The sequence below is a fragment of the Diplotaxodon limnothrissa genome, linkage group LG11 (genome assembly GCF_057381915.1).
Source record: "Diplotaxodon limnothrissa isolate DT_005_m linkage group LG11, D_limnothrissa_male_GT1.1, whole genome shotgun sequence".
Taxonomy (NCBI): Eukaryota; Metazoa; Chordata; class Actinopteri; order Cichliformes; family Cichlidae; genus Diplotaxodon; species Diplotaxodon limnothrissa.
In genome coordinates, this window is record NC_140606.1 from 7497614 (window position 1) to 7569702 (window position 72089).

At 39.7% G+C, this 72089-nt stretch overlaps 2 protein-coding genes across 2 annotated transcripts; one reads left to right on the plus strand and one right to left on the minus strand.

Annotated features, from left to right (window-relative positions):
- The first annotated feature begins 27195 nt into the window (after positions 1-27195).
- On the plus strand, positions 27196-30337 carry mc2r (melanocortin 2 receptor). The gene is made up of 2 exons (XM_085365009.1): positions 27196-27770; positions 29070-30337. Exons 1-2 carry the CDS (start codon positions 27418-27420, stop codon positions 29623-29625), a joined length of 909 nt encoding a protein of 302 aa, XP_085221135.1. The 5' UTR covers positions 27196-27417; the 3' UTR covers positions 29626-30337.
- Positions 30338-35009: 4672 nt separating this feature from the next.
- On the minus strand, positions 35010-44348 carry LOC146622255 (melanocortin receptor 5-like). The gene is made up of 4 exons (XM_085365007.1): positions 44157-44348; positions 43946-44052; positions 37747-37935; positions 35010-35580 (listed from the first exon to the last, which is right to left on the minus strand). The coding sequence occupies exons 1-4, from the start codon at positions 44346-44348 to the stop codon at positions 35010-35012; spliced, it is 1059 nt and encodes a 352-aa protein (XP_085221133.1).
- Between the last annotated feature and the right edge of the window lie 27741 nt (positions 44349-72089).

A 72089-nucleotide genomic window follows, 5' to 3' on the forward strand; every position in this document is an offset into this window, starting at 1 on the left:
CTGGGATAGGCTCCAGCGCCCCCCGCAACCCTGAAAAGGATAAGTGGAAGCTAGCTCGATGGATGGACAACTGTATTATTTCTGCAGTGAGTTGGACTGACTATAACTTTGTTTGAAAAAACAAAGGATGTACTTTGCAGCAGGAAATGAAAAAGCCTGGTGCCTAAAGTGAAATCCTTTAAATTCTACTGGATGGCTGTAAGCATCTTTTTGTTTTCCAGCACTGGCTGCTTCTCCTCTGCTTATTTCCTTCTGTCAAAATAGTTTCCTTCTGAGAATTACTGCTGACCCGTTAAGAGCAGAGTACAGATTAATGGAGTTGTTCTTTCACTAATCAGTATTCTCTAGGAGGCACTACAGATTGTCTGTAGTGCAACTCAATGACCTCTCAAATGGGGTCTGCCCAGCAGCCATGCAAAGCAATCACAAAAAGATATTACTTCTGAATGTTTCAGTAGAGACTTTAATGTGTCACTAAGGCCTAATAGGTTTTTATAAGTTTTTCATTTTGTGGCACAAATGGCCTGTTAGTCACTAAACTATTGCACTTAAAAGTGTAACATATGCATTCAAATTACTAGGAAACAACTTGTTAAATGTAAGATTTGTGTAATTAAATTACAAAAGAAATCTGAAATTTCAGTTTAGAATTTGTTGGCAATCACAAAGGGGTTCCACCTGAATATAACCATCCCCAAAAAGTCTACATGTAGAACATGCGTTTTGGGTGTTTATTGGTGAATTTATAGTCCTTGATTATTGTTATTCATGGTTTTGGATTTTCATTGTTTTCTGCTTATCTTATATTCTTAGTTTCTAGAATTTAGGTTTCTGTTACTTTGCCTTCCCCGTGTTCTCGTCTCCGTGTTCCCTCTATCTCCCCTGCCAGTCGTGTCTTATGTCTCAGTGTCTTGTCTGTGTCTTTGTGATTTTTGCTGTGAGTTTTGCTTTCCCTTGTCTCATTATGTCTAATTAGTCCCAGCTGTGTTTCTCTCTTGTTTCCTATTCCCTTGTTACTCCTTTATATATTTAAGCTCTGTGTTTTTCCATTGCCCTTTGTCATGTTGTACCTCCTCATAAGTCTCCCTGTGGTCCTGATTTCAGTGTTAGTTCCATCTTTCTAGTTTCTCAGTGTTCTTTTCCTAGTTTTCAAGTTTAGTTTTATAGTTTTTTGTGCTTTTTGGACAAATATAATTGGAATATCATCTGCTGTACAATTCCTTACAAGGAGGTATTCCTACAGCCATTGAAAAAGAGAGTTTTCAATGGACTCTAATTAGCTCAGGCCACTTTTCGGTATATTGGTCTCTCACATAGTTATGGAGATATTTTGTCCTTTACATTTAAAATTTATAATTTGGCTTCTTTACAACATTGCTTCAGGTCATTGAGGTTTGCAGGCATTCATTTATCCATCCATCCATCCATCCATTCGCTTCTGCTTATCCTTTTCAGGGTCGCGGGGGGCGCTGGAGCCTATCCCAGCTGTCATAGGGCGAAAGGCGGGGTACACCCTGGACAGGTCGCTAGTCTGTCGCAGGGCTAACACATAGGGACAGACAACCATTCGCACTCACATTCACTCACACATTCACACCTAGTGGCAATTTGGATTATCCAATTAACCTATCCCCACAAGCTGCATGTCTTTGGACGGTGGGAGGAAGCCGGAGTACCCGGAGAGAACCCACGCAAACACGGGGAGAACATGCAAACTCCACACAGAAAGACCCCGGCCTGATGGTGGAATTGAACAGCATAAATTAATTTCTTTATCAGTCATTCTGCTGTAGATTTGCTGCTGCGCTTTGTCATGACTTTATTTCAGCCAAGCTTTAGCTGTCAGATAAATGACCAAACATTTGACTCTACTTTGATACATAGAGTTCGTGGTCAATTCAATGACTGCAAGGCCCCGAGGTCCTTTGACTATAAAACGAGCCCAAATCAGCACCTCTCCACCACCATCCTTGGTAGGTCATATGAGATGATTGTACTGACATGTTCTCTTTGCTTTTCCACCAAACATCGTGTTGTGCATTAAAACCAAATATCTCCACTTTGCTCTCACCTATCATAAGGACATTCCTCTTCTTGGATGAGTCTTGTGGTTGTCTCAGATACAACAAGTCATACTTGTGAAGTCTTTTTCTAATTGTACTGTTATGAACTTAAATATTTAACATGCTAATTGAAACCTGTGGAGTCTGAGATGTAGTCCTTGTATTTTCTGTCCTTTCTCTGAGCATTAAACAGTCTGACCTAGGGGTGAATTTGCTGTGTCACTAACTCCTGGTAAGATTGTGGCATTGTGTTGATGCACCTGAATGCTTCAGAATAGCAAACTGCCAAAACATAAAATTGGATACATTTACTCATGATTAGTTTATCACTTGTATTTGAGTAGTAACACTTGGCTGCTACTTACCTTCTTAGTCCTGATGGAAACAGTAAGGACACACTTAGTTTTTCACAGGACTGCAGAGAGGCTGTTAAAACTTCAGAAAAGGACATAGAAATAACTGCAGTGAAGCTTGTTTACCAGCCATTAAAAATGCTGACATTATCACAATGTTTGATGTCAAACAGAGTGAAACATCGACAGCCTGTAGTGGAACATTCTGTGATATTGTTTAGATAAAAGAAAACATATGTGATAAAACTACTCAAATCCAAGATGTTCAAAGTACCCGATGTCCATTGATGATGTTTTCTTGGATCAACCACCAGTTCTTTGACATCCAATTTTGGCTGAAAAGTGAAAGGTAGCTATTACATAGACTTGAATTCAGCCTATTTTTAACCACTCACCAATTCACATTTACCCACTGAATGATTTTTCCTTTGATTAGATTTGTTAAAAGACTTCAAAATACTAATCTAAAAGTTTCCTGCCACTCTTCAGCCCAGTGTAGGTTATAAAAGGATATCTTTTTCATGACATCTTATAAATGACCCAACAACAATTTAATAAAGAAATTGAAATAATTAAATAACTTATTATGCATTGGCAAAATAACTAAAGCAATAATAATTGGAATAACTGACTTATTACATTTCAAAAGCCCTAACAACAGCAGAGCAGGAACCCAAAATTTAAAAAGGAGTAAAAAAGAGGGAGCCTCTCTACAAAACAACTGAAAACATAATCTAGCTGATATTAAAAATAATTAGACATCACCTGGTTAGAGTCTAAATGGGCTACAGACTGTGAGATCTTTGCAAATATAAAATATTATTGTAAGCCACGTTGTGCCGCTTTGGTACTCCATCCTGTCTGATGCAATTCCATTTCACAATCTGTGCTGGATAGTAGACGCAGGTTACAGCAGCAGTTAAACTGCAAGATGGACTTCCTAAAGTTCTGACTCTGTTTGAATTATGCATTGAGAAGCTTTAACAGATGAGTCACCACCAACAAGTGGATTCCTTGTGGTGACCTTTAAGTGCACTGGGTTAGCAGAACATCTCAGTGTGTGGTGTAATACTGTAAAGGGACAAATTTAAGTATGATTTACAATCTATTCCTAAAGCAAATCAAGTAGTTTTTTTTGTTTCTAATTCTAGAGTGAAAGTTAAAAACACCAGTAGAAATTAAACTAATCAGCGAGTAAATGAAATAAAATTTCTTGGGGTGATCATTGACCACAAGCTCTGTTGGAAGCCACACATTACTTATGTTCGGGGGAAATTGGCACGGGGCATTGCCGTCCTGGGGAAAGCAAAGCATATGTTGGATCAGAAAGCACTGCACATTTTATACTGTGCTTTACTACTGCCATATATGAGCTACTGTGTAGAGGTCTGGGGAAACACATACAAAAGTAACACACAAACAATAACTATAATACAGAAAAGGGCCATTAGATTAATAAATAATGTAGGGTACAGGGACCATACAAATGCACTCTTTGTCAAAATGCAAGCTATTAAATTCCAAGACTTGGTGAAGCTTAAAACAGCGCAAATAATGTATAAAGTAAGAAATAAATTGCTTCCCAAAGAAATCTGTAAATTGTTCATAGAAAGAGAAGGTGGGTATAACTTAAGAGGGAAATGGAATTTAAAAATACAAAGTGCTAGAACAACTTTAAGAACTATGTCTATCTCAATTGCAGGAGTTAAATTATGGAACAGTCTAACAGAAGAAATAAAAGACAGTCAAAACATAAAACAGTTTAAAGTAAAATATAAAAACCTAATTTTAAATAAGTATAAGAATGAAGAAAACGGGGTTAACCCAGGACGGTAATGTTGCTGGTAATGGTGTTGCGGTTCTTTTTTGTTTTTTTGTTTTGTTTTGGTTTGTTGTTTTTCCATAACTTGTGTATCTGCAAATATACACATTCTGTATTTTTCATATGAAAGAAACTATACTGTGGTGGGGCTTGCTAATTTCTTGTTTTTGATTTATGTATGTTATGTTTTGTTTTACTTCATATGTTTCATATGTTGTTTGTTTAATTTAAGACAAAAAAAAATTAAATGAATGAGAGGTAAAACTTGAGGGGGTAGGGACAAATAAGTAAATACTTCAGCCTACTCCTTTTCAAACAAATAATGGAATGATATTTTGTAATGATTGTGAAGGCACATGTTTGAAATGTTTGAAATAAAAATGAACTGAACTGAACTGAACTGAACCCCAATTTGGTCAGCTGTTGTCGGGAACAATTAAAATCACCTCTAAATGTTATTAGAGGTCTCAAAAACTCACATGTCATTTATGATACACCTGATGTTACAGGGTTAAAAAAAAAAGCATACAAAACAAATCTCTTTTCATCACAGATTGGTTGTGGTGCAGATGGATGGTCTATGAAGGTCTATGACTGTCTAGATGGAGTGATCCACTCTCTATTAACTGGTAAAAGATGTTTAGCAAGCGAAAAGTCATTTCGTGTGCTGGACAGTCGATGCACTCTGATCCCAGGCAATCAAACACTGCCATTCTGCTAGATGCACCTTCTCAGATTTATCATATTTCTTTTTAAGTCAAGTACTGCAATACACTTTTCTCCTCACTTGAGCAGACTGTTCAGAGCGCCAATGCTGCTGTTTACAAGGTCAAACAGATGGTCTCATTACTGATGTCCCTTCACTGGCTCAACCAGCCATACATTTACTGTCCATCCACAGTATGCGCCTTGAAACACTTTAAAAAAATCAGCTAAACACACATCACTGATACCTGTTTAGGTTTTGGTGAAATGTATGGAGTAAATCTGCATTTATAGAGTATGTTGTTATTTAATTCTTGCACTAGTTTTAATGAGCAACTTCATTATTATGTTGTGTTGTCTCTGTAAACCATTCTTTATTCAAATCAAGTCACTAAAATGCATCAGAAAATATATTTTTGACTAAAGTTCTGATTTTGCTTTTAACAAAAGCATTGCAATAAGTGTTGCCAAATCGTGTGTTTCCTCCCTTGAGATGGTCTGCCAGGCCTTTACTGCATCTGACTTCAGATCCTGCATGAATATCTTTCAGTTTTATCTGAAGGCAGATAAAAATGATTAAAAGCATGCTCTTCTGGGGCTGACTTAGCCATTGAAGAATATCTCATTTCTAGCACAGGGATGAGTCCACTGTCAGAGGCATTAAAAAGATTATTTGTAACCTTCACTTTTTAAGTAATGGTTTAATTACCACCACCTTGAACATAACTTTGTAGAAGCCTTTTTATAGAGCAAAAAAATATTTTTCCAGGCTAAATGGTCATTTTCTAGATTAGTAAGATGCTTTTCCTCTCCGACTTATCCGGGTTATCTGCTTTACGACATGCATTTGTGAATTATACCAGAGAGTCACGCACTTCTGATTTTGAAGCCCTCTTTTTGTCACAATAACAAGATCGCAGACAGTGAGGACGTAACACTGTTAATGGAGTAATCAATGTCCATGTGAGTAGAGTTTAGGTAGCTGCTCTAGATAACAGTGGAGGAGACATCTGCTATAATGAAAATTATTTCTCACTGCTGTTTAATCTGTTGTGAATTAAATGTGATTAAGAAATAATCTGACAAAAGAGGGTTTTCAGGAAATACTGTTAAATGTTCAGTTTCTCTGCCATATGTTAGAACAAGATCCAGAGTGTGATTAATGTGGTGGGTGGGCTCTTTTACATTTGGAGAGAAGCAAATTGAGTCTAGTAACAGACTAAATGCAGTGTTAAGGCTGTCATTTTCAGCATTACCCACTCTAATTATTTTATCTGAAATGAGACCTAAATCACATAAAATGCCTGAAAATCAGATATAACACCAGACATAGACTTTATTGCTGGGAATTATAATACGTTACACTCAACCCATAAATTATAGCTTAATTCTAATGCTCAAGAGAGGGTGCTTTGTCTGTAAGCTTTTTTTTTTCTTTCGTGTAGAAACAACATGGATCCCAGGAAGACGAGGACTCATATTTTAATGCTTAGATTTCAAAGCTGTTTTGATACATTTTGATAGACAAGAAAGAACAAAGGAACTAATCAGATAAGGTATGACACAATTCAAAGCACACTTCAGTTATTAAAGTTTAAAATATTAACAGGCACTTATGACAGACAAGATACAAACAGTAAATTTTAGAGCAGGCCTTTTCATTAATTTCATTGTTTTGAAGGGGAAAGTGCTGACTTGGAACAATAATGGTAGCATGATGGAAATGTCTGAGCCAAGATCTGGATCAAACCTGTCTGAATATTTTCTCATTTATCAGATGCCTATAAGACTGTGATAACTGGACTCATGCAGCAGTATTCAACAGAGTATGTGCCATTGATGGCATCATTATAGACATTAGTGGTTGCCACATTAAGATTCAAAGCCCCCCCTCCATTCAAGGGGAGAGGACTCTTTCAGCAGAAAGTCCTCTCACTCAGTACTAGTACAAGGCTCATTTGATTACCAGGGGAAGTTTATCTGTATTCATACTGACTCTTCAGGGAAGGTCCATGATTATTGAAAGCTGAGGGCATTGCCATTCCTTGAAAACTGAAGAGAGTCCACAGGTCAGTACAAGGTCCTCTGAGAGATGACCCCTTCATTGTCATGTGTAGGTAAGATGAAAAACTGACAATTGACAGCCAGCAGCTGAATGCTAAAACCCACCTTGAAAAATGTCACTTAAGCAGGCATTGGGATGTCTGAAGGATTAGGTGGTTGGATAAGGAATGCGGACAATATTACTTTACTGGGTATATTATCTATTTTTAATATCAATACACAGTAAGGATTGTTTAGGATTCCTAACATTTCTATTTTAAATACCAATGACTGTTCAAAAGATGGGTTTCATTTCCTCTCACTGTGCAAAAGCGAAGCCAGAATTTCCTGCTTATGGGGGCTAAAACCTTGAATTTTCAATATTGGTAACATTCTATTATAATGGATTGACACCTGGTGGCACCTTTTAGGTCTTCCTTCTAAAAAAGCTACATTCAGGGCCCTTTTAGTTTTGCTAATAAACAAATGATTCAGAGACTGCTTGGGAGAAAGTGCTGTGGTTACATTAAACTAAAATCAAGCTCTTTGGCATTAACTTGACCCGCTGCTGAGCAGAACCCAAAGATCACCATCTCCACAAAGCCACCTTCTTTCAGCCAAAACACCAAAAGCTGGTTTTGGTTTGATCCTCCAGCATGAAAATGACCCAAAACATACCATCAGGGTAACAAACAAATGGTTAAAGAAGAAGCATATTAGCATCATGGGGTGTCCAATCCAGTCTCCAATTCCCAGTCCTGTAGGAAATCTGTGGAGGGAGCTAAAGCTTTGAGTTGCCAAGTTGCAGCCAAGAAACCTAAATGATTTAAAGAGTTTCTGTAAAGAGAAGTGGGACAAAACTCCTCCAGAGATGTGTGCAAATGTGTTGAGCAGCTACAAGAAAGTCTTATTGCTGTGTTTGCCAATAAGGATTTCCACCAAGTACTAAGTCCTGTTTATATAAGTGAAGTGGTTATTTCACTCAGTGACGTGCAAATCGATTTATTTCCATTAAAATGAAACAACCTTGAAAAAAAGGCAATTTCTTTGTAAGTGAGCAAACTTACAAACAGATTTACAAAATTTACACATTTTTCCTCCACTGTATATCTAAGCGGTTCCTGCCATGATTCTGGGTCTTTGACCCAGTGTTTTGTGTTTGTGGACTTTTGAATCTTGGTTAATTAGTATTGTTGTGTTCTTAGAATGACTTATGTTTCCTAGTTTATTTTCTTGCACTTGTGAGTTTTCGGATTATTGTGATGATCTCTTCTGGTTCTGGTTTAGTTCCCTTTAGTGTTTCCTTTTCCCCGTGTTTTATCCTCAGTGTCTCTTGTATGTCAGTCTTGCTGTCATGTCCCATCTGTCATAGGGGGTGTCAAAAATCATGGGCTGCATCCTCCTTACGTCACAGCGACGCAACAAAGGCTGTCCAAATTCGTAGACTCCTCCGAATGCAGCCGACAAATGCCTCCTCCTTTACCCGAATTTGAAGGATGGGTCGGGTGTATCCTTTGTGGCCCACCATATCCCAGAATTCATAGTGCACCCCAGCCAGTTCCAGTTTCCAACAATGGCTGCCGCTATTAAGTTTTAATATTACTCTTATTATTCTTTCTGGGTCAGAAAATAAACTTTTAAGATATTTTCAGGTTAGAATGTAGCTGCGTAAACTTCAAATATCTGCTCGGTTTATTAAGACATCACATATTTGCAAAAGTGCTCTGAAGTTTTTGGAGACGTCTGTGACCCACCAGCTTGATGGTGGGTCACACCCACCTGGGAGCTGGGAGCTCGAGGGTCACTAGAGCCGGCGAGAACGTCAAACTCCCGGCGCATCATTTTCAGATCACCGCGGTCTTTCTCTACTCAGGTTAAACGTGATATAAAAGTCACTTAAATAACCTAAAAATGTTATTGTTTGGCTTTTTTCAGTGTTTTATTTGTTCGTGAGTAAATCAGTTTGGCTGAGATTAAAGTTATTAGATTAGATTAGATAAAATAAAACTTTATTAATCCCTCGGGTGGGTTCCTCCTTGGTTTTCACACAACTGAATAAACGTCACACAGACAAACTGATTAAACAGAATTGTGAGATCTTCGAGAATTTACACCAGTGTCCTGTTATATTTTAGATTGCAAGGACCAGACGGCCGGGTTTATTAAACTCCACCGAGACAGCGGAGATGCAAGTTTGAAGGCTAGACCGTCCAATTTCACAGCTGTTTACTACCTGACCTTCTGAGGACCCGGCCCATGTAGACCGCGAAGGATGGGTCCTCAGGAGGATGCAGCCTATGAATTTGGACACCCCTATAGTCTTCTTTTCTGTCCTGCCTTCAGTGTCCTCTTATTCTCCCAAGCCCGTCTTGTCTCTCCCCCTCGCTGTCTTGCTCCCTCTCCCTTAGTGTCTCTCGCTCTCCCTCTCTGTGTCTTAGTCATGCCTCCTGTGTCTGTTTCCCATGCTTGTTTATCCCCATCTTAGTGTCAAACTCATGTGTCTTTGTTTGAGTCTCGGCGTGTGTCCCACTTCCTGTTTTATTTTGACAGTCCCTGATCTCATGTGCATATATTTTCTCTGTTTTCCTCTGCGCTTTGTTTAAGTGTCTGTTTGCCTACCCTTGTGTTTCCATGTTCCTAGTGGTCCAGGTTTTGGTTTTCATGATTAGTTCCTTGGTTGTTTTGGTTTTCTTATCCGTTCTGTTTTGACAACGGCTCTCCTTTTGTTAAAATTTGTTCTTGCCTACTTTGTCTGCATTTGGGTCCTCATTATCGACTCCACATGATCTGCTGCCTGCAGATCCTGGCAGGTTCCCTCCAATAATCTCACTCATTTCACATTAGGAGTGAAATTTCGTTGTACTTCTTGTGATCAATTTTCACTTTCATAAAACTGTTTAATATTTTACCCACTTATGTAAACAATTTCAGGGTGAAATATTTCATGGAACTGTCAAAATAGTTTGACTGTCTGTTACGTCTCACCTTTGCTAACTTCAGTCACTTACCTAGACCGCTCTACTGTCATTGTACTTGTACTTAACTGACGAGTAAAATGGCCTCTTAAGGTACAGCTTACACGAGAAACTCTGCTCCAGTTTTGGTGAGTGACATTATAGTATTTTCTGTTACTTGGCACTAATCCCAGATAGCAAGTCTACATTGAAAAAATGTTGACTTTTCATCTGAATCATCATTGCGGTTGAGAATGAAATCTCCATGCTACGTAAATGCTGGACCAACTTAAAAATACTGATGAAATAACATTGTTATAATTTATTGATCATCTGTTTATAGTTCACTAGGTGAAAACGGTGAGTTTATTTATAGTTGACCAGTTCAGTTCAAGTCAAGGTAAATATCCTACGCAAGACATTTGTAGACAACATCATAAGTGGGATGACAATAACAGTACGGTGTACAGGGAGGCCATAACAGCCTGTAAGGTTTGACAGCATGCCATTACATTGGGAATAACCTTAGAACCCAAGGAGAAGGCAAAAAACTGTTTTAATACAAAGTAGTGGTGCAACGGATCACGGTTGATCCGTAATCCGAACCGATCTCACTCCATGGTTCGGTACGCACGTGATCCGAAGATTTGAAAAAGAAGAAAAAAGTATCTGTATGATGCACGTGGTCAGTCTGTCAAGCGATAGCTATGGTCAGCGCTAGCGGTCCAAGTGGAGGAGCAGAGGAGTTTGCAGTATTTAAGCAGCCCTTTGCTGCCCAATCCGACCGGGCTAAAGCTATTACAGAAGCTACTGGGGAGTTTAGCTACAGACAGGAGGCCGTATTCCGTTGTGCAAAACAAGGGGTTTAAACCAGTCAACGCGTTAGTTGACGCATTGACGCCGTGCAGCCCCATGCACGGGGCGATCCGCGGTAACTAGTTAACGGACATTTGCCGCGTTAATGCAGTTATGGCATTAACGTCATTTTAACAAGAGTTACGCTGGCAGCACTAGTTTAAACTATGATGAACATGCTAGAGCCACGCTATGATATCCCGTTGCGCGTCCACTTCAGTGACAAGATCGTTCCAAGCATGTATGAGCAGGAGAAGTTCAAAGTTATGGCTGAACTGTCCCAGGCATCTTCTGTTGCCCTAACTACACATGGGTGGACCTCCAGGGCAACGGAAAGCTACGTGACCGTGACCGCTCATTATATCACAGCGGAGTGGTAGATAGAAAGCGCTGTACTGCCCTATATTGCATCTTAATTTGTTTTTATATAATTGCGTGGAATGAGTCTTGAGTTGAATGTTTTTTAATAGGCAAAAAATACTTAAATAAGTAAATGGCGAGTTAAATTTTTGTCTTCTTTTTTTTCTGCTGTTTCGAAAATTGAGCCGATCCGAGACGAAAAAAACTTGATCCGATCCGAACCGTGAGACTTTTGATCCGTTGCTTCACTAATAGAAAGCATATATAACGATAAATGAGAGAAAATGTAACCTTAGAGTGTATTTTTGCTCCCTGCCTGTTGCCCAGTGAATTTATTGTGATCTCATGTATAGTCCAGGAACCAGATTAATGTTAACTGAAGGCGTAAAAGTAGTAAAAACTTGATGGAGTTGAGCCATATTTTCATCCCCAGTCAGCTCACACACACACACACACACACACACACACACACACACACACACACACACACACACACACACACTCACACACACACATACACACACACACACACACCACAGGTCACAGGTATTTACTGTTCTTACTGTATTCTGTAACCATGGCAGATATATAAATGATTCTATGTTGTAGTTCTTATTTGTCAAACAGCATTCGGAAAGTCACTCGTCATGCTGTTGTGTTGACCTCTTTTCCAAGGCAACACTTCTCATAAAGGCAGCCTGGTTGTGTGCACCTTGATTTATTTCAGATTTCCATAACTATGGTAGCTTAGTAGTGGTGTCCACTGATACTAGACCACTGATGTCACTAACATCTGCAGAGGTCTGGCTAAACACAGACTTAAACCAGTTTGTTCCAGTTAGCAGGCAAGCTAAGCTAAGGCAAGCCAGTTTTATCTGTAGACAGTATTTAAAACATGGAAATAGCAACTGTAACGTCACCCACTGGTCAGTTTTAAAGCCCTGAGCTAAACATTAGCACCATCACCATTTTGGTGAGTTAAGGTGGAAAATCATGGAAAATCAAGGAATACAACACTCTCATTAGATAACAACTTCTAATGAATTGTCTCTTCAAATAAGAATTTTTGGTGTCATATATATGGTGTCATTGGGCATTTCATTTATGGAGAGGTTTGTTCGATTACTGAATTTTTTTTTTTCTTCTTCTTTTGGCGATTGCCACAGCAGATCATCTGCCTCCAACTCATCCTACCCCTGGTATCCTCCTCTGTCACATCAATCCTCTGCATGTCCTCCTTCACTTCATCCATGAACCTCCTCTGAGGCCTTGCTTTTCATCCTGTCTGGCAGCTTTATATACAACCTTTGTCCAGTATATCAGCTATCCCTTCTCTGTGCATGTCCATATCATTTCAGCCCTGCCTTTCTCAATTTGTTTCCAGGCCTTTCAACCTGAGCTGTCCCTCTCATGTTATGACAAATTGACTCCTATTCTGGCGACTTTCAATTAAATTTATTTTAATGTTATATTTTAACCTCTGCCTCCTGTCTTTTTTTTTTTCAAAAGCACTGAACTCAAATACATCACAATAGATCTCACTACCATCATGCAAACATTTCCTTTCACTATCCTTCATCGCAAATGATCCCTGACACTCATTTACACCAGTGTTGAGTTTAATGCATTCTAAGGTAATCTGTAATCACTGTAATCACATTACATTTTTCTGTTACGTGTTAATGTAACCTGTTACTGTAACGTGTTACTGTACTAAATACAGCAATTGCATTACAGTTACAATTATCTTATTACATTAGTTTTCAAAGTTCTTCAGTTATCATTGCAACAGGTGGATAGAAAGGCTGAAAAAAAAACCGCACACTTTTTTCTTCCTTCACACTTGCTTCAATCAGCTGAGTTAAGTTTTAATGCAGGAAGATGAAAATGATGGAGCAGTCATAGCTTTATAGGAGTGAAGATGTTGACATTAGTTTTATTTTTATTGCTCAAAAGCATGATGGTGAACGGCAAACTGCAACCAGAACAGAAACTGTTTTGTTGCTAACACAACACCGGGTCTTTGGTAAGTGGACTGGTTCTTATATAGCACGTTTCTACGTGCTATACAGCGCTTTATACAACTAATTCATTCACCCAATCACACCAGCACTTCCTCTAAGCTCTTAGTGCTCTAACTATCATTCATACACATTCACACTCCGACATATGCATCGGAGAGCAACATGGGGTTAGTATCTTGCCCATCTTGGATCTTTGGCATACAGACTGGAACAACCTAGGATCAAACCACCGACCTTCTGGTTAGTGAAATCCATGTCACAGCATTTTATGAGTGAAGTACACCATATATCTTTGTTATTGAAATAAAATCAAAAGATTAAAACTGAGGCTATTTTTTTTTGTCCCACGTTGAGAACAAAATGAACTGCCACTCAATTTCAGAATAACCTGCCCATCTGTGGTCTCCCACATAGTCCACTCAGACATGCAGTGAGCTGAGATATACATGCTTTTTCTCTTTTTTTGCATTTAACATTGATATATCATACATACACTCAATTCTGTAGGTTATAATGAAAACTGTAGACTGTGCACATGCAGGAATTCAAGGTGAGGGAAGCGATGGAGCACCCTAACCAGGCCTCACGAATGAAGATCCTGAGGGTGACTCACCAAAGCCCACACTATGTCACCTTCTGATCCTGTCTGCCTCAGAGCTCACACTTTATGAGTGTCACTTTATATCTGGCATTATCTCTCTCTGTCTGGCTCCACTTTTTCCCCCGTTGCTCTATCTTTCAGCCTGTCTATAGAATCACCCAAATTCAATTCAATTCAATTTTATTTATATAGCGCCAAATCACAACAAAAGTCGCCTCAAGGCGCTTCATAGATACAGAGAAAAACCCAACAATCATATGACCCCCTATGAGCAGCACTTTGGTGACAGTGGGAAGGAAAAACTCCCTTTTAACAGGAAGAAACCTCCGGCAGAACCAGGCTCAGGGAGGGGCGAGGCCATCTGCTGCGACCGGTTGGGGTGAGAGAAGGAAGACAGGATAAAAGACGTGCTGTGGAAGAGAGACAGAGGTTAATAACAGATATGATTGAATGCAGAGAGGTCTATTAACACATAGTGAGTGAGAAAGGTGACTGGAAAGGAAAAACTCAATGCATCATGGAAATCCCCCGGCAGCCTATGTCTATCGCAGCATAACTAAGGGAGGATTCAGGGTCACCTGGTCCAGCCCTAACTATATGCTTTAGCAAAAAGGAAAGTTTTAAGCCTAATCTTGAAAGTAGAGATAGTGTCTGTCTCCCGAATCCAAACTGGAAGCTGGTTCCACAGAAGAGGGGCCTGAAAACTGAAGGCTCTCCCTCCCATTCTACTTTTAAATACTCTAGGAACAACAAGTAGGCCTGCAGAGCGAGAGCGAAGTGCTCTAATAGGGTGATATGGTACTACAAGGTCATTAAGATAAGATGGGGCCTGATTATTTAAGACCTTGTATGTGAGGAGCAGGATTTTGAATTCAATTCTGGACTTAACAGGAAGCCAATGAAGGGGACGGATTCTGGACTTGAGGTTTTGCTAGCACTGATGTACCGTAATGGTTTTCTCTAATTGTCAGAAGGTCAGCAATCTGTTATCAAAAAGACTCTGATAGGGGGCAAAGGCTTGGGTTTGATTACTTTTCAGAAGAAGAAATCCTTGCACTCCGTTCGATGACCCAATATGTCATGACTCATTGGCATTCATTATGGGAATTCTTAAAGCTTAAACGTTAGTCTTCCATCCAATATCAACTCTTTTGCTTTATTGCAGATGCAAAACATTTTAATTATAGAGCAAAAATCACAGTATTACATAGAAGAGAAGGCCATTTCTCTGCTTGATAGTAATAGTCTTTAATTATAGCAGGCAAAGGTGGAGTGGAAAATGTTTCTTCCACCTGCCAAATTTCTGATCTCTCTTGATTGCAGCAGTTATCTGACCTTTCACAGCAATCAGCCACCATATTACGAACTAACAGGTGAGGTGAACAGCATTCATGATCTCTTTGTAATGCACCATCCTGCAAAACCTAGCATTTATTGAGATATTAGTTGAAATGTACCACACACATAACCACCAGTGCAGACCAGCAAATTATCTGGACTGGGCCTTGGACACACATGTATTATGGACCGAAAGAAATACAATTTCGGTGCCCTGCAAAAGTCTTCTTAAAATAATGAACCACCAAAGGCAGGACCCTGGGAGTGAGAGCAGGGGCGGAAAGAAAAAAAGGTCATACCCAAGGAAGGAGAATTCACAAGAGAAAACAAAAAAAAAACACTGACTTCGGTTCTCACACAGACAGTCATTTCCTTGTCTTACACACTGATCTTATAAGGTTCTTAATTTGTAGGTGTCTGCACCCTGTATATACACTCAGTGGATGCTTTATCGAGTAGACTCGCTTTTGCCTTCTCAACTGCCTTAATTCTTTGCTGTACAGATTCATCAGGGTGCTGGAAATATTCCCCAGAGATTTTGGACCACATTGCATCTATGCTGCACGTGCATGATGTGAATCCCCCACTGGTGCGCTATCCTGGAAGCAAGAAATGACTACACTATGGTCATAAAGGGATACTTATTGTCGGCAAGAAGTTACCCCTTAGAGGTTTATCAATGCTCAGTTGGCTCAAAGTGTGCCAAGAAAAAATCTCTCATAGCAGCACACCACCAGAAGCCTGAACCACTGATACACGGCAGGATAAATCCATGCGTTCATGCTGTTTATTCCCAATTCTGATCCTACCATCTGATCGTTACAGCAGAAATCAAGACTCATCCTAAAATGCAAATTTTGTCAAACCTTTATTGTCCAATTTTGAATTAAGAATGAATAAAGAGCAGTACTTGCTGTGGTCTTCTGCTGCTTTCCCCATCTACTTCAAGATTTAGCATGTTGTGCTTTAAAGATGCTCTTCTGCATACATTAGTTGTAATGAGTGATTATTTGAGTTATTGCTGCCTTATGTACATTGCATGTAGTTGAATGAGTGTACCTAACAAAGTGGGAAAGTGATTAACTGACCGAATTACAAGAAATTACAAAATAAACTGGAAAAATCTTGAAATAAACAAAATCTAGCAGTGTGATGATTTTGCATTTATCAGAACATAAACATTAGGTTAGAGTAGAATTACTTGAATTTTGATTCTGCTAACATTACTGCTACTACTGTTATTATAGTTTAGGTAGATTTATTACATTTGCCAGACTAATTTTGCTGCATAAAAAGTCGCCATCCTCACTAGATCCCTTTTAGTCATCTTAGTGACAACTGACGGTGGTGTGCTTGTTGTCTAGACATGCAAATGATTGCAGCTGCAATAATAGTTTAATTAAGAAAAAATGTAAAAGTGTTGCCATTCTTTAAAACTGTTACGTCTAGGAAAGGAATGAACAAAAACTGAAATTTCAGTGAAACACTGATGGAGAGCCATTTCTAATATATACTCTTCAACCTCAGATTGTTTGAATCCCACTTTTAGGCTACCAATAGAAAAATAAAGTATTTTTTTCCTGAGAGACAAAGAGAGAAGCGGAGGAGAGCGAGGGCAGTATACCAGCTGCCCTTATACTGCTCTCACAAATAGAGATGCTGACGCAAAAGAAAAACAAAATAACATGCAGCACACGCAGAACAGCCTTGGTGAGGAAGCCTTTCAAGGGTGCAATAACAGTGGCCACTATCTATTGCACAACGTCCTCTTGAACACGGGTTCATTTGGTGGCTTTTATAAAGATGCTCTACAAAGGCAATGACCAAAAAAAAGATCATCTAAAAGGCTGGCCGTGGACTGAGAAACAAGTAAGGCTTTTATTTGATATTTCGCTTGATTGAAAGTTCTACATTTTACACTCTGACCAAGGACTCAGCAAGACTACTCAAGTTAAATCTTCATCTATGTCTTGTCTTCAGATGAAGAATAAAGAAGTGCATTACCTTAAGTGCATGCTCACTCAGCTGTAAGTAGCAGAAATAACTTTTTTCTGAGTTATTGGAACCTGCAAAATTCTTTGTTCAGGTTAATATATCTAAAGTGGCAGCAGACCTGAAAGAAGGAAACAAGCCTATCACAAATATATTTTGGTGAAAGACATTTTAGCCTAAAGTATAAGCAAAAACTCCAGCTAATATCTGGACAACTGTGAAATGAAAGCACAGCAGGCAGAGGTGGATAGGGCTGGCATTATGTGGAGATATAACTAAAGCTCTACCCATTACCATTGTTGCTCCCACTTTGTGCCCTTCTGGCTGATTCATAGGGCTTTGATCATCTTTCAATGGAAAGCCTCTTTTGACGGTCGAATTTTCCATCATCACAACACACTTGAGCAACTGTTCTAATAGGAATTGCGATCATTTTTAGAGGAAAAAGCAGAAAATTCAACAAACCCCTTTTATACTTCAGCTCACTTACGAAAACTTTACAAAATCTGCAAAAAAACCGAACATCGCTATCCTGTCTGTGGCGTCACTGGTCTTTGTGCCATGCAAACTTCCAGCTAATGACGCTAAATGATCCAATCAAACCAGCTGCAGTACCCTAAAGATGTCATTAAAGTCTTGCTGCTTTAGCTGTGGGGGTTTTGTGTGGCTTGATATGCAGAGTGGGAGGATAAATCATATAGTCAGGCCCTGTAAAGCTAGCTGTTTGATCTTTGGCACAGGAAAAAAGATCCTGTGCAGAAACTAGTGATGTAGTGCATTGGAATAAATCCACAAATGTGTAAGACAGAAGAATGCTTGTGCAGATAAGAGGTCTGGGACATTAGGAAGGGATGGAGACAAAAGATAATGAGTGGCTTTGTTTTGATTGAGAGTTTTATGTCATGCTTGTGCCTAAACAGCAGCTTAATGCATTATAAAGCACGAAAACACAGATACCAGTCTTGAAGCCCAGCCTGGTAGGATCATAGTAGACTTGAGTTGATTCAATTGACTAAAATATAAAGTGTGAAAGTTTATTGTGTTTCTTCGGCAAGAGTTGCTCCACACGGTATATAAAGCATCTTATTTTCCTTGACGTCAAATGTGAAAAGTGTCCATATGTCTGCTCTTCTCTTCGTCCCAGGCATTTTCATGAAACATGGAACATGGGAGCGAGCTGTACCGTTTCCTGGGGGCAGATCAAATGTGCATTTCTAACCTTAATGCAAAAAGAGATCACTTCTAAACTTGTCCCACTTTTCTACACAATCATCTTGTTTTTATCCGTTGACAAAAGTGACATTTCATCGTCGTTTTTGTCCTTGTGCATTAGTTTTGTTTTTGTCAGAAAAAAGAAGGTTATTGATGAAGTATCGGTCACTGAAATTAACCCTGCACTGTGCTGCTGGTGTACAAGACATATCCTGAAGGAAACCTGTCACAATGTGGTAACTGCTTTTTGTTTAAACAAATTAATAAGCAATATTTTACCCAATTTCTTTTCATATTTAACCAAACACAGTTTCTATATTCATAAAATCTAATGATTTATATTGTAGGTCATAAAAATATAAAATCCATTATCTCAATTGTTTTTAGAATACTTGTCTGTATTTTGGGGTTGGATGTCTTCCATCCATCCTCCTCCTCCTCATAATCAGGACAGGAGAATTGTCTGACCAATCAAGCACAAAAATAACATAGTTAGCAAACCATCTGATAGTGGTTGGTGCTGTGGGCGGGTGCTAAGTTCTGCTGGAAAAGTGAGCAGACGGAAACATGAAGTGGTCTAATTTGGTCTTGATTTTGGACTTAATAAAAGGATAGATACAGCACCCCAAATCATCACAGACTGTAGAAACTTCACAGTGGACTTAAAACACATTGGGTTGTGCGCCTCTCCTCTTTTCCTCAAAACTCCAGGTCTTTACTTTCCAGATGAAATGCAAAGTTTACTTTCATCTGAAAAGAGGACTTTAAATCTCTGAGATACAATTATTTAGTCCATTTAGGAAACTGACGACAAGTTTGGTTTAGGAGTTGTTTGCTATAAGAAATACCAAATTGTATTCCCAATTCCTGAAGATATCTGTGCATGGTGCCTCTAATGCATTCACACCAGCTCTTGAGTTAACTTTTGCTGCCAGTGGTCTCAGGATTGTGGTCACCCTCGCTCCTTGTCCATCTTTTCCTATCACACTTTTCCCTTCTAATTAACTTTCCATTAATGGACTTGGATACAGTACTCTGTGAAGAGCCAGCTTTTTCAGCAGTGACCTTCTGTGGCTTACACTCTTTGTGGCAGGTAAACTGTCAAAGTTACCAGTGACTGTGACTGCGATTGCTGAACTAGACTACACCATTAGATGGTACCTTTGTTGGTACGTTGGGTGGCACTACTGAAATTGTCTTCAACTGTGGTCAAACAAGAGATTATACAAACAAAATTGTACTTAGTTTACCCCAATGCATATCTCAAATAACACTAATGTTGCTGAATCAACCATGTATATTTTCCCTTGCCATTTTGAATATGTCTCAGTACACAAAATCATTAAAGAAAGTATTTTCTAGTTTTGCACAGAAGACACCTATAGCTCAAACTTTACACCCATTAAAAACAACAAGTCCTTTGAATTAATCCACCATGTATAGCAGTGACCTGACTTTGGGCAAGGGGCAGGGTAAACCCTGGACAGGTCACCAGTCTGTAGCAGGGCTTACACATGGAAACAGACAACCATTTACACTCACATTCACACCTATACGCAATTCAGAATTACCAATTAACCCCACTGAACAAGTAACTCTTGATTTTTCTGGTCAGAATACAGAGATAATATTTTTACATCAAGGCCATACTTCTGTACAAAGTAATTTGCCAATGTCAAGTGCCTTATACCAGAGGAATCATGAGCACCCTTTATTAATGCTTAACCCTCTCAAGGCAGGCGTTGCAGATTTGCAACAAGTAAAAGCTAACAACCTGATTACCCCACATACATATTTTATGAGGTTTTTTTTACTCAGAAGTACCACTGCAGGTATTCTTTTGTGCATTAGCAACAAAAACATAATTTGAGTCTGAGAGGGTTAACTCCAGGCATGGCATAAGTGACACAGGAAATCAGCAGGGAGATCTCTCCATAGTGTTAAATCAATTTCATGTTGCTATTTAATCAATAACTGCCCCCTGCACATTGCCCTCCAAGGCTTGTCTGACCTTAAGTTTAATGGCATCTGAATATTGACCATGTGCCAAAGATACACATAGTTGTGCATCTGTGTCTTCTGAGCACATTACATTGATTTAGATTTATTTCAGTGAGACTCACTTTAACCTTAACCATAACCGTTACTTGCAATAACATTAGGATAACCTTCAAACAGATCTTCACCTTTAAATTTAATAATTAACCTTTTGTCCCACATGACTCTCTAACTCTGTAACCATTGATTCCTGTAACACTAATTCATAGTTCCAATTGTTATTAACAGTTAGTAATAACTGGACATCACACTCAGACACACATACAAATATAAAATACTATGATATCATTCCTTAAACTATTTAGAGCAGCAGCTAAAGTAACTTTAACTACTTTAAACAAATGCAAAATAAAACTGAGGTAACATCCTGTCTGAAGCATACAGGACACACTCTGACAAGTTGGCAGTTAAACATTGTTTTTTTTATTTTATTTCCGTTGTTGTTGTTTTTTAAAATTAATATCCACTTAAGAACGCTTAACAAATAATCCATCGATGACAATTTGGCAACATGGCAGTCGGCCACATCTGCTGGCAGTTGACATAACAAGCATGGAGCTATGCCAACAGCGCGTCTCCAAAAACATTTTAAACTTATTTTAGCCACCTAACATAAACTGTGAAATTCCAATAATAACAGGAGAAAAACGGAGTGCCTTTTTTAAATGGCGAGAACTAATCGGGAATGGGTGAGTCACCACTTTGGTCAAGGCTGAAACAGCTTGGACAAATATCTCTGTGCATCAGCCAGCTAAAGCTCAAACCAGTGACTCAGCCAATATGTGGAGCCCACAGTAATAATACTAAAGTGTTTTCTCATGAGAGTGAGAAAGCTCATACACTGATGAAGCGTAATACTAGGACTGTATATAACCGTGATTACTTTGATCAACCGGGAGACCGTGATTACCTGCCATGAATCATTTAAGTGACAAAAAGGTTTTGTTGCACTGTCATGTAAACAGAACACGGCTTTCACATCCTTACATCTGTAGAAATCTTAGCTTCAAAATATTCACCTAGCTTCCTTATTCACCTAAATTCAGCATCTCTCTTAGAAGGAAAACAAAAGAATATTAAAAAAATGCATCAAAGTTTAACACAAGATTCAATAATCGCTACAGATTCTTCTTTTCACTGCAATTATTGTGCCTGCATTTGAATAAAACGTGTAGCAAAGTACTGGACAGCGGTAAGATAACTTTGTTTTCCCTCTGTGGGATTTTGTACACAGCATGGATAGTATCATTGTAGCAAAATATGAAATAATCTTTCACCCAGTAGGACGATCATTTTCCTGGAGCCTTTGTTACTCACTGAGTCCAGTGAACAGATTTCGTTGACCAAATGGAATTTGCTTGTGTTCAGTGTGAGCTGGTTGGCTGTGGAGACTGTTCAGACTCACTTTTGTTGATGTTACAGACTCAACTCGCTTGTTACATTTCTTCTTGGTTAACATCACATGTGGCAAATCTGATGATCTGCAAGGGACAAGAGCTTCATCTTCTGCTGTGCCAAGATGTTAGAATTTTGTTGTATATCTGTCTTTAAATACAGTTGTGACTGGGGCATGCAGGCCTGTGATCAGGCACTGATTTAGGGAGCACTGGCAAAGCACACATTTTATGTATTGTGATCACGTTCACTGGAAGCCAAAATCATGACTGAGGCTGAATTTAATGAATTGTGCAGCCCTACTTAATAACATGTGGACTGTTATGAAACTTTACTCAAATACTGCTACAGACAGCAGGATTGCCTCTAGTAGGTTTTGTGGGCTTTTAGCATGTCCATCAAATAAATTAAGTGTAAAAATGAAGCTTATGACACTGAATAAATATAAAGTAATGACAAAGTGCTAATTTGCAATTATTAGAATCCTTATGCACGAAACAAAGACTATGAGCATGACAATTATCAGTGTTGCCATTGTGTTATTAGCTCTGATGCAGTCTCTAAGTAGACTTTTTAAGCAATGCAAGGGTTAGTTTTGAAGTTTGCTCAAGAGTGGAGCATAGAATGGGATTGATAGATGAATTGGTGTGTAGATGCTGTACTGGTCTGTTGTGGTGAACGGAGAGCTGTCTGTAAAAGCAAACCTCTCAATTTACCAAACCATCTATATTACAGGATTGTGACCGAAAGATTGAGGCATGCCTTGGTGTCCACACAGATGAGCTGGAGGAAGTGTTTAGGAAGAGGGTGGTCTGGGCTTCTCTCTTTACCCTGGTGCCACCACAAGCTAGAGCCAAACAAGTGGCAGAAAAATGCATGAATAGATGGAATTCACTAGTGGTGCAACGGATCAAAAATCTCACGGTTTGGATCGGATCACGGTTTTAAGTCACGGATCGGATCAATTTTTGGATCAGCAAAAAAAGAAAAAAGACAAAAATTGAACATTTACTTATTTACTTATTGAAGTATTTTTTGCCTGTTAAAAACATTCAACTCAAGACTCATTCCACGCAATTATTAAAAAAAAAGTTATGATACAATATAGGGCAGTGTAGGGCTTTGTATCTACCACTCAATTCAATTTTATTTATAAAGCGCCAAATCACAACAACAGTCGCCTCAAGGCGCTTTATAAATAAAATTGAATTGAGTGGTAGTGGTACAATAATACACACCGCTCATTATATCGCACTCCTCTGTGATATAATGAGCTGTCACAGTCACGTAGCTTTCCGTTGCCCTGGAGCTCCACCCATTTGTAGTAGTTAGGGCAACAGAAGATGCCTGGGACAGTTCAGCCATAACTTAAATCTTTTCCTGCTCATACATGCTTGGAACGATCTTGCCTCTAAAGTGGACGCGCGACGGGATATCATAGCGTGGCTCAAGCACGTTCATCATAGTTTAAACCCCTTGTTTTGCACAACGGAATACGGCCTCCCGTCTGCAGCTAAACTCCCCAGTAGCTTCTGTAATAGCTTTAGCCCGGTCGGATTGGGCAGCAAAGGGCTGCTTAAATACCGCAAACTCCTCTGCTCCTCCACTTGGGCCGCTAGCACTGGCCATAACTATCGCTTGACAGACTGACCACGCGCACCATACACATACTTTTTTTTCTTCTTTTTCGAATTTTCGTATCACGTGCGTACCGAACCGTGGAGTGGGATCGGTTCGGATTACCGATCAACCGTGATCCGTTGCACCACTAGAATTCACCCAAATGAATGTCAGCAAATGCTCATTAACATTTACTAAAATGCTCCAAGCCAACTCTTGACACCATTTCAAAGCTTAGTTGGCTGGATGTTGTAAAAAGTGTTAACCTAAAGCAGAAGTTTGCATACAGGTCAACAGCCAAGATGAAATAGTTTTGCATGGAAACATATGAGAACTTACATTTAGAATTTCAGTAGTATAATGGCTGAAGCAAGCAGTGAACGTTTGTTATTTTTTCATTTACTTGGGGAAGTTTTCCAAGTGACTTCTCGCTTCTGGCATCAACTGCTGGCAGGACTGACTCACCGAGAAACTGGGTTTCCCTGGAGCAGGATTTAACTGGGAAGTACACCTAAGGCAAGTTTGGGGAGGACAAACAGCTCCCGCTGAACATTCACTGCTCAGTATGAATACAGACCATGAAAGCATGACTTTACAATACTTTTCATAACACGTCCTACAGGGATACCTGCCTTGTGGCGTCCAAATGTTTGTAGTGACATTTGTTAGCTTGCACTTCCTAAAAAATTGGAAATGACTTGTAAGACAGGTCTGCTTTACCCAGCTGATCATGTGTTGCTGCAGCAGTAACAAATGACAGGTTCAGGCATTGAAGAATCGTGCAAAGCCACAGTGGATATTCCAGTGCCATGGACCCTTGGTTGGTCTCAGATAGATAGCTTTAGCTGATGTAGCTGATATTATAATAATAATTTGTGACTGACTATAAATCATATTAGCTTCATATTAGCTTTAAGACAGCACTGATTTGTGTTCATGGACATTCATTTTATTTTGTTTGCTACCAGACAGCCTGGGGGCAGTTGTAAAGTACTCATGAAAGTACATTCATCCTATCTTTATTGATACAAATTGTTTGTTTGTAGTGGGATTAACACTTGACCAGTTTGGCCCCGATTGCTCAGTAGGAAGCAGCTAGACCCAGAACAAGCTAGGTGTTAAAGTCAAAGTTCAAAATGATGTCACAATGAGAATTCTGACACCATTCCTCAGTAGCTCCGATGCGCTGCATTACAACTTGAATTCTTTCTATTATAGAAAATCTTTCATTTCAGAATAAAATAAATAGCTTAAAATGAGATAAAAGTGACATTTTATTTATTATTACATTAGGACACATTGACCTGCAGCAAATGTTAGGCTTTTCCTCAAGACCATCCATCCATTCGCTTCTTTATCCTTTTCAGGGTCGCGGGAGTCTATCCCAGCTGTCATAGGGCGAGAGGCAGGGTACACCCTGGACAGGTCGCCAGTCTGTCACAGGGCCAACACACAGGGACAGACAACCATTCACACCTAGTGGCAATTTGGATTAATCAATTAACCTATCCCCACAAGCTGCATGTCTTTGGACGGTGGGAGGAAGCCGGAGTACCCAGAGGGAACCCACACAAACACGGGGAGAACATGCAAACTCCACACAGAAAGACCCCGGCCTGATGTTGGAATTGAACTCAGGACCTTCTTGCTGTGCGGAAACAGTGCTAACCACCGTGCCACCGTGCTTCCTCGAGACCAATCAGTTGTTAATTTGAGAACGGGCTGTTATTTAAGAGTAGATATAATTTCTTTTCTTGGCTTGGCAGCATGCCTAGTTAGCATGTTGACATGTAGCTCAAACAGTCAGCTGATTATGATACTGCTGGAAGCAGCTGGCATGTATTTAGAAAAATATAGTCATCTTCAAATGTGTGCACTATCAAAAACACTTGCTTCACTGGTATACACAGCACAGTTTACCATGTCAGACATTGACATATAAGGCAGGCTTGTCCTTATATTATCAGAATATATACCATATAATTTGTTTTTCAAAGTTAAGCAAGTGTTTGTTACCTAAGCTTAATAAAATGATAACTGAAAGATAAAAATTAAAAGAAAGCGAATAGTGGCAAATGTGGCAATTTGGAAACATGACATGAGTTTGCCGTGGAAATGCCAATAGTCTCATTGAAAGGCTATTTAAAAACTATTATGGTATATGGTAAAATAAACTAGAAAACATAAACAATCAAAGTTGCTTTAACTGGATTTAATGTGGCATCTTTGCGAGGACTGAAGCTGCTCTGAGAATGTCATAATAAAAAGGGATCAGAGGCTTTTGGATATAATTATTATAATAATCTTCAGACTGCAGCCTGACAGGAATTCTGAGTCACAGCCAAGATCACAGAGTGCTTTCTTTATATAAAAGGACAGTGTTCAATTACAAAGGTGGGACTAAATGCATTCGAATGGAATGGCAGAATACACAGACATCGGGCGAGCTTTAAATTAAAGGTCACACAACTCGTCACAGACAAAGCACAAGATAAATGTTGTACGCTATATGATTCACACAGAATTGAACAGTCAAACAATGCACGTAGAATCTCTAACAGAAGAAGAATTTTAATAACATGCTTGTTTTTTACAGGTGAAAGCATCACGTAAACAACTGCACCAGACTCAAAGACAAGAAGACCACCAAACACAGCACTGCAATCACACGTAAACCAGTTTGGAAATAACATCTGTGAGCTCTGAACAAACAGAATGAAAAAATCGATTGGCTGCCCCTCATGTGAACAGCAGAGAGGCTGATGTGGCCACAGCTGACTGAGGTGTACCGGAGCCAGCACTCCTCGATTTAAACCTGGACATATATGAGAAAGACACTTTGTTCCACGGGAGCTGCAGCGAGCTGCCTGTTTTCAGCGGCCCTGTGCGTGTTTTCTTAAACGTGACCTTCGCTCTTGCGATTACCCAGTGGAGGACAGCTGAAAACAACCCACGGCCTCCACCTGAGGTCAGACTCTTGCTGTAACACGTGGAGTAATTTTTGTTTCTTGGTCTTTTATATTTTTATTTTTTTGTTTCACTCAACAAAAATCAATTATGTTTTAAGGTAACAATAGATGAACTTTTGTAATTATTTTGAAACTCAGAACCACTTTGCTTCTATCGTTTCTCATCTAGCATTAATGTTTCTTTACTGCAAACAAGCTGCATACTACTATTTTACTTTCTCACTAAAACATGATATATTGTCTAAGCTTAGCTTAAAAGGAAAACCTCAAATCTGACCTAACATGGTTATATTTCTTTTGTGAAAACTACTGCAACTAGTTATTATTCCAATTTTTAAAATGTATTTTTAATCTTTATAGCACTTCTACAAACCCAGTTACAAAGTCTTTCACCTCTTGGATAAATAGGTTATAGGTCAAAGCTTGTGACAGTCCTGATCTAGTTAACCATAAACTAATGTTCATTCTTTGTAATAGCAACACAAAAGAAAGCCTGTTAAAAACAACATTAATATTATGTCATTATGTAGCATGTGACATTATTATTTTATTTTTTATATATGTAAACCTGCTGCCTGTATTTTTGTAGTTTAGCTCCATTGTTTTGTTTGGCAGCTGTCCATAAATTTAGTCAGTAAGTCTCTTACCATTAATTTGTGTTTTAAATTCAAATTTGTATCTATAAAAACAATTGTTACTTTTTGTTGACTTTTTTTAGGTTTTCAGCAAATATTTTTGTCGTGATTTCATGAAATTATTGATGACAAGAAAGTTGAAGGATATTGCAAAGTGTGTAAATCTAAATTTTGAGACCTTTATAGGACTCATTAAGTCACAGGTATCAGTTTAAACTTGATCTCTATGTTAAAAACAGGTCAGCAGGTAAAATGTTTTTGTAAATGTAAGAATGAAGGCAGTTTAAAATGTCATATTTAAACCAATTCGTGAAACAATATTATTAAACTTAATAAACTTTCAATGCAAAATAGCCCCAAAGTAAACATCTGCCTTTAATCAGCATTTAATCCTGGACAACCACTGTCTTGACCAACAATGAACAGCTCTATATTGAACCAATCGCACTGTCCTGAGGTGGTGGTTCCCAACCCCGTCTTCTTCACCATCGGAGCGGTGAGCTTTGCAGAGAACTTCCTTGTTGTGGTAGCTGTCATACGGAACAGAAACCTCCACTCGCCAATGTACTGCTTCATCTGCAGCCTGGCAGCCTTCCACGCCATCGCCAGCCTGACCAAAACCTTGGAAAACCTCATGATTGTGTTTGCTGATGTGGGACACTTGAATAAGAAAGGCTCTTCTGAGACCACGCTGGACGATGCAATCGACTCCCTGCTGTGCATGTCTTTCTTGGGGTCCTTTTTCAGTATCCTGGCCATTGCCGTGGACCGGTATGTATGGAGCTCTTGGATATGGAAACATAAATATTTTATCTTAAAATGGTTTATTTTATAGTGTGGAGAATGGTTTTCATGGCGAGATGAAAATATTCCACTCTAGGCTACTCATCCCCCAAAATCTCATTTTTTTTTTGTTGTTATGCCTTAGAAAATCTCATTTTCTAAGGCATAACAATGCTTAGGGCTATTTGAAAACCCTTTTAAAGAAAGAACTGACTGTTACTTACAAGAACCCACAACCATGTTATATTTGCCACACAACGAATGATTTATTCTATTTGCTGCTAATCTAGATGTTCTAAATGGTTTCTCTATGGATCTGTGGCCCCGTAATGATTTATCCTCTGCTGATATTTATATAAGGAGAATTTAAAAAGCTTTCCACTGGGCTCTGACTCTTTGATGTACAGTTAAAGGCTTACTGCAGTGGCTTCCATCATGTCTACCCAAAAATCATGAATACTTTATTACTGTAATGATACTGTTTCTCCACGTTTTAGGCAGCTATCCAAATTTTAAAATCAGTCAAAGAAAAAGAGAATGCAACATATGCACATTTATTTATAGGTTTGTTTTTTTTAAAAGGGAACTCTGCTTACTTTCACTTATTTTTCAGTTATATCTACAGTTGAAATACTAAATGCTCATATGGAACACAGCCGTCTTCAGTAGTTTTCCAAGTAATCCTGTGAGCCAAGAGAAAAGCTCTCTAAAAGAGAGCTGATATCCTTCATAAATTCATCTCAGGATTTCACCTCTGCTTGTGAGAATAGAAGCGTCACTTGCCCGCCCCCATTAAAACATTTTATTTATAAGAGGCAGCCAGTCACAAAAAGCTTAACTAGCAGTGGAATTGGGAGAGTATAATGAGCAAAATAAAATAATTTTGTCCACTTCTGGGCTGAACAACAAGCTAATGATAATGTTCATGACCATGTCCCACATTTTTCGCACAATTGGTCACCCAATTAATGCTTATGCGGCTAATATGCATTCAACTCTTAACTCTGTTTTGGGTTTCACCATCTCCTGAGACAAAAACAAAAAAACATTTGACTCTTTACAAAACATGTCATCCAGTGTGGATTAAATACATTTAGGATTATTTTGTGGCACAAAGCTTCCTGCTAATGGTAATGCACAGCAGTATCATGTTAAGGCTCAGTTAATGTCTTAAATTTAGGCGACCGAGCTGAGTGAGGAAGCTGCAGTGAAGTTAAACGTAGTTACTCAATCCTTGACAGCCTGTGATAAGTTATGAGATAATGAAATGATTTGTTTCTCTTCCAGTTACATCACCATCTTCCATGCACTCCGATACCACAACATCATGACAATGCAGCGCACTGGGGCCATCTTGGGCATCATCTGGACTGTATGCGGGGGCTTGGGCGTGCTGATGATATTGTTCTTTGACTTCAAGCTCATCATGATCTGCTTCGTCATATTGTTTTTCATCTCCTTGGTGATTATCTGCTCCCTGTATGTCTTCATGTTCATGCTGGCGCGCATCCATGCCAGAAAGATTGCAGCGTTACCGGTTGGTGGCAGGAACAATCATCACCAGCAGCGGTGGGGGAGCAACATGAGAGGGGCCCAGACCGTCACCATCCTGTTTGGGACGCTGGTGGTTTGCTGGTCGCCATTTTTTTTCCACCTTGTCATCATCATGGTGTGCCCCATGAACCCCTACTGCGAGTGTTACCGATCGCTGTTCCAGCTGCATGTGGCGCTGCTGACGAGCCACGCCCTCTTCGATCCGGCCATATATGCCTTCCGCATCGCCGAGCTCAGGCACACCTTGAGGAAGATGCTGCTTTGTTCTGACTGGAAGCTCTGCTCGTAGAGACACCTGCTTGCTTATTTTATTTTAGTCTGTTTATCCAGTCAAATGTTAGCTTTTCATCAAAGTGTCCTTCGCTCAGTTGAATATTCAAATTTTAGCGTGAACTGTGAACTTGGTTGCCGCTAAGCAGCTGTTTCTCCAAAGGGAATTCTTTAGAGACATTCTAACATCCCGTGTATTTGAGTAGGCACTGTGGCACTGACTACTGTCCGTCAATCTCCTCTCTGTTTTGCTTGAATCCACTGTCTCCTCCTTTCTCCCAACACTTGGATGTTACCTACTTTCAGAAGTGTCAATGCATTCATGTTTGAAATGAACCTCCTGTGCTAACATCCCAACGCATCCATTTTAGAGAGCCTGTTACCAATGAACATGCATTTTTTTTCTCAAACCTGAGTGACACGATGTCCACATTTACAAATGTGAAAAATAAATTGACAACGCTCTCATTTCACTATCTGCTTTTATTCAGACACAATAAAAATAAGTCATCTTAAGCCAACAAAACATCACTTATTTGAACTGAAGCTCACGTTTACATTTCTTCATGCCATCACCGAACATGAAACATGATCCCACAGCTGTTTGCATTGTGTCACTGCACATATACACAGAACTAAGCATACAACGAGCAATCAAAACACAAGCTAAACCTTGATCCAGGAACATATAATGTTCAGTGTTCTTGCTGCTGCCTTTTGTGGGAACGAAAACAGAGCACTTCACAATAATCAGCAACAATGAATCATTCTGCAAAACTGCACAAATGCTGCACTGGAAGTGGATGTACACTTAGCAAAATATTTGTTTTCTTTACTAATTAAACTTACAATGGAGACAAAACAATGTACAGTTTTACATCAATATTCAAAGCACTTTTCATTGTGTTATACTTTTTTGATCTTACATTTTCAAAGTACTTGCAATAAACATTAAAGGAAATAACAGTAAGGCAATTACAAGACTGAACGAAGAAAAACATCCTCTTAGCGCTGTTGTTTTCTCTTAAAACAACTCTTATATTACTTTCCATCCACAAACCAAAATGCATCAGCCTGAAAACATGAACAATATAAACAACTTTCTGTTTTTGCAATAAATACTGATACGTAACAGCAAATAACTCGTTTCTTTTAGTATCTACCGCACAGCAACATTCTGTATGAAAGAGCAGTTTCAGCAGATGGCTGCATTTCCGGTAAAAATCTGTCAAGCTTCTCAGTTTGGAGGTAGACACCACCAACACACACTTACAGAAGGTATAGTGAAGCTATTTGTACATTCATTTTTACATTTCAAGCAGCTTTACATAGCTTTATACATGCCCAGTAGAGTGGCATTGAGAAGTGATCACTGGGGGTCACAGTGACTCAACAGAGCAGTGACTTTACATTCAGATCATAGCAGAAATTGCTGTGCTACCAGGCGGATTTGAGACGTTTGCTTGTTAAGTGTAGCACTAATGCAGCACAGGGCGAACAGCAGCAGGCAGAAAACTGGCTGATGACAAGTGATGTCATTCAAAAGTTCAGCTTAGCAGGGCAGACAACTTCTCCAGTGTACAGATAACAAGCAAGGTGTTTGCAGTGAGGCCATTTACAAATAATGTGCAACTGGTGGGTTTGGTTGCATTGGGTGTAAACACATAATCCTCCAAAGGAACACTGAGTCCATTAGGTGTATGAGAAAAAAAAGAATCAGCTCAATATGCAATTCCTGTTTGTCGAAGAGTGCTCATATACCTCCTTTAGAACATGTGCATGCAATCTGAGCGGCATTAGTTCAAAATATGTTTTCCTCCTAAAATGACAAACTATTATAAAAAACCTGAAGATGTGCTAAAACCTATAAGAATCAGAATTGGTCAGATAGTCACCGCTCTGTAACCACCTGAATTTTGGAGGTAGATAACCTCTCAAATCTGTCAGTATTCTTGCATTAGAGCAGTGCACTGGCCTTTTTGGGGCTTTCATGGTGTGTTAGGCAACATTTTACCTCCATCACACTGCCATCATTGCACACTAGTATTATGAAATCACTTTTACAGCTGCAGGTGGTGCTTCTGTTTAGCCGTATGTGCCTTCTGCATCACTAGACCTTTGTTTTAAAAATGTCTTTATAAATCGACTATATTTATTTAGCTTTTATTTATTCTAAATATGAAAACAGTTGTTTTCTAATGGCACTGATTTACATTCATTCGCTGGCACTTTTTAAGTCAACCCAAATGTTAGACCTGTACTACCACTGATCAGGGTCTTTACTGTGAAATGAGTTAGGCATACTCAAGATATCTTATTGTTATCTGGTTTCACAAAGCCTCCCGTCAGCAGTCATGTTAAGTGGCTATGCCAGTTGTCATCAGCTCAGTAAGTCAACCCAGAATCCCCCAATTCTAGATGTAAGAATTCCATATAAAAGGAGCGGTGACATGGATCATTCTAGTGCTGCCTGTTTGTCTTCTATTACAACCTGTTTTCTTAAGAATGAAGAAATTAAAAACACAATACAGGCTAAAAGGAACAAATGATTAATACATTAATAAAGTAAATTACTTGTATTCTTACTAGTAAATGATTTGTGAGCAAGTAAAGAACAAAGTCAACAATTGAAAGGATTTACTGCTTTAATCAGCTTCTTTTGAAGATTTTGCCACGACACAAAAGGCTATAGATAAATTAAATTGCTTTGCAGTCACCAGGAAAAAAAGTTAGAAAGTTTTCCTCTCAAACCACATCCCGCTTTGTAGTTAAGGGCCTATGCTATCTCTTGAATCTTAAAAGCAAATGCTTCCCTTTCTTCCTTCAGTTTTTCCAGCTTGGCGTCAGAAGCAGACTAAAGATTTCTCAAGACAAAATTTCTAATCGACAAAATGACGCTATTTGACATTAAAGCCGTTCCATATAATGGCAGCTGGCTCATTTGACCATTATCCTCTCCAGTAACAGCTTCATTCAGGCAGAAAAATCCAGGAGTAAAAGAAGAATTACAGACATGCTAGTAAGAAAACCAATAAACTGGATCTTCCATGCTAAAGTCAGTTGTTTCTGTGAAATCAATACATAGGGCTACTTTGATGGCTGCATGGTCCTACAGGATCTAATGAAAAAACATTTAGTTTTTGTTCATAAAGTCACAAAGTAAAAAAGAACTGTTAAGCTTTGAAAAATAGAAATTTTCTTTCTGTGGTAAAAAGTAATCTATGTGATCTATGACGTATTTGTTTGACCTTGTCATTACTTACCTACAGTGCAACGTATTCAATATGTTCACGTTAAGGCTTGTTTTCTTCTTGTTATTTTCAATGTAAATATATGGCTGCATCACCATTTTTCAAGCCTATAATCCTTAAAACCATGTGATGTTGATGGAAAAGCCCTTGATCACCTAAGCAGCCATCCAGGCTGTGCAGATCCATAAAAAGACCATAAGAGGGTCTGATTTTAACCATAAGAGATCTTACATTTATAAATTATGCTGAAACTGGTGGGAAATGAGAGGATTTGACTTTCTTGAAATATAAAATAAGCTGCCAGTTTTCCGCTTCATTTCATAACCTTTGACCAATTTTCTGGAAACCTCCACTTTCCTCTGTTTAATACACCTAAATTATTTCTTTTATGTTTTTACATATGCTGACAGCCTTGTGCATCTTCCTATTCTTTAATGTACTCTGGCATTACAATTCAATTTTATTTATAGAGCACCAATTCATAACAAAGGCCATCTCAAGGCACTCAATATTGTAAGCTAAAGATCCTACAATGTTTGAAAGACACGCCAACGATCACACGGCCCTCTATGAGCAAGCAATTAATGACAATGGAAGAAAAAACTCCCATTTGACAGGAAGAACCCTCCAGCAGAACCAGGCTCATCTACAATGATTGATTGGGGGTTAGGAGAATGAGAAGAGAACAGAGCGAGACAGGACAAAAGCAAAACTATAGCAGAGACAGCCAGAGTTTAATAATGGTTAATGATTAAATTCAGTAGTGGTGCACAAGAAGCGCTCTGTGCATCATAGGAACTTTGTAGTGTGGCTGCCTGTGAGGATCATTAATCTCCATTAAATACTCAACATTGATTTCTTGCAAGTGGTGAAATCATCCAGACTATCCAGGTGGCATCAAGGGGAACTGCCGTTTTTGCCATCTTAAAATTGTCTTTGTTTTTGTTCTAAGTTTGCCTTTGTTAACAGGACATGTACACACCAAAGAAAATAAGTGAAACTGTAGATTCCAGTACCTAATAGACAAACAGAGTATAGGCAACTGCAGCTACAAAGAGCATTTTACAGGGTTAGTTCAGCCAACATGAAATCCTTTATTACATGAATGATGTCTGAGAAATCACTTTCACTTTAGTAATGTTTTAATTGATGTCTGGTTTTAGATTTAACTGGACAACCATTGCTGGCCCTGATGGAACACCCAGTGAATGACAGAGAGTCTTCTATGCAGAGGACGTGCTACTCTTTTTCTCTGACCCTCCTGAAATTCAAAATAATTATTTAGCATCTCAAACAGATTTGGTAGAGGACTCTGTGAAAGATGTGGAAAAGATTTTTGATTATTATATTCAAAATCTGAATAAATATAAGTGTTGTTTCACTTGCGCTTGTTTTGTGTGTGACTCTGCATTCAATATTGGAAAATATTCAGTTCATAACTGACAGTGAACTAAAACATAATTCACTGCCCTGATATGCTCATGCTGTTCTAGGTAGACTGTTACATTTTCACAATTTAAAGCTTAAGGGTCTTTAAAAAAAACTAGATACTACTTACTAACCGAAGCACTACTCTCCATAACTGGGAAACAGACTTTGATGTGTAAAATTGCTGTTTTAATTTGTAGTCACAGCTTGAAAGGGTACATTCGGGTACATTTGGCAGCAGTTCTGTAATTTAAAGCCAGTATATGAGCACTCTTGCAGCACTGAAAGAAAAATATCCTGTCTATCCATTTGGCTACTGCATCAGACATATTCTGGGAACAGAGAATAAAAATCTTGCCAATTAAAAAAGAAAGGCCTAAGGAAAAAAGATAAAAGAAATGTCAGGGAGAATGAAAAGCAGGCCACTAACAGTTTTGTGTGACGCACGTTAATATGAATCATGGGCTTGGACTTTAGATGATCCTAACTAAGCCTTAAAATAATGCATCTAGTAAACTTTTTGTGTACATGGTGGACGCATTAGGAGATAACTCAATGTTCCAGTCTCCTTTCCAGCTTATACTTTTCAATAGTTGCTTGTGTGACGGTACACTGTACTGTCTGAAAAGTGCAGTGAACCAGTCCTTGGGTAGTAGTATTTCTATTCCAGCGTCATATTCGGTCAGTTCACTTTACCCATCCTTTCACTGGTCTTTTCTATTTCTCAGTACTTACCAGTCAAAGCACAGATGTTCGTGCAGACGTTTCTCAGACTGTAACAGCAGATGATCTCCTTAAACGTCTTCCTCATCTCCTGACTCCTGAAGGCATAGATCAGTGGGTCAATCACTGAGTTGCACATGATGAGGATGAGGTACATGTTGAAGTGGGACATGAAGCACACGCAGTAGAGATTCCGTGGGCAAGAGATCATCAGGATGAGGTGGAGAAAGAAAGGAGCCCAGCAGACGATAAAGATCCCCAGAAGGATGGTCAGTGTGATAGCCCCCTTCATGCTGGTGCGCTGATGGATGGAGTTGTAGCCGGGCAGGGCAGCAATGCGCTTCACGTGCGAGCGAGCGAGCATGAACATGTGACTATAGAGGGAGGCCATGATGAGCAGCATGGCAAAAAACATAGAGATCAGGCAGATGATCACAGGAGTGGAGTCTGAGTAGATAATGAAGACAATTCCGCAGCCAGTGCAGAAGGTCCAGATTCCCCCGATGATACAGCCAGCTCTCCTCACCGTCATGATGTTGTGGTACCTCAGTGCATAGAAGATGGTGACGTACCTGTGGATAATAACATAGTATCCACCTCAGTAACCTCTAATTTTATATCAACATTTATTGCTCACTGATGAATTACAAAATCGTTTCAAGTCAGAAAACTTGACATTTAAACATAACGGGGACTGTGTGTGTGCTGAATACAATAACTCACAGAGAGGGAACCAGACTACAGGTCACATGAAGTGAGACATTTATTCTTGAGACATTCAATATTCAATGAGGATAACGTTAGGCAACCTTGGGTTGTTGATCACGCATAACGTACATTTATACATAAAAGGTGCAATTTTGTTATTTGGTGGCTCTGTTGTAACCTCTGGTATGAATGTAATTTATATGTCTTTGAGACAATCTCGTAAATATTAAATGTCACTGAGAAACCAAATGAATATCATATTGTCAAGTTTCCTGATTCTTGCACACCATGTATTTATACCTGATTCATATACTGAATCAGAGTCAGCCTAATATGGACCCGAGTCCACCTCTTTCAAACAGCCTCTGGGGATGGTACAGTATCATCCAGTATGATGATCTATGCAATGTTTGCAGTTTTATACATGCTCCAGTACATGAAGGAATAGCAAGCATGGAAAAGGGAACAAAAGGAATGCCAATATGTTAGAAAGAGTAAGATTTAACTCAGTTAAATGTATATGGATCAAATATCAACATGTCTGACAAACATTTAAAAAAGAACAGTTTTTCCAGTTATTCTACATTCATTATTAAGCAGACAATTGATTAAATGGTAATCAATGGTAACAAAGACACACTTTTAAAATAGTGATCACATGCTAAATGTAGCTGTGAATGGTTGTGTGCAATCAGGACGAACTAATAAAGAACAGGCACTGAATAGTTTGAAGGCCTTATTGCAATTCTTCCAATTATTGTCATTTGTTAGGTTCTAGAACTAAGAAGTTATAAAATTACTGTTTAGAGCGGCATACTGGTGCTCCGTAAACCTGCGTGGGTTCTTTGGCTTCCACCCACAGTCCAAAGACTTGCATGGTAGGTTAACCCACTGAATTAGGAGATTTGAGGCAGACCTTTTTGAAATAGAATGGTCAAAATGAAAGCACAAGATCAAGAAAGTGTGCCATCGGTGCTTATGAAATATTCATCTCTTAATAATACAGCTTTGCTGTTAAATATTCAGGCTCCAAGTTGAGCTCAAGCTCAGATGAAATTAAAAGATCCATTTTTTTCAATGTGAAAAGCCCATAAAAAGACACGAATGGTGAAGATGAAAAAAACCTGCACATTTCAAGGGTTTAAAATCTACTTCACAAGCATACAAAAAAGGAAAAGAATGAGAAGGGAAATCAGAGAAAGATGGACATTTTCTGAGTTTTCTGTCTTGCCAGATAATTTATTGCAAAGTAAAAAGTAAAAAAAACTAAAATTTTCTGCCTGTCTTAACATTTGCACAGATGCATTAGAGTAAGCAGCGATCCCCATGATGAATGAACCAGATTTGTTGTGTGTATCAGAGAAAGAAGGTGGAAATTAAGAAATAAAATGTCAATTTAAAACAAAAAATTAAACTGCATCAAGGCTGGTTTACTCATCTGCTTAAAATTAAATCCATTCACACAGTGAGACAACAAAAACACTTTGATCTGTTCAGCACTGACAACTAAGATTTAGTGCAAGCAGTATTTTTCTCTCCTCTTTACCCCATATGTGTATTTGTACAGGTATATAATGACTTTAATATATTCCCTTTGGGTTTTTTTTCTTTTCTTTTCTTTCTTTCTTTCTTTTTTGTTTGCTTTGTTATGTTTCATGCTTTTCTTGATAATGAATAAAAACTGTTTAAAGAGAGAGAGAAAAAAAGGAAATGTCAGAGGGAACACATGACAGGAATTAACTGAACGAGTGCCAAATAAGCACTGCCTCAATTTTCCTTAAAATTAATCATAAAATTACAGGGTCCTTTTTTGTTGTTATAAATTGTAACACGTCAGTTATGTTCAAGAACATTATTAGGAAACTGGGGGCTGTGGTGTTGGGCTGATGGATGAGGATTCATTGTGACTAGAGCCTTCAATTAAAACTTCAGTTCCCTTAAAAACATTTCAAAAGGAAACTATTAAGAAACAATAGCAAAAAGAAAAGAAAAAAATATATATTTGTGCTTATACTCCCTTCCATCATTACCTGTCCACAGCAATGGCCAGCAGGCTACACATGGATGCAACGACAGAGATGCAGATCATGGAGTCCACCATGTTGTCCATCTGCCTGATAAAGTGATCCTCCACCACCAGCTGCCTGTTGTTGAGAAGATAAATGATGATGGTCTCCCAGGCGTTGGACACACTCACCAGCATGTCTGCTACTGCCAAACTGCAAAAAACCAAAATACTTTATACAACCTTTATTCTGCAAACAGATGTTCAAATAAATGTTTCTATGTGCACTTCCTTCTGTGTATTCAGGAGCTGACAGAATAGCTGCATTCGCTCTCCTGTTGCGTAAACACTTTCTTCTCACAGTCATACTGGGAAAACCAATTAATTGATTTAATGCCTGAGTACAGTCTTTCACATTCTCCGGAGGTGCAGTTGAGGCAATGCTTTGACAGTCACATGCACTCACAGCCTTTGCACAAGCAACAAAGCCAGCAAAGATGGTGGAAAAATGGATCCTATCTCCCCAGTTAAAAGTGGTCACAAAAAAAAAACTGCACTGCAGGCAGACAGACAGACGCTTGATGCTGTTTCCAAACACTGTTTCTAAATAATACTAATATTTTAAGAGCTTCTTAAAAATAAACAACACGTCTATGCTATTTATGTATATTTACATGTAAAATTTGATGTTTTTCCACAGCAAAAATGGTTAAAACAGTGATCCTATAACTGCTGGTGGCTGATGGTCAGAGTATATATATATAGTGTGCATAGTGTGAACAGAGGCAGGGGCGGATCTAGGCAAATTTTCTTTGGGTGGCATGGAAATCAAATGGGGTGGCAAAATCAAAGCAATTTATTTTTTACACATATGCATGTGTTACATTCTGTAATATGTATTATATACAGTTAAAATACATCAAAAGCACAGATGTTTCATATAAACGTAGTCTATAATTTTCTTTTTCTTTAGCCCACATAATTAAACATTTCAGTTACATAAAACATGTGAATTTTGATTTTATGTACTAGCCTGTATGATGAATAACTTTGTAGCCCAATAAGCATAAAATCAATAAAGCTACACAACATGAGGTGATTCATTTACAAACACAAGTCTAACTAAAGTTTCACAATCTTTTTTAATTAGAAATAATCAAATTGCTTAAATTTACACAAAATGCCACAAATGAACCCATTTTTTCACAAATTTTTCATGTTTTATTTGGTTAACGCTCTGGGGTCCAGGGTATAATTGGCCATTTCGGACTATTTTTTTATTTTATTTTTGTGATTCACCTTTAAATTTATTTATTTATTTTTGCCTTGCCTTGTTCTTTTCAGCACAATCTCATCTGTCTGAATTTACAGTTATTTTTTCCTTCACTGTACTAACACAATTGAACTGAAATCACACACAAACATATGAGCCAAGTAAGGAAAAGGTTCTTTCACTGTAAAAACCACAAACATGTTTACAGCTCTCTAGATACACCACTCAGAACCTGATTAGTCCCAATTTTAACTCTGAATTGTTTGCCCTGGACTAAATTTAGAGTCAGGAAAAGTCTAGTTTTAGTTGACACATTATTTCAGAGGTGTCGCAGAGCAAGGTTAACAATCTGGCTGTTGTTAGTTTTCTAGATTTTCCACAGCTTTCCACGTTTGGACTCCATGCCTTGACTTGACAAATGATTCGTATAATGAGTAAAAGCTTCTTGGCCAGAAGAGGTGATATTTAAAACATGTAGCTTAAGATGTATTTCTATGCTTTGGTGCCATTTTGGTGTTTTGGTGTTCAAATGAGAATTCATGAAACTACAATAATATGTTCTCCAGGACATCTAGTTGAACCTTGTTGGCAAAGCAATTTGTTCAAGTGCCAAAGAAAATGACAGCCAAGTCTCACAGAAATAATAATGAGCACAAGCTCTTAACACCACGTTGAGTGGAGGTGGCATGTAATATGTTAAGATTACAGCCCACAGGAAGCAACAGGCTCTCCTCTATTGTCTTGGTTACCAAGGCAGCATATTATATCACAATAAACATCGTGGACTGACTCACCAAATACTCACAACTTACCTATAGAGAGAAGGAAAACAACACATTAAGTAGGAATGTATTTCTTTTTCCCCCCATGAATCGAATGGATTTTCAAATAAAAGATAACAAGTGTTATCGTGCAGTAACTCGCTGTACCTCAGTGTTACGCCGTGGCAGTCATTCAGAACCACATGAACAGAAGCACTATACAGCTCGCCAGAAATTCAAAGACTTAGTTGAATATCTGCTGTGTCTCTGCACAGCTGAAACACGTTTGCTTTTGTCTTAGTAAGAGGATTAAGTCTTTCAAATCAGAAGACAGACCCAAACAAAGTCACAAGAAATTGGTGCTGATGTGAAAACAGACATCCAAGTATTTTTCTGATTTATACAGTAGGGTCATTAAAAGTGTGACTTGATTTTGATGTGGCAGCTGCCCCAAATATGTCATGATTTTTGAGTCCACAGATCTCCATTGGTTGGAGACAAATTTAAAGAAAGAAGGTTAATCATAAGTTGTTTAAATCATCGTTACCTAATGATTAGTCTAAGGAGGCCACAAGATTATAAGATCAAAAAGCCTCTTTTGTAACTCCCTGCTACAAATGGTTTTATTTAACCATTTATAATCAGGATAAAAGATTTATGTCATTTTCAAGAGTTCACATGTTTCCTCTGGCAACACATGCTGCATGACATTTTTCTAAGTGGAAAGAATGATTAGATTTCACATTGGATTATATTGGAAATCTGCTTCTGCCAAGCTCAGGATGACCAATTATCTTCAACTGTTCTTCGGCTTTTATAAATAAACCAACTTTTCCACTTCAGGCAAAAGAAAAATATTTTTTGCACAACTGAGCTTTTTAATCAGTTACATAAAGGAGAAGGTTTGGAAATTGAAACTCATTATTTCTTTGAATTCTGGCAAAAAATCCTGTTGTGTAATCACATAGAAGCATACTCTAGACTGTCACCTTGAAGTCACACTTCAGCCACCGATTGTGCAAGTTCCCCCACTTAAAATGATGACAGAGGTCAGTAATTTGCACCAGAGGTACACTTCAACTGTGAGAGACAGAATGTGAAAAAAAGATCCATGAATCCACATGGTAGGATTTGTAAAGAATTTATTCGTAAATCAGGGTGGAAAATAAGTATTTGGTCAATAACAAAAATACAACTCAATACTTTGTAACATAACCTTTGTTGGCAATAACAGAGGTCAAATGTTTACTATCGGTCTTTACCAGGTTTGCACACACAGTAGCTGGTATTTTGGCCCATTCCTCCATGCAGATCTTCTCGAGAGCAGTGATGTTTTGGGGCTGTCGCCGAGCAACACGGACTTTCAACTCCCGCCACAGATTTTCTATGGGGTTGAGGTCTGGAGACTGGCTAGGCCACTCCAGGACTTTCAAATGCTTCTTACGGAGCCACTCCTTTGTTGCCCGGGCGGTGTGTTTTGGATCATTGTCATGTTGGAAGACCCAGCCTCGTTTCATCTTCAAAGTTCTCACTGATGGAAGGAGGTTTTGGCTCAAAATCTCACGATACATGGCCCCATTCATTCTGTCCTTAACACGGATCAGTCGTCCTGTCCCCTTGGCAGAAAAACAGCCCCATAGCATGATGTTTCCACCCCCATGCTTCACAGTAGGTATGGTGTTCTTGGGATGCAACTCAGTATTCTTCTTCCTCCAAACACGACGAGTTGAGTTTATACCAAAAAGTTCTACTTTGGTTTCATCTGACCACATGACATTCTCCCAATCCTCTGCTGTATCATCCATGTGCTCTCTGGCAAACTTCAGACGGGCCTGGACATGCACTGGCTTCAGCAGCGGAACACGTCTGGCACTGCGGGATTTGATTCCCTGCCGTTGTAGTGTGTTACTGATGGTGACCTTTGTTACTTTGGTCCCAGCTCTCTGCAGGTCATTCACCAGGTCCCCCCGTGTGGTTCTGGGATCTTTGCTCACCGTTCTCATGATCATTTTGACCCCACGGGATGAGATCTTGCGTGGAGCCCCAGATCGAGGGAGATTATCAGTGGTCTTGTATATCTTCCATTTTCTGATGATTGCTCCCACAGTTGATTTTTTCACACCAAGCTGCTTGCCTATTGTAGATTCACTCTTCCCAGTCTGGTGCAGGTCTACAATACTTTTCCTGGTGTCCTTCGAAAGCTCTTTGGTCTTGGCCATGGCAGAGTTTGGAGTCTGACTGTTTGAGGCTGTGGACAGGTGTCTTTTATACAGATGATGAGTTCAAACAGGTGCCATTCATACAGGTAACGAGTGGGGGACAGAAAAGCTTCTTACAGAAGACGTTACAGGTCTGTGAGAGCCAGAGATTTTCCTTGTTCGAGGTGACCAAATACTTATTTTCCACCCTAATTTACGAATAAATTCTTTACAAATCCTACCATGTGAATTCATGGATTTTTTTTTCACATTCTGTCTCTCACAGTTGAAGTGTACCTCTGGTGCAAATTACTGACCTCTGTCATCATTTTAAGTGGGGGAACTTGCACAATCGGTGGCTGACTAAATACTTTTTTGCCCCACTGTAAATTGCTTTTTATGGTTACTTGTATTATTTTCCTTTCTTACTTACTTGCTTGTTTGCTTGCTGGCATGCTTCCTTGTGTTCTCCTTGCTTTCAATTTAAAAGAGACCAGTAGGATAGCTCGCTTGGCATCTCCTGCCAGGCAGTTCCACAGCTGAGGGGCCTAGTAGGCAAAGGCCCGGTAACCTTTCATGACCTTTCCAGAACCTTTATTCGTGAACCTTTAACAGAGCACTGCCAGAGGAACTCAGGAGCCAGACTATTCTCAATAAAAACTACTGTTAGCCAGTGAAGGGCAACAGGGAGGGATTGGTATGTTGTGGTTGCTTCTCTTTCTGTGGTTTTAAAGCTAGGCAACATCAGCTGTAGCCTCTGGAGCAGAGTAAAGTGCATTACAATATTCAATTCTATAGACGATAAAAGCATTGATGACCTTTTTAGAACAGAAAGGATTAATCTAATCCTGGATAGCTGTCTCGGTTTTACAAAGCAGGACTGAACCACTTTAATCATTTGTGTCACAAAAGATAAATCAGGATCTTTCTGAACATAATTGATAACGGTTCATGTCTATTAATTACATCAACATAGGCTACTCCGAAAGTTATCGGTTCAGTGTCTGGCAGATACCTAAAATCCATCCACACAGGGGGTTATTCACATTGCATTGAAGCTGACAGTTGTTTGCTAGGGAATATTCCAGGATCGTTGTTGTGATTTCATTATTAGTTATTATTAATAGTACTGTTATTATTTTTCCACAGTATGTCTTTAGACCCATCTTCCTCAACCCCAACTGGTGGCAACGGATGGCTGCCCCTGCATGGTTCTGTCAGAGATATAATGTATTCCTTCTCATCTGAGGCTTTCTGGGTGTTATTGTAGGGTCTTTACCTTAGAAGTTGAAGTAACTTGTTATGATTTTACACTACATAAATAAAACTGAACTGAATTGAATTGACTGAACTGCTGAATTGCTTTCCTAGGTCATCCTCAAACGTATTTGCTATCAGGTCATAGGTCAGTCAGGATGGTCTAATGGAACGTATCCTGCACTCTCACTGATAGTTGCTTCAATCACTTGCATCTAAGTTGAGAAATGTTTATCTCATTGTTTTGTTTGTTTGTTTGTTTTTGCTTTTTTGAAGTTGTTACATTTTATTGTCTTTCTGTGGTCTCTGGTCGCCGCATTCCTCCAAAATGCTTCCTGTGTGGATGCAGCGTTGTTATGGTCGTTTGAGAAGGGCTTGAAAATAACAATGTGAACTCAAATGATATGGGCCTTGAGGGGAGGCATGCATTGTTATCCAATTATAATGGTTACATAAGGGTGTATTCTAATCCTAAATGTATCCATTTACACTAATATGTTGACAAGAGTGAACAAGGTTTCACTTGGGACCTATATTGCATTTTGCCCCTGGGAATGGCTGTATTACACCAAGACAGAGAGTAAGCACTGAAGGATAGAAGCATATTTTAATAAACTGCTGCTTAACAAAATCTTTTACACATGGTAAGCTCACTTTATTAAAACGGTTTTGGGTGGTCCTCGTACATTATTATGTTATTTTCCCCTTTATGTCTTAAACCACTGAGGAGTTTACCTGCAGACAAAGAAGTACATGGGGGAATGTAGGTTCTTGTTCTTCACTATGGCTGTGATGACTAAAATGTTCTCCAGCAGTGAGATGATACCCAGGATCAGAAAGACCTTAGGAGAGGAGATCAAAATACAGACCAGTGAAGAGACAGTCGGGGTAGTGGTAGCCAAGAAGAAATCATGAGATAAATAAATGAATCCAAAGTGCTACAGACCTCGATAGCGATGTGGACCTGCTCGCATGCTGCAGGTTTGGAGGTGCTAGCCTTCTCTGATAGTGGAGGGATCAGGGTGTAGTTTTGATGATAATAGGAGTAGCCCCAGGTAGAGTTACCCAGCAGCACCTCCTCTTGGTAGGAGGATTCATCAGACACATTCATCTCTGCTGTGGGTCGGGTCTGGATCATCGCAACTCTTACCTGGAGGCCATTTTTCAAGCAGGCTGAAAGAAGAAACAAGAAGAAGAACGTGAGACTGTGTCATGCTTTCACGTAAGCTTTGTAATATTGAGATCATGCTTAATATTATGCCAGCTTCAATTACACATGCTGCAAACAAACATGATTCACCCCAAGCACCTTGTTTATTTAACGACATACAAATAGTATTCGGTTCCTTGCAAATGTAACTCCTGTGTGTGGTCCTAGTTTGGCCTCCATTAACATCCTTTTCTAATGCTTGGTGCTGATCAGATAATAAAAAGTGGTTTTAGTACTGCCTGCTTCAGCAAAAAAATGGTGCTAGGAAAGTTCCATAAAACCTGGGGGTCAAAGTGGACTGTGATCTAAAGTTTGATAATCAAATTAAGGCCGTGGTAAAATCTAGCTTCTTTCACCTCAGGCAGCTGGCAAAAATAAAGCCAATCCTTTCACGGCAGCACTTTGAGACAGTGATCCACGCCTTTGTTAGCACTCGGCTGGATTACTGTAATGCACTTTATATAGGGGTCAGTGCATTATATATTAGTCATCTACAGAGGGTGCAAAATGCCGCAGCTCGTCTTTTAACTGGCACTCGAAAGTTTGAGCACATTTCCCCTGTTTTAGCTTCACTTCACTGGCTGCCCATTTCTTTTAGGATTCATTTTAAAATTCTTTTATTTACTTTTAAAGCTCTCCATGGCCTAGCTCCATCTTATCTCTCTGAGCTGCTACAGCCTTATACACCCACCCGCTCTCTCAGGTCAGCTGATCAGCTGCTCCTGAAGATACCCAGGACTGGGCGTAAACTTAGAGGAGATCGTGCTTTTGCTGTAGCAGCTCCTAAACGGTGGAACGAGCTTCCTTTAGAGATTAGACAGGCCACTTCTTTATCTGTTTTTAAGTCACTCTTGAAAACCCACCTCTTTACCTTGGCCTTTGACACCACGTGAGATGTTGGTTTTTTATTTTTATTTTAGTTGTTTTTAGGTGATTCGATGCTGTTTTATCTTGTTTTTGCTTTAACATAGGGCTGTTTTAATTTTATGTCTTATGTGTTTTATTTATTTAATTTGCTGTTTTTTGTTATTCTATTGTTTTAACTTATTTTCTGTACAGCACTTTGTTCCTGTGCTGGGTATTTTAAAGTGCTTTATAAATAAAATTGGATTGGATTGGATTGGAAACCAAGACAGCAACCACTCTGAGTAAGTGTTTACATTTTGTATTGCACTGCAAATAGAAGTACATTAAACACAAACTAAAACCAGATGACTGCTTTAGGCTTGATTTATCCTGCATGTCTTTTATCCTGTTTTCCTTCTCTCACCCCAACCGGTCGCAGCAGATGGCCCCGCCCCTCCCTGAGCCTGGTTCTGCCGGAGGTTTCTTCCTGTTAAAAGGGAGTTTTTCCTTCCCACTGTTGCCAAAGTGCTTGTTCGTAGGGGGTCATATGATTGTTGGGTTTTTCTCTGTATCTATGAAGCGCCTTGAGGCGACTTTTGTTGTGATTTGGCGCTATATAAATAAAATTGAATTGAATTGAATTTAGTTTTGATTTGGAGAACAGGAAGCAGCCTCACATATATAAAAAAAAAGAAAAAAAGAAACCCTCACTTAATTTGTGTAATCTGACATGTCGTAGCTTTACAGGTTATGTGGTGGACTGATTCTTGGCCGGGTCTTGTGTGTTAAACTGGTAAACTGACAAGATACAGCGAGTGCACAATAATCTGCTACTTTGCTAGCTACTGGTTTGCAGATTTTCCTGCCTTTGGGTAAAACTGGGCAAGCTAGTGGTTTCACTGTGTTCCTATCCTTTATGCTAAGGTAACCCATCCCTGCTAATAACGTCGTACTTTATTTAATTTACAAACATTTTCACAAGACAAATTGAACACATTTAACACAGAGACAAGCAATGTGTAAAATATTGCAATCCTTTTCAAGCCAGTTTACAATAATGCCACGCTGAAAGCAGCAGATACATGTGAGTGTAGGTGAACGTAGTCATTGGCTGCTCTGAATTAAGTTGGATGTGTTATATGATAAGCTGGCTGCTGACATTTTGAAGGAAAATCACTTAATTACAATGACGTAAAACAGCCACAATCACTAAAGGATGGCTTTGAAAATAGTTCCTGACTTTCATCAGTGAGCTAAAATTTATTTACAACAAATTTCATTGCCATTTGTTTTGAACGTTTCTCTTTCCTAATAAATTAAACTGGTGCAGTGACCTGACATCACACTCTCAAGTTAGAGGGCACATAAGAAAGCTTCACTGTTAAGAGTCACTAATATAACGAATCAGATGAAAAAAAAAAAACTGTTAAATCCTTCATGCAGCTAAGTGATTCCTCTGTTTCTTAACACATGACCTCATAACTGGACCCTGCGGTTATGTCAAATGATGTGCTTTTGGTTACTTATAAATTTGCACACATTGTTAGTACGTCTAAATACCGAATAGGAACTGAGGAAAGCAGCGATATCAAAATAAAACTGTTCAAGTGAAGTGAAGCGGTAAACTAAATTCAGCATTACGTCCACTCTGTCTCATTTCAGCAGAATGCCATTATCTAAATCCTATTCCAAAGTGGCGCAATGAGCTTAGCAGGTACAGCAATTAACCACTATTGCAGCGCTAAATGAAAAAGCTACACTGAGAATCATTAAGACATTTTAATTATATCCGTGTACTTTATCTGCAGGGAAAAAATAATTAATTATGTCAGCACAATTCAGTTTTTCCAGCACCAATTAACACAACGGTTATCTTAAGCAATTCAAATATAAGACACAGCCATTTAAAATCAAAAGTATAATTTATGCTCACACATTACATTTAACCTTTTGAAGTGCTTACATCACTTAAATCCACAACAACTAGAGCAACTTTAGATATATTGGCAGGTGAAGTCATTACCATCAATCATCTTGTTGTAATGCACTTCCTGGCTGGGTTCTCATGTGGATGTCACATTGACACACACTGACCACCTGTCTGTAAAATTGTTACAGATAGATGGATGGATGGATGGCATTACCTTGGCCTCCAGTAATGCTGTGAGGAACCTTGGAGTCATTTTTGACCAGGATATCTCCTTCAACGCACATATTAAACAAATATGTAAGACTGCTTTCTTCCATTTGCGCAACATCTCTAAAGTTAGAAATATCCTGTCTCAGAGTGACGCTGAAAAACTAGTTCATGAATTTATTACTTCCAGGCTGGACGACTGTAATTCATTATTATCAGGATGTCCAAAAAACTCACTGAAAAGCCTTCAGCTAATCCAAAATGCTGCAGCAAGAGTCCTGACAGGGACTAGAAAGAGAGAGCATATTTCTCCTGTTTTGGCTTCCCTTCATTGGCTTCCTGTTAAATCCAGAATTGAATTCAAAATCCTGCTCCTCACATACAAGGTCTTAAATAATCAGGCCCCATCTTATCTTAATGACCTTGTAGTACCATATCACCCTATTAGAGCACTTCACTCTCGCTCTGCAGGCCTACTTGTTGTTCCTAGAGTATTTAAAAGTAGAATGGGAGGGAGAGCCTTCAGTTTTCAGGCCCCTCTTCTGTGGAACCAGCTTCCAGTTTGGATTCAGGAGACAGACACTATCTCTACTTTCAAGATTAGGCTTAAAACTTTCCTTTTTGCTAAAGCATATAGTTAGGGCTGGACCAGGTGATCCTGAATCCTCCCTTAGTTATGCTGCAATAGACGTAGGCTGCCGGGGGATTCCCATGATGCATTGAGTTTTTCCTTTCCAGTCACCTTTCTCACTCACTATGTATTAATAGACCTCTCTGCATTGAATCATATCTGTTATTAACCTCTGTCTCTCTTCCACAGCATGTCTTTTATCCTGTCTTCCTTCTCTCACCCCAACCGGTCGCAGCAGATGGCCGCCCCTCCCTGAGCCTGGTTCTGCTGGAGGTTTCTTCCTGTTAAAAGGGAGTTTTTCCTTTCCACTGTCGCCAAAGTGCTGCTCATAGGGGGTCATATGATTGTTGGGTTTTTCTCTGTATCTACGAAGCGCCTTGAGGCGACTTTTGTTGTGATTTGGCGCTATATAAATAAAATTGAATTGAATTGAATAGAGCAACCTTCACCCAGCAGGCAGCAGACCTACCCAGCAGGAATATGGTGCAGTGCAGAAGTCCTGAGCCACCTCTCATTTCACATGCAAACGTATGTGGCGTTATATAAGGCAAAAACAGAGTTTGCACACTTTTGACAAGCATCAAAGTCAATATTTGGCATGACTTCCTCAATTCCCCAACATAGGGTGAACTCTTAGGCAAGCTTTCATGTTGTTTCTAGGATTTTTAGGATCCCCAACACCACCGGCTGAAACCCCAAACCATCACAGAGCCTCCACCATGTTTTAAAGATGTCTGTAGACACTCGCGCCTCTCTCTTGAAGTCCTCTCCTTCCTTACAGACAAAATTCCACTGAGACCCTTTCTGATGAGTCTTAGACAAACAGATCCTGTGTATCTACTGCAGATAGTCACTTTGTCCTTTTTCCTCCACGTTTACAGTTTTCTCTGTTTTTGTTAAGTACACGCTGTTGTTTTCCGATTTTTGGGAATCATATTGTTGGTGCAAAACTACTCTGGACTTGACTGGACTAAAAATAAGTGAAAAAGAAGCCAATGCTCAAAGAAAGACCTTCATAAAACCTGGAGAACAGTTGCTCAAATCCGAGAATTATGAGAAAGTCTATTCAGGGACAGAGGACCACAGAAAGATCAAGCTGTTGACCCTGGCCTGCAGTCTAATTGGGCTGCCAAAAGATGTGCTGGAATAATACTGATCCATGGACCTCCAATCTCCCTGTCATATGGATATGCTGCCAACAAGTGCTGCCAGAAACCACAAAGGTCCTGTGACCTGTACCCTTGTGGCTCAAAGCTGTTTGGCAACATAAAATGGATCTAAACAATATGAGGCAGGTGGCTATGTATTTGAATATTTTCTATGATGTGTGTCTTCTCACACTGGTTTAAGGATTTGGCACATATAAATACTTTTAAATATCTCTCACAACATTTACCAGATATATGGAAACTGATGACTCTTTAACCAGCTTTGACTATTTCTGTTTCTAATGCTCAAAGAATGAAGATTAATTATTTCAGCTCGCAAAGGAGATGAAAGTGTTTTCTGAAAACTAGAAACTGATGCTTTGCAAAAAAATAAATAAAAAAATCATTAGCAAGCTCGTGAAAGATCCGTTGTCTATTTGCTGGCTCTTATGAAAAACTGAAATTTTATTTCAAATATTTTTCTGTTTGAGACAGAGCTAGACATGAACACAGAGCACAGCAGAGAATTCAATCACATTTGTGCTTGGATTACTAAACAGTCCTCAGGTACAGCCCCTGGGCACAGGGCCAGGCCTCAAAGGAGTCAGAGGGCTGCTTAAATACAGAGTCTTTTTAAAAAGACACTTTTTTAGGTACACCTTGCTTGTACCGGTTTGGAAGCCTTTTGCATATCAGAACTGTGTTAATTATGCATAAATTGAACAAGGGTTATGCAGCTGCTGCACATCCTTGAAGCAAATCTCCCAATTCACAACATCCCAAAGGTGCTCTGTTGCATCTGGTGACTGTGGAGTTTGAGTAATGTGAACTCACTGTCATCTTCAAGAAAACAGTTTGAGGTGATTTAAGCTCTGTGACATGGTGCATCATCCTGCTGGAAACAGCCTTCAGAAGATGGGTACAACAGTCAGGTGGGCTGTGGCATTTAAACGATGCTTAGTGCGTACTGAGGGGCCCAAAGTATGCCAACAATCACCACCAGCAGCAGCCTGAACCACTGATATGAGACAGAATGGATCCATTCTTCAAGTTGTTTATGCCAGATTCTGACTCTAGCATCTAAATGTCACAGTAGAAATCGAGATTCATCAAACCAGGCAACATTTTTCCAATCTTCCGTTCCAATTTTGTTGGGCCCATATGAATTGTACCCTCAGTTTCCTGTTCTTAGCTAATAGGAGTGCTAACAGTCAGCTACTGGCACCAATATGCTTCCTGGTTTGGCATGTTGTCCGTTATGTGATGCTCTTCTTCATACCATGGTTGTAAGAAGTGCGTATTTGAGTTACTGTTTCTTTCCTGTCAGCTCAGTTTGTAAATTCCTTTTGAGAATTGCCATTCACTGTGAACCCTAGAGATGGATGTCCAGGAAAATCTCAGCAGGTACCTGCAACCATGGCACATTTAATTTCACAGTAAATCTTTATTCTGATGCTCATTTTGAACTTCAGCAGTTCATCTTGAAGATATATACAGTTGCTCCGATGTGGTTTTGGTTTTATGTTTGAATTAACAAACAGTTCAATACGTGTACCTAACAAATAGTTGGTGAATCTTTTAATGGCAACCTGAAAAATAAGGCAAAGACAGAAGTGTCAAAATCTGCAGTTCCTTGATTGGCCATTGGAGGCGGGCTCTAAATCCAAATGTCTAAAAAGGATCACAGTGTTCGAGGTTTGATTTAAAAACACATTCATTCAAGGCTTAAAATTAGGCATGCTGCTGCTTTGACTCATGTTGGGAAAACATGTGACCTGCTGGGCCTTACCTAGACTAACTCAAATCACTGAAATGAAGCGCTGCATCGTAATTGTGGTGCAGTGCTGATGACTTTTGTAGAATCTTAATGAATTATCTGATTAATGATATGGCTTGCTCTCAGTTATTTCATTAGTCTGCAACTAGCACTAGTTAGCAGTAATATATGAACTTTAACCAAACAGCTTAACAAGAAAGACACTGGAGACAAAGTCATGTACTCTGTACTTTCAGAATCCACATATAAACATGCTCCAGATAGCAGTCACGCCTGCTGCTGCAACCTGACAGGGGAAAACGAGGAGAATGGGCTGACCGAATAACGTCAGGACTTGCAGTTCAGTTTTTCAAGCAGTAATTCAAACGACAGCTATCTTAAGCTGATTATTGATGAGATGCAATCGCTGTGATGGAAAAATATAATTTATGTTGGAATTATTTAGAAAATGTCACAATAATCAATAAACTTTCAGCCACAATGGGTTGACTGCAGAACACAAAGATAAAACTGACCTCAGTACCACAAAGCTTCTTTCAGGCATGACCCAAGTGAGTTTCATAAAATGTAAACATGTGTACAATATCCCACCTGTAACTTCTACAACTACAAAAACCTCAACGAAATACTTGAGAAAACTGCCTCAGCTCTCGATGACAGGTGTTTGAGATTCTGTTGATTATCTGCGTCACATCATTTCAGTAGTATTTTGTGTTGCAGCCGTGCTTGTTATGTTGAATTCAGATCTCAACATCGAAGCTCCCGGGAATCATTGCCATGTTCATAAAATCAAGACTTTGCCATGTGACATTTTCTATTTCATGGGGGAAAGAATTAAAAGAAGAAAATAAATGCGGCCATAAGTGAATATGTATGTGTCGGAAACAAGACTCGTGGGCTATGGTTGTTAAAGTGTTATTAAGGATCCCAGTGAAACATTTCAGATATCTTTAGTCTTTAGTACATCAACAGCAGTGGCCAGCATGAGTGAGACTTGATACTATGTTCTTTTGTTGTCAGCCCAGCTTCTGAAAAAGGAAGCTAATATGAAAATGTCAAAAACTCCATGTCCACTAGTACACACTTCTGGTGGTCTCCAAAAGTGAGCAGTCTCTACAGCCCCCCATGTTAAGGTCATAGCGTGACGTGGCCTACCTCATGCTTCGACTTCTTAGCAGCAGCCTAGAAACCTAAATGATTTGAGGAGAGGAAGAGAAGAGGAAGAGAAACATCTGACTAAAGTACTAAGTCGTGTTTTGCTGAGTACTGTGTTTTTTCCCAGATGTTTGGTTGATATTACGTCTCTCTATTAAAATGAGACTACCATGTTCAGTGCTTTGCTGATCTCATGTCGTGTCCCAGTCTTGGAAAGATCCACTGCTCCATCCAGAACCAAAAGGGCACATTTGATCAAATCTGGGGTCTTTTTCTGATAAACTTCTCTAACTTTTAATTTAAGGATGACTAACTGTGCTTATTCCACAGCACTCCGATGTGTGTCTGTGTTAATGAGAATGTGAAGCTCAGTGGTGTCGAAGCTAACTTCTGTGTGGTTTGTAAGGAAAGGGCTTGTTAGTATCAGTCGCCCCTCCTGGGTTGTTGTTTGTTGTTTGTTTGTTTTCTTTTTTCTTTACATATGTTCTAACATGAGAAGTTCTGTTTTGTATTCAATGTAACAAGTTTTTTGTTTCCCTTTTCTTTTCTTTTTTTTCATAAACTGCATCCACAATTGCTCAATAAAAATATTTTGAGTAAAATGAGACTACCATGAACACTGAGACACTGTTGATTTCTTTCTAAGAGAATAAACTTACAAATTCAGCTGGGAATCAAATAAAAAAAATGTTTTATGTAAAAAAAAAAAAAAATCCTTCACTGTATGAATGTTGCATGTTTATAGATGTTTATAGTTTTCTTTTACAAGAACTGGTATTTTTTATTTTTAAATCTGATTCACACAACAAATTTAACCTGCTGCCTGTTTTATAAAGTGTCCTTTTGAATGAAATCAATAAGACTGGAACCTATCGCCCTGTACTCTTTTTATTGTTAGAGGCAAGTTTTAGATCATTGTACATAATTTCCTTCAGGATTATTAAAGCATTCTCATTCTGATTTTAGTTTGGACTCGCTATAGGATGAGGCATCACCTCCATCATACAGAAATGCAGGTGCAGGTGTTATGACTACGTGCAAGGCCTCAGTACATCACTCCCCTGCAGTGATATTTTTAGATCACTTCATTTTCACATGGCTTCAGTGAGGTTGCTTTTTTAAATTCTCTTTCATAAAAGCAGAAAACAAAAACAAATAATCCTGTTTCCTGAATGTCTTCTCCTAGAAGTCGCATCACATTAGCAGAGGCACAGGAGAGGCCTCTCAGTATTTCATGAAAACCACAAACTTGAAAGTCTAAGAGCGAACAATTTGGGGTTTGCTGATGAGTCAGTGGCACAGGCGAGAGTGACTCATTAATAAGAGAAGAAAAAAAGAGAGAAAAACAAAAAGCCCAGAGGAGCTTTCATTTAACACCCACAAAAAAATTATCTTATGAAAATGTGTGCAGGTTGCTGGCACCTGTGCAGCCTGCATTAGAGTGTTTAGCTATTATGTTTCCTGCTTATCTGAAGTGACTTGTGTTGCAGTCTGAGGATGCAATGTTTGAGGCAGACAGCAACGTGCAGATGTAAAGATGTAGAGCAGACCCGGCCCCACTTTACATTCACGGGAGCTGTGTGGAGAGGGTACACTCCATGAGGTTTCTGGGCATGCAGATATCTGATGACCTCTCCTGGACTGCAAATACTACAGCGGTGGTTAAAAAGGCCCAGCAGCGTCTCCACTTTCTGAGAGTGCTCAGGAGGAACAACCTGGAGGACAGGCTGCTGGTGACATTTTACAGAGCCACCATAGAGAGCATCCTAACGTACAGCATAACAACATGGTATGCAGGGTGCTCAGCTGCAGACAGGAAAGTACTGCAGAGGGTCATCAACACAGCCCAGAAGATCACTGGCTGCTCTCTGCCCAGCCTGGAGGTCACTGCAAACTCTCGGTACCTCAGCAGAGCTGGCAATATCATCAAGGACCACTCTCACCCCAGCAACCAACTGTTTGAACTATTACCGTCAGGCCGACGGTACAGGTCACATAAAACCAGGACAAACAGATTCAGGGATAGCTTCTTTCCCAGAGCTATCACCGTAGTAAATAAGCACAAAAACAATTGAACCTATTCCATACCGTCACTGTCATTATATTAATGCTGCTATCCTGTATATGTTGTACATACTATTGTTTGAGTACTTACGATTGTTTTTTTTGTACTTTTTATATTTTACATTTATATTTATTATTGAAACTTGCACCAAGGGAGTGGCACTCCAATTTCGTTGTACTCTGTACAATGACAATAAAGGCTATTCTATTCTATTCTATTCTATTCTATTCTATTCTATGTAAGCCATTGTGCTGTGTAAACCACACTTTCAGGTATCATCAGTGCCCAATTCTGTACCTAAACACCCCGTGCTCTACTACAAGTCGATCCCTCACTGGCTCTCATTCATAATTTCTGGTGTTGACTCAAAATGTACAGTGGGGCAAAAAAGTATTTAGTCAGCCACCGATTGTGCATGTTCCCCCACCTAAAATGATGACAGAGGTCAGTAATTTGCACCAGAGGTACACTTCAACTGTGAGAGACAGAATGTGAAAAAAAAATCCATGAATCCACATGGTAGGATTTGTAAAGAATTTATTCGTAAATCAGGGTGGAAAATAAGTGTTTGGTCAATAACAAAAATACAACTCAATACTTTGTAACATAACCTTTGTTGGCAATAACAGAGGTCAAATGTTTACTATCGGTCTTTACCAGGTTTGCACACACAGTAGCTGGTATTTTGGCCCATTCCTCCATGCAGATCTTCTCGAGAGCAGTGATGTTTTGGGGCTGTCGCCGAGCAACACGGACTTTCAACTCCCGCCACAGATTTTCTATGGGGTTGAGGTCTGGAGACTGGCTAGGCCACTCCAGGACTTTCAAATGCTTCTTACGGAGCCACTCCTTTGTTGCCCGGGCGGTGTGTTTTGGATCATTGTCATGTTGGAAGACCCAGCCTCGTTTCATCTTCAAAGTTCTCACTGATGGAAGGAGGTTTTGGCTCAAAATCTCACGATACATGGCCCCATTCATTCTGTCCTTAACACGGATCAGTCGTCCTGTCCCCTTGGCAGAAAAACAGCCCCATAGCATGATGTTTCCACCCCCATGCTTCACAGTAGGTATGGTGTTCTTGGGATGCAACTCAGTATTCTTCTTCCTCCAAACACGACGAGTTGAGTTTATACCAAAAAGTTCTACTTTGGTTTCATCTGACCACATGACATTCTCCCAATCCTCTGCTGTATCATCCATGTGCTCTCTGGCAAACTTCAGACGGGCCTGGACATGCACTGGCTTCAGCAGCGGAACACGTCTGGCACTGCGGGATTTGATTCCCTGCCGTTGTAGTGTGTTACTGATGGTGACCTTTGTTACTTTGGTCCCAGCTCTCTGCAGGTCATTCACCAGGTCCCCCCGTGTGGTTCTGGGATCTTTGCTCACCGTTCTCATGATCATTTTGACCCCACGGGATGAGATCTTGCGTGGAGCCCCAGATCGAGGGAGATTATCAGTGGTCTTGTATGTCTTCCATTTTCTGATGATTGCTCCCACAGTTGATTTGTTCACACCAAGCTGCTTGCCTATTGTAGATTCACTCTTCCCAGTCTGGTGCAGGTCTACAATACTTTTCCTGGTGTCCTTCGAAAGCTCTTTGGTCTTGGCCATGGCGGCGTTTGGAGTCTGACTGTTTGAGGCTGTGGACAGGTGTCTTTTATACAGATGATGAGTTCAAACAGGTGCCATTCATACAGGTAACGAGTGGGGGACAGAAAAGCTTCTTACAGAAGACGTTACAGGTCTGTGAGAGCCAGAGATTTTCCATGTTTGAGGTGACCAAATACTTATTTTCCACCCTAATTTACCAATAAATTCTTTACAAATCCTACCATGTGGATTCATGGATTTTTTTTTCACATTCTGTCTCTCACAGTTGAAGTGTACCTCTGGTGCAAATTACTGACCTCTGTCATCATTTTAAGTGGGGGAACTTGTACAATCGGTGGCTGACTAAATACTTTTTTGCCCCACTGTAGCTGTCATTTCTCTGAGCGTGTGTTCACACACTTACAATACCCACATTCGCCTTCAGCTCCTCCGATCGTGGGCTCTCTGTCTTTGTCTCTGCCTCTTTGTTCTCCTCATTCGGGCTCTGTATTTCTCTCCTGGCCCATTTTGGTCCCAAACCAACACTCTGTGGTAATAGTGCCAGGGGGAGGTCGGTTATTGATTGATTGACAAAGAGTCCTTGGTGCCTTGATTGTGGCATCAAGAGAGACATCATGAAACGCCTTCGCTGACAGCTAATGATTGTCTGACTTCACAGCCTCACCAAGAATGCACACTATCATCAGTGTTTTGAGTTTTCAGTAATCAACTGATTAGGCAAAAAATTGCTTAATCATCTTTTCCAATGTAAAAGGATCATATAATCATGGAAAAACATACAAATTTCCAAATATACCTGATAACCAGAGCAAAAATCCATAAATAACCGCAAATGAATGAATATTACAGCTAACAGATTTATTATTATTGTGAACTGAATGCCAAAAGCGAAATACAAGAACAGCTACTAAACCCCTGTTGTATAGTTTGGTAAGAAAATTATTTCAGTATTCATCTGGGAGATAACATCAAAATACAAAACAACCGTCTTCAAGTGGCAGCTTATGTACTTTCAGGTACCTAACGTTATCCTTTCAAAGAGCAAGACAACAACAATTATACGCACTGGCACAAATGTAATTAAATCTAATCGCATGCATGCGGTAATGACAGACGCACAAACACCTGTGACTCTCCACCGTTTGCAGAGGTTGCTGGCATTTCATCTTCTCCCAAGACACACGGAGAGGAAAGGCGTGAAAAATATGGTTGAAGCAAAATAAATAAATAAATGTTACCCTGACTTATATAAAGAAATGACCAGAAAGATTATAGCAGTTTGTGCAGCAAACAAAGTCATAAATATCGGTGAGATCGACGAGTGCCATATTCACCTTAGCAACCAAGAAGATGGGGACACCATTTTCATCATTTGGCATATTCGTCAAAATGCATGCATTGTGCATGTAACCTTTAAAGATCCACCCATGCTGACTTTTAGAATAGAAAAAATTTAAGTGTCTGAGCATTCAAGGCAGCTAGATTCTTGTGAGCTTACCGTCACATCCATTTTTCCATATTTCAGTCACATTGGACCAATCAGTGTCCTCAAAGGAACGAATCAACAAGGCCTGTTGGTTCATTCCTGTAGGTGTGATTTAGGTGACATAAGAAAGATGGTTGCACCTAAATCATTCACTTGGCTGTCAGTGTGTGTGTATTTATTGATATTTCCAGTTTTTCTAACAATTTTTTCAAAAGTCCTTTAAAATAAAAATAATTATTCGTTTCTTTTTATCGGCCAAGTATATTTGGCTGTGAATACCTTTAGTACACACATTTTAATAACAAAAGCACAAGGATTCAGCTTTCAGAGCTCCTCATCCTGTAACTGTTTTTCTGTTAGGCGCTCTGTGTGTTCGTCTCAGCATCTGCGACGTAGTTCTTGTTTTTCCCTTTTCCAATTTCCAACAATTTGCCAGTTTTTCCTTTTAGAGGGAGTGTTTTGAAAGCTTTTGATTGATGATATTGTGTCAGAATTTTTGAGGTTAGTCTTGTCCAAGGTAAATGGTCAATCAGGTTCGGCTAATTGGGAGTCTCACTCGATACACTTCTGCTTAATGGAGAATTGCTTTTCATTGTTTTACTTTTTTAAAATTCTGATTAATTGTGATAATAAGTAAACACCTAAACAAACTCCAGGCCAGCAAATTCATTTCGCACATCAGTATCTAAGCAGCAGTGTTCCTATTATATTTCAGTGCTTGGCCTTACATGAGACATCCCTGTTTGCTTGGTTTTTGTCCCCGCTGTCAATGCTCTAAAAATGTACTTTATGATCAAGAAAGCAAATGTTTAAAGTGGCTTATTAGCTTGATAGCTCTGACATGACACAGGACAAGCAAAAGCTCAGTGATTTGATCTTGGGAGGACACACAAATTCCTTTGAGGTTGTGTCAGGAAGGGCATCTGGCATAAAAATGTGCCTGTTCAAATATGTGGAGCTACCTGCTGTGGTGGCCTCGTGTGAATAAGGGAGCAGCCTGAAGAAAGATCATAAGTATGACTCATATGCCATGAAGCAGGAAACCACTGTCCATACCACACAAGCACAATTACAACATCACATAATGTTTTTTATAGATTTAGTTAATGAGCGTTTGGTGCACTTAAAGCTGTACAATGTGGATTTCATTTCATATGCATATATGCGCCGTGCGGGCTGAATTTTAACACACGCCTTGAGAGTAACGCAATTTCTATTCTCTGTATGTCCTGTACATGTGGCAGAATCGACAAATAAAGTTGACTTTGACTTTGACTTTTGTATTTGTCAGTGTTAAAGAAACAATCAGTAGAGGCGCATGTTTTTCCTCCACACTGTTTTATTGCTGCTTTTGCTCAATGCCTGTCTGGCCTTGCTCAAAAACACAATTATGAGCATGTGAGTAATACAAATGAAGCTTCATGTTTCCTTTAAGTAAAAATATCAAGAATATGTGCTTTTATTTTCTGTACCTTAATCATTATAAGGTACAGAGTCTTTTCCCTTATGGTATATGCAACATGTATATGAACGTGTCAAATTTCAGGCTGTCTGATTGCTATGTTGACTGAAAGGACCGTCAGGCAGAACACGGGGCTCAGACAGCTCACGGTGAAACAGAGCCCGAGATGCCGCCGGCGGTGGAGCTCCTCTCGCTCTGATCCCCGACTAATCGAGCAAAACACTGACAATCTCAATCTGCATCTGATCTCATGATGTGACCGTGTCCAATCGCAGTGGGGTGGATGATAGCAAATTCACTATGGTCAGGAGCCTCTTCAAAGGTTTCCATGGCTACATTATCACAAACATACTGTTAGTTTCTTTTTCTTTTTTCCCTCTCAGACAAATCCCCCAAAAATAACAGCACCATCACCATTCAAGTCATACCCTAACCCTGCCTGCCTTGTAACTGCTTCAAATCTTTTGCTAATTAACTACTTGTGAGCAGCAAAAGAAACACTTAAAAGATTATTTAAATTATGTGTCAAGATAGCTGACTAGAATATCTGTTATACCACATATCAATACTGTTATGACTTTGCATTGTGTCCTTGATACTACACAGTAGACTTTAGCAAAGACTCAACGTACATGAAACCTTTTTATCATGACTGATAGGATCACGCTCAGTCTTTTTGACAGGGGTGCGTCACGGTGAAATACAGAGACAGGCTGCTGAGGAAATTGCTGGGTTACCTCTTCCTCCAGCCTCCTTTTCTGGGCTCATTTCTGCCTTATTTTACATTTTCTTTTCCCAGTGCTTAAAAACCTGTCAGCATCGTGTAAACACTACTAATGGCCACGGCTGAAAAGGACAGTCACAGCATTAAATGAAAGGCATAAAATAATTATTTAATTCCATAAAGTACAGATGTTTCTGATCTTTAGAGAAATGTTTTTGAAAAATCCTTCAAGCACATGAAACTCTGGAAAATAAAAATTTCTATTTACCTTTACATATTTACAGCCAACAAGATGTCTATAAATTCTGTTCATTTGTATAATACAGTCCTCAGTTCTACTGAAAGAGGAACTTATCAGTAACATAATAGCTATATTTGTTGCTATATATTTAAACGAATATAGCAACACAAGAAATCTGGCAGTGACTACAAAAATAATTTCTACCGGTGACTGAAGCTGCACAGTAACTATATAGAGATATAGACTTTTATACCATTGGACTATATTTGCTTACAGCTGGGAAATGTTTTACAGACTATTTGGTTATGGCTAATAATTCCTAACAAACTAACGTACTTTATCACATTAATGCATGAATCCCCTCTATTGGCAGACAGCAGACCTGAGACTTCTAACGAAACCTTGACGTGAACGGCCCATCACAATCTTTGATGGATAAGTAATTTAAATAAATTAAATTCTGTAAATCATCAAACTGAATCACTCAGCCCTGCCTGAAAGGGCTATCTGTGTCTTCGTACAAGTAATAACCACGCGGCTATTTGCCAGCGGAGGCTTTTGAGTCCCTAGTTACATGAGCTTCAACGCAGTTACTCGTCATAGATTCACAGATGCCAAAGAAACCCATGTAGAAGAGATGAACGGGGCATAATGCAAACCAAATAATAGTTGTGCACGGACGCGTGTTTTTGTTCCCCCAGCAGGAGATGTATTTATCAGAAGCTGCAGCTGGGTCAGTCAATGAAAAGGCAGCTCGTCGTCTCACACAGAGAGACGCTGCTTTACCCCTGTGGTGACTAAGCTCAGTGAGAAAATCATATTTCTTCCAGACAGTTATTACAGTGACAATTAGACCAAAGAAATCAGGACATCTCTTTCAAAATGAAGGTGGAAATCTGTCATGTTTTCTTAATTTTAATGAATCAGCTTTTACTGAGTGTTGCTTTTTTCTGCTCTAATTAAGTGACACACAAGGCTGACATAACACATACATAAACTGCCAGCAGCTGGGCAGCAGCATGCTGAAATGAAACTTCCTTACAGCTTTTCCTGGCAGCGAGTTATGTGACACTGTGATCAATGCATGGATGCAGGAACTTAAGCGTTGCAGCAACTGAACATCTGGCAGTGTGCCATTGGACTAAGCAGCATCTGGCTTTGTGTTTCCATAGGAAGTAGTTCCAGCAGCATAAAGAGAGACCTTATCTGACTCAGGCTCTAACACTGGTGTAGAATCAATGCTGCACATTTCATTTCCTGCACAAATCATAACAAAAGCAAAAGAAATCGATGCATATTACCACCCAGCTTCAGTTCCCACAGACAAAGTTAATGCAGGATAAAATTCCTGCCAGCTTCTTTCATGACTGAGTGCAGGTGTCGCTGCACAGCTTTGAGGCAGAAGCTTATGTGACAACTTTGCTGTACAGTGTGTTTACTGAGCTGCAGAGTTTAAAATCAGCAAAGTGTATACTAGGGGGCTGCAGACTTGCTGATGACGTACAAGTTTAGAATATAATGCAGTGCGATTTATGGATTTGGATGAAGCTGCTGGTCAAGTCTGACAATAAAGAAATAAAGAAATAAATCTTGTCCAAATATGACGTTTATCATGCTGCTGCAACATCTACACTGATTTTCAGTAGATTCACTTCACTTTGTAACACAGATTTCACACAAACATCATACAGATATCTGAGAGGATAACAATAATAATAATAATAAATTAGTGACAGTGATAAAATCATAGGTTCTGGTCATCCCGTAATATCATCTAATTATGTATCTGCGTTGGCTTTGATAAAAGAGATAATTAAAACACAGGATGCCTTTTGAGCTGTGCTGGAAATACATAAAAAGTGGGGAAGACAGAGATTCAAAAATGACTCACCTCTAGCGGTATCTGTGATTCAAATCTTTTCCACCTCAGATGGACTGGATGGTGCCTCTGTGGAGCATCAGATCGGTGGGTTTACGCAACGTGAGAGTGGAGATGCTGAGCTGTGAGAGAGAGGGAGCGGGCGAGAGAGAAAGAGAGAAGGAGAAGAAGAGAGAGAGAGGGGAAGGAAGAGAGAGCGAGGGAGAGAGAGGAGGGATAAGGAACTCCCTCTTTAGCTCTGACAGTGTTGACACGACACGCAGCCACTTTCAGCGATTTCCAGCCTGCTCTCGCTCACAGCGGGCTGGTGGCAGCAGCAGCCAGCAGCACTGAGCTTCCCACATGCTGATGAAGATCGTGTATGTGAGAAGCTCCATCTTTCAGTGCTTACTGTAGATGTGACTTGATGTAGGTCAGCAGTGCTGTGATAATGAAATGAAGTTGATATTTCAATGCAACTTCTGAATGATTTTTAGTGCTGTTGTTGGGTTACACTTCAAGTCAATGCAAGTGCATACTGTATCCTTCTGGGAGGGGGTTTAGAGTCCAAATCAGTGCACATACACCTCCTCTCTCCTGTAGGAACAGACCTGCACTGCAGCTATGTTACTGAAGCAAAAGAAGCAAACAAAATACTAAATGCATGTTTCTGTGGGCTTTTAGTTTGATCTGCGATTTGTCTAACTTGAGGTTCAATCTTTTAATCTACTGCATATATTGTACAAGTTGTTTTATACTTTAGGATTTTCCATTTTCTGTTATTTTATTGCTTTTCCACTTTAGATTGCAAAAATAGCTGAGAGAAGTGTTGCTACCCATGGAAATGCTTCAAGACATGAAGGCAGCGATAATTACATGGGTTTATATAGAGACGTGATTTGATTGGTACCTCCTACAGAAGCCGTTCTTGTTTGAAAACAAAGAAACTGATCTTCTTTTGAAACAGTACCTACAGATGGAAGCAAGCAGACCATATTTATTCATATGGGACTTTTCAAAAACAAGATCAACAAACTTTTTCAAAAGCCAGTACACAATGTACAAAACTAAAAACCAATACAGAATGTACACATTAAGAAAAGTAACAAAAGAAATAACATGGAGGAATTTTTTTTAAAAAAAATTTTTTTGCAGTAAAAATATGCATTAAAGGGCCTGAGATGGTCAGTCCAGTGGGGTACCTTTAGGACCACTGAGCTCGCCTGCAGCCCTAACCACAACGCTGATATGATTAAGTGGTTAAGGATTTGGATGTCTGTGGAATGTATTCAAGCTTCTCATGTGATGCCATGCACACATTGCTTGAAACTGCGGTCATGCTGTTTTAGGCACAGTGACTGGGGGTTGTCATCCATCCTGACACAAAATACAGATAAGCATCCAAAGTTTAGTAGACTTTCAGATCTTGTTCTTGTTTTTAATTTGAAGGGTTGTTGATAAAAAAATGAAAGAGATCATGTGGCAAGAATTCAGGGTTCATAGTTCTGAGTATCAGGCCTTGACAGGCTTGGAACTGCATTTCATCTGGTGGCGTTGTAGATCCTGTTAAAAATCGATGGATTTATGAACACAGAAAAGTACCATCAGACTTTGATCCACCCTGTACATCTGCAAATCTTCTGATCCAATGTCAATAATTAATGGCAGTGTTTTCTCCTCTATTGATACAGTGGGGCAAAAAAGTATTTAGTCAGCCACCGATTGTGCAAGTTCCCCACTTAAAATGATGACAGAGGTCAGTAATTTGCACCAGAGGTACACTTCAACTGTGAGAGACAGAATGTGAAAAAAAAATCCATGAATTCACATGGTAGGATTTGTAAAGAATTTATTCGTAAATTAGGGTGGAAAATAAGTATTTGGTCACCTCAAACAAGGAAAATCTCTGGCTCTCACAGACCTGTAACGTCTTCTGTAAGAAGCTTTTCTGTCCCCCACTCGTTACCTGTATGAATGGCACCTGTTTGAACTCATCATCTGTATAAAAGACACCTGTCCACAGCCTCAAACAGTCAGACTCCAAACTCCGCCATGGCCAAGACCAAAGAGCTTTCGAAGGACACCAGGAAAAGTATTGTAGACCTGCACCAGACTGGGAAGAGTGAATCTACAATAGGCAAGCAGCTTGGTGTGAACAAATCAACTGTGGGAGCAATCATCAGAAAATGGAAGACATACAAGACCACTGATAATCTCCCTCGATCTGGGGCTCCACGCAAGATCTCATCCCGTGGGGTCAAAATGATCATGAGAACGGTGAGCAAAGATCCCAGAACCACACGGGGGGACCTGGTGAATGACCTGCAGAGAGCTGGGACCAAAGTAACAAAGGTCACCATCAGTAACACACTACAACGGCAGGGAATCAAATCCCGCAGTGCCAGACGTGTTCCGCTGCTGAAGCCAGTGCATGTCCAGGCCCGTCTGAAGTTTGCCAGAGAGCACATGGATGATACAGCAGAGGATTGGGAGAATGTCATGTGGTCAGATGAAACCAAAGTAGAACTTTTTGGTATAAACTCAACTCGTCGTGTTTGGAGGAAGAAGAATACTGAGTTGCATCCCAAGAACACCATACCTACTGTGAAGCATGGGGGTGGAAACATCATGCTATGGGGCTGTTTTTCTGCCAAGGGGACAGGACGACTGATCCGTGTTAAGGACAGAATGAATGGGGCCATGTATCGTGAGATTTTGAGCCAAAACCTCCTTCCATCAGTGAGAACTTTGAAGATGAAACGAGGCTGGGTCTTCCAACATGACAATGATCCAAAACACACCGCCCGGGCAACAAAGGAGTGGCTCCGTAAGAAGCATTTGAAAGTCCTGGAGTGGCCTAGCCAGTCTCCAGACCTCAACCCCATAGAAAATCTGTGGCGGGAGTTGAAAGTCCGTGTTGCTCGGCGACAGCCCCAAAACATCACTGCTCTCGAGAAGATCTGCATGGAGGAATGGGCCAAAATACCAGCTACTGTGTGTGCAAACCTGGTAAAGACCGATAGTAAACATTTGACCTCTGTTATTGCCAACAAAGGTTATGTTACAAAGTATTGAGTTGTATTTTTGTTATTGACCAAATACTTATTTTCCACCCTGATTTACGAATAAATTCTTTACAAATCCTACCATGTGGATTCATGGATTTTTTTTTCACATTCTGTCTCTCACAGTTGAAGTGTACCTCTGGTGCAAATTACTGACCTCTGTCATCATTTTAGGTGGGGGAACTTGCACAATCGGTGGCTGACTAAATACTTTTTTGCCCCACTGTATGCTGTTAGTGATTACAATGAAATGGTTAGAGCTTAACTGATATTGAAGTTCAATCAAGAAATTAAATGTTGTGCTTTAAGTCATGACGATCAATATTTAGAACACAGCTTTTAATACAGTGAGGAATCCCTCCAACAGAAAAAGGCTTTACTCTTCAACCACTGGTCATTTCTAATCCAGAATAAATATGAAAACAAACTATGAGTTTATACTATGACTAAATCTGTACTGGTACACTTTATCGTCCTTAACCATCCTACACACACACACACACACACACACACACACACACACACACACACACACACACACACACACACACACACTCATTCACCCAATCACAAACACATTCATACAGCCTTTTTATCCATGCCTAAAGCGGCTTTTTGCTTGCAATCATAAGGAAATGTTGTCGATGTGCTGGTTTTCAGTCAGGCTTGATAACATAGTTTAAGTGTACAGGATTCTCTACAGTCGTGTTCTGAATGTGCAAAAGGTTTCAGAGACAGGCAGAAGTCTTGTTTAGTTTGTAGTCAATTATTTTGTTTTATGGCCATTATTTGTACAGTGTTCTCAAATAAATATTAAAAATTACTGTAGAGAAAAATCAATATCATTATCAACAAACACATTCTTTATGTAAGTTCAAGGTGTATATAAATTAAAATAAGTGAAAGAACAGGTGAAACATGCACATTTAAAGAAGTTATTTCCCCCAAAAAAGACAGAATAGATTGATATTAGACAGAACTGTCAACTCATTTCCTTTCAAACCTGGTCTCAGGCAAATGCAAAACAGAACAGTAAATCAAGCCAATACGTGCAGCAGGGATTACAGCAGGGAATAGCAAGAGTAGCTACTCAAGAGCAATACAGATTACCTGAGAGCCTGGCTGCATTAAAGTGCAGCACTTATTAATTAGTTATTTTATTTTTGTGTTTGAAAACAAGTTCACCATGAACTGATGTAGATCAGATACAAAAAGCGACAAAAATATCACAGAATACAGGATAATTGAAACGTCAATGAAGCGGCTTTCTACTGGGAAAATACACCAAAATGCAAAACCTCATCCCGTGGTTTAGTTTTTTGTACACGGTAATCAGGAAGAGGAAACAGACTGTCCTTGGCAATACCAATGTGGAGAAATGACAGTGCAATAAATAAAATCTCTGTTCTTTTTTGTCCCTTTGATGGTGGTGTACTGCATAAAAAATAAACAGCAGCCCATTGAGTCATTCGACATCCCAATTAAAGTATATGGTTTTGTAGAACAGACATCACCTTTGTCGGCTTGCATTGGTGACTAAATCTAAAATTCTGCCAATTTAAATAATGATTGATTGTATTTGTTTTTTGGGTTATTTTTTCCCTCCTTGCACATGTCCCAGCATGCATGCAGGTAAATATGAGTACAAAGAAGCAAGCATATCGATTCGAGGTCTATTCCAGGAAGGTCACATTTTTTTCTGTATATGATTATTTAACTTTGTTCACTTGTATTTACATTTCTATTTATTTTATTTTGCTTTTTTGCATGTTGTTTTTATCCGATTGTTCCTTATCAGATCCACTCCTGCATGTGATGGGGACATTAGCATTTCCTTATGAATGACCTGCATGACACTGCTCAAATATTACAGAGCTAAAAATATGCTTTATCATGTGGCTGAATGCAGTTTCTTCGAACGCTGTATTCTGTAAATCAAGAAATATATTACAGACGTTTACAAAGCAGTGCAAACAGCCTCAGGTCTTCTGCCAGAGTATGGGGCTTTTTTTCCCCCTTCAACAAAAAGTCCCTTGAAGATGTATAACTGTGACCAAAAATACCAAGAAAAAGTCTCACTGAAGGATTATATGATGCAGAGACACATTTAGTGTTGTAAAAGCATGTGCTACATGATTTCTTTGACTGACTGAGCTTTTTCTTTGAAAACTATTTTAGTAAGTGCAGCAGATTGGCTGCTCTCACTGATTAGAAATTGTGCTTTCTGGTAATTAATGTTATTGAACTCCAGTCAAATTTTGCTTAACTTAAGATAAGAGATAAGATAAGATAGAACTTTATTAATCCCTCGGGTGGGTTCCTCTGGGAAATTCGACTTCCAAAAAAAGCACAGCAACGACCAAAGTTACAGTTACAGAACTGTTATATATATATATACACACACACACACACACACACACACACACACACACACACACACACACACACACACACACACACACACACACACACACACATATAAATACAGAGACAAATATAAATAAAATATACAAAGGGGATAAATAGAATAAATAGGAATAAAAAATAAAAATACAAGTGAATTGCACATTTCAAGTATTGAGTCTATTGCACTGTTGACTATTTACAAAAAGTATTGCACAAGGTATTGTACAGTGAGGTGCAGAGGCACTACAGCTTAGTTGTTCCCCCCTCCTTTGTCCTCCTGTTTCCCCTCCCTCTCCCCTCCAGAGAGGAGTTAAACAGTTTGATGGCGTGTGGGACAAAGGAGTTTTTAAGTCTGTTAGTTCTTGTCTTGGGGAGAAGCAACCTGTCACTGAACAGACTCTTCTGGTTGTTTATGGCCGTGTGCAGAGGATGCCCAGCATTGTCCATAATGTCCATCAGTTTCTTTAATGTCCTTTTCTCTGCCACTGTCACCAGAGTGTCCAGCTTCATGCCGACCACAGAGCTAGCCCTCCTGATCAGTTTCTCCAGCCTGGATGAGTCCCTCTTTGCTGTGCTGCTCCCCCAGCACACCACAGCATAGAAAAGTACTCCAGCAACCACTGACTGGTAAAACATCCTCAGGAGCTTCCTGCAGATGTTAAAAGACCTCAGCCTCCTGAGGAAGTACAGTCGGCTTTGGGCTTTTTTATACAGGTGCTCTGTGTTGCATGACCAGTCCAGTTTATTGTCCATCCACAGCCCGAGGTACTTGTACTTGTTGACCACCTCCACCTCCTCCCCCTCTATCTGAACTGGCAGTGGACCTTCTCTGGACCTCCCGAAGTCCACAACCAGTTCCTTAGTCTTTGAGGTGTTGAGTTGCAGGTGGTTTGTGTGACTCCATGCGACAGTTCCTCACCAGACTTCTGTACTCCTCTTCCTGATCATCCCAGATACACCCCATGATGGCCGTGTCATCTGCAAACTTCTGAATATGGCATAATTCAGAGTTGTAGCAGAAGTCAGAGGTGTACAGGGTGAAGAGAAGAGGGGACAGCACAGTTCCCTGTGGTGCTCCTGTGCTGCTGACCACTGTGTCAGACGTGATGTCCTTCAGCCTGACGTACTGTGGCATCCTCCACTCCGACACCCACCTTGTATGCAAACTGTAGTGGGTCCTGGGCATGTTGTACCTGTGGTCGGAGGAGGTTGAGGAAGAGCCGCTCTAGAGTCTTCATAAGATGTGACGTCAGTGCCACCGGTCGGAAGTCATTCAGCTCATTGGGCCAGTTCTTTTTGGGGACCGGGACGATGCAGGATGTCTTCCATAGGGCGGGCACTCTCCCCAGTCGCAGACTGAGGTTGAAGACTCGTTGTAGCGGCTCCCCAAGTTCAGCAGCACACGCCTTAAGCATCCTAGGACACACCTTGTCTGGGCCTGCTGCCTTTCTGGGGCGAAGCTTCCTCAGTTGCCTCCTGACCTGATCCACTGTGACACTGGGAGATGTTTGGGAGGAGGGGAGGGGGGGAGATGTCTTGCTGCTGAGAGAGGGATTGGAGGAGGGGGGTGTCATGGTGTCAGGAAGGGGGGGAAGCGAGGGAGGCAGGAGAGTGGGGAGAGGACTCTGTAGTGAAGGTGAGGGTGAGGGTGGGGGGGTTGTGGGCTTGTTCGAACACCACAAGTTACAACTCTAATGCACCTATAACAATAATGGATGACTGATCCGTCTTCTTCCCCCAATGTGTTGGCACTGAATCCTCTCCACTTCAACCAAATTCTGTTCAATTTGGATTAGCGGCTAATAGAAAACACCCTGACTGCAGTAATTATGGCATTTTCTATAAGATATTCTATAATTGATACATGTATATTTGTGCATACATGTATCACTCTGCTAAATCCATTAAATTGAAGATGTATTCGAGGGGGTTTCTAAGGTGGCTTCATTAACCATGTTTTAGCATTTCCATACTAATTTGGTTAAGGAGATATGCATGCAAAGCCTACCAATTAGCTGTTTACTTTTTAAACTATTAAGCTCCAAAGGAGCACTATAGGGCAATTTAATTATCTAACAGTGCAGAAGAGAGATGTAAATTTTTTCACTCTGTCTTTTCAAGTGGTGAGTCATCAAACTTTTTCTTCTCTTTGGATTTTGTTTCACAGCAACAAAGCAAATGTCAGCGCTTCTACCTTTTTCAGCATGAAAAACATCAAAACTGTGTTAATACTTGAAACGTGCTCGTGGACGGTCTTTAACACTGGCATGTCAGAAGCATCCTTTATGTAAACAACTTCCTCATCATCCACAATTAACCAGAGCTCCTTAAACATGACGGCTTTCATCGAACCATTCAGCATGTTGGGTTTAATCCATGAATACTTAGATACAAAAGCCTTTACCTTATGAAATACTGTGGATTCTACACTATTTAAATAAAAGAAGGTCACAAGCAAGCCAGAGAACCCCAGAGATTTACTCACTATCTCACCGAGCCTTTCCTGTGTGATCCTTCTAATCTACTTGCACTTCAACGTTTGAAATGGTAAAATTATTATTTTAAGTTTGATTTTTTCTGACTTTATTGCTTCTTACAAAGTGGACTCCATACTACTTGAAGGATACAGGAAACGCTGACTGGTCAAACTGTTCAACTCCACCACCCGGGGTTGTTCTGAGTGGAGTTTGCATGTTCTCCCCACGTGCACGGGTTCTCTTCAGGTACTGCAGCTCCCCAATCTGAAGACATGCAGTTAGTGGGGTTAGGTTAATTGGTGACTAAATTGCCCATAGGAGTGAATGCGAGTGAAAATGATTGTGTCTCTTTGTGTTAGTCCTGTAACCTTGGCGACCTGTCCAGGGCAAGCCCTATGATAGCTGGGATAGACTCCAGCCATCCTGCGACCCCGATAAGCACGAGTGGAAGAGAATAGATGTATGGATTTCTTATTGCTTTGTCTGAAATGCTAATGTAACACATAGGGGGGCTAAAGCAGTCACACCAGAATGTCCTGCTAAACAGAAAGATTCTTTAAAATACAAGGGGGAGCAAGCGAGTCAGATACCCAGGGCACAGAGATGAAGCAGGTCTGATCATAAACAGTTTATTACTAGGCCAGGGAGCACAAATAAAAACACCCTTAAAATGTACGTAATAAAATCTACTAAAACTAAATAAAAAAAAATTCTAAAACCCGTAAAACTACCATTTTCTACATTCACAAAAAAACCCTGCTATAATTATGCCACATGTTCATTATGGGTCCATCAGCAGGCCAGGAATTCCTTCCTTAGAGCAGAGTCCAGGCCAGCCTCGTCTTCGGCAGACAAGGAAGAGGCTCCCATCTTCTTGTCCTTCCACTGGCACATCACATCCCTGCCCAGCTTGCGTTCTGCACCCGAACCCATCATTCGACCACCGCCACAGCTCCCCTTGTGTCGGTGTCCTGTAAAATAACAAATAGGGGCCAGAACAATGGTCCCAGAAGCGGCCCTGGCTCATGGCCATGGCGACCCTCTCCCAACCCAGCTGCACCCAGTAAACAACAGTAGAGAGGTAAACCTCTACCTTGCTGCCAAGCACACGCGTTGTCTCCTACTGTTGCCGTTCCATGAGGTCAGGACTGGGTCGCCGTGTCACACTGGCCATTTAGCATTCACCGTCCAGTCACCTTACACAGCTGATAGGCCACCTCTGGACACACCCATGCCTCAGCAGGTGGTCCCTATCAGCTAATTTGTCCCATGTGTAGCCAGTCCACAGTGGATTAAAAACTATGTCACATAAAACACTAAAAACCATGCAATAGAAACAGAATAAAACCATGCAAATAAAACGACACTCATAAATAAACACTAAAAATCAGAATAAAAACAATATACAAGATAAATACAAATTTCCACTGTGTGACACTAAGACAGTTTGAAATCTTGATCGTGTTTTGGATTTGGGTCCAGGTTTTGAAAATCACATCACTGCAGGAACTTAAAAACGTATTGAAAATTGAAACATCCCTATATTAAACCGGAGCTGAGGAACTAGTTAATCCTTTCATCTTAATGAAATCTTTATCAACTTAGACTACAGCAACGTCCTATTAGCTGTACTGTCAAAATATGGTGCTGGAGTCAGAGTTTGTCTATGTCCAAGAAATCTAACATTTCACACCACTACTCAGGTTACTTCATAGGCCCATTTTTAGTATGCTATAAATCACTTAATGGTTTGGGCCCCGAGTACATCTCCCTCTCATTGGTTTATTGATTTTGTGACGTGCATTGATTTTATGTTTGCCCATGTTTTTATCTTCATATTCGTTTCTTTTTTTAATTTAGCAACACTGAGTTTATGTTGAGCAGTGTTGAGTGACACTGAACGTTAAAATAAGAAATGTTCCATTTACTTTACTTCCCTTTTTCTGGGCTGTGTTCCACTTTAGTTCACTTTATTCTGGTGGTAAAAGCGTCTATGGAGAAAACAAAGACAAATGCCTGGAATCACTCCTCTGCCACATTCTCACTGTGCTTTAGCTGATTTACTGGGCTTTGTAGCGCCGCTGCCTTTCTTCAGCTCCAGTACTCAGATGAAAGCATTGCATTTGTTGAAACAATGGCTGTTTGGAGCATGCTGAGCACAGAATTAACAGCAGATTAGGAGTTATCTTTTCAAGACTAATTTGACATGTCCCTTCTTTTCCACATTTTTCTTCAGAACCTCTCTGAGGAGCAAAAGTTGTATGTAAGTTGACGGAGGATTTTTCTATGTTTAAACGATATGTTTAGCAAATCGATTTTACTTACATTTCCTTTTTTGTACCAATGATCTGAAGAGACTGACATTACTGTTATGTGTACAAGGTAAGCTGAGTTTGGAAACATGACAACAACCCATAAATTAACAGCCTGCAACCTGATCCCAGGTGCCAGTAGGAGAAATATTTGGAAACTTTGCACAGAAAACATATAAGTCAAAGAATTCAGGGGAAACAGAGAAGTACAAAGAATATTGATGTATAGGCTTAGGCTTGAAGAAGAATAAATTAAAGTAATGAA

Excerpts from the sequence above, each read along its gene's own strand:
- mc2r (XM_085365009.1), top strand. The coding sequence starts at position 27,418 with ATGAACAGCTCTATATTGAACCAATCGCACTGTCCTGAGGTGGTGGTT. Across the intron at positions 27,771-29,069 it reads CTGGCCATTGCCGTGGACCG|TTACATCACCATCTTCCATG; the intron begins GTATGTATGGAG and ends TTTCTCTTCCAG.
- LOC146622255 (XM_085365007.1), bottom strand. The coding sequence starts at position 44,348 with ATGATCCAGACCCGACCCACAGCAGAGATGAATGTGTCTGATGAATCC. Across the intron at positions 44,053-44,156 it reads AGGTCCACATCGCTATCGAG|GTCTTTCTGATCCTGGGTAT; the intron begins GTCTGTAGCACT and ends TCCTCTCCTAAG. Across the intron at positions 37,936-43,945 it reads ATGTACTTCTTTGTCTGCAG|TTTGGCAGTAGCAGACATGC; the intron begins GTAAACTCCTCA and ends GGTTTTTTGCAG.